A 71807-nucleotide genomic window follows, 5' to 3' on the forward strand; every position below is an offset into this window, starting at 1 on the left:
TGAAATCCAGCAGGTTCTCAGCTGACCTGGTTTACTCCAACCCCAAAGGGTGGTTCTCATCCACTCACCCACTGACACACTCACATTTTATTTAACTAGACTTTCATCACCCTGTTTTAGCTTTTTTTTTTTTAAAGGTAAGTGCACTTTAACTCTTATCCTTAGAATCATAGAGTTGGAAGGTACCATCAGGGTCATCTAGCCCAACCCCCTGCACAATGCAGGACATTCCAAACTACCCCACACACCCCCAGTGACCCATACTCCATGCCCAGAAGACGGCCAAGGTGCCCTCCCTCTCATGATCCTTCCTTCGTTCAATCATATAAACACGTGTAGAGGATGCCTCCATTTATATAGCCGCGATTTTCCTTTCGGGCTGCTTTTCAAGCAAAGGGTTAAAGGATGCCAACCCTGCTACCCCTACCAAAACGGCTGCCCCGCCCGAAGAATAAAGCCACCACCGCCAGCAGCAAAATCTTATGAAAATTAGATATTTTATTTATAAATTTTCGTTGGGCTTCAAGAGCAACCCCTCTTGTTCTGCAGCCGTAAATACATACTAGAATAAACTCTGTGAAATATACAAAAAAATACATCATTTCCCACCCCCCACCCCCACTTGCGCCCCATGAAATCTTCTTGTCCATTGTAATAAATAGAAGCCAAACACGTGTGTGGCTGACCGCGGGTAATGCTCCGTGTCTGCCCAAGTTTTCACAGTCTGGTGATAGTTTTAATCTGGTGGAAGAATGGAGGAGTTCCCGGTCTCCGGGAAGGTCGAGATAAATAATGCATGAGCCCCCCTCCTAGTTCAGCCCCCCATCCCCACCCCCTTCTTCTCCTCTACACGCCCCCCCTTATAATAAAGAGTTCACCCTAAATTTCCACGCTGGCATTCAGACCCGACAAAGCCTACAAATTATACAATGACTTCTAACCTGATCTTCTAACAAACAAACCAACAGCTCCCCGATCAAGTTTGTGCCCCCTCCTCTTTCCAAACACCCCCTTTCTAAATCAAAGGAGGCAGATGGCAAAATGAGGGGAGGTTTGGGGTGGAGGGAGAGGTGTGGGCTGAAACAAAAGACATCGCGCCTGGCCAATGTGGGAAAAAGTGCACATCAGAAAGAGAGGAAGTTTGGTTTGACAGGTGAAATTCCCACCGCCTCCAGGCGGGCAGTGGGAAGGAGAGCAGATGCCGCCGTGCCAGTCGCCCGCGAAGCTGCCGGGGCTGCTGTGCGGGTGGGGCGGTGGAGGGGGGCAGACCCGAGGCGTGAACCTCCCCGTGGGGAGCCGCAGGCAGTCCGTGCAAGGCCCGAGTGCCAGTTTCCGGGCATTCCGGGTCCCCGGGTTTAGGCAGTGGGCACACTGCCAGGGCTGCCAACCAGCTGGAAGGGGGGGTGTCCTGCTCCTCCAATAGATTAATGTGTGGACTTGGGCAGGTGACGTTCTTCGTGGCATGGAGGTAAATAAATATGGCCCTTAAATAACATCCCATTGAGCATCTATTAAGGGCTTGCTTTCGCACATGCCAAATAATGCACTTTCAATGCACTTTAAGGATCTTCTACAAGTGGATCTTGCAGTTGCACACAGTAAAATCCAGATACAAAGTGCCTTGAAAGTGGGTTGAAAGTGAATTATTTGGCATGTGTGGAAGCACCTTTCAAGAAGGAAAGCCCGGGCCTTCAGTTTGCAAGACCTGATAAGGGTAGGGGATTGGGGAGATCATGAATTCAGACAGCTGCCATAAATCAGAAACGACTTGAGGGCACATAACCCCCACAACTGGGGAGGGGCTGTGGCTCAGTGGTAGAGCATCTGCTTGGCATGCAGAAGGTCCCAGGTTCAATCCCCGGCATCTCCAGTGAAAGGGACTAGGCAAAAGACCTCTGCCTGAGAGCCTGGAGAGCCACTGCCGGTCTGAGTAGACAATACTGACTTTGATGGACCAAGGGCCTGATTCAGTAGAAGGCAGCTTCACGTGTTCAACTCACAGAACCTCGGAAACTTTTAAGGGGAGGGGCTGTGGCTCAGCGGCAGAGCATCTGCTTGGCACGCAGAAGGTCCTAGGCGCAATCCCCGGCGTCTCCAGTTCAAGGGACTAGGCAAGCAGGTGATGTGCGAGACCCCTGCCTGAGAGCCTGGAGAGCCGCTGCCGGTCTGAGCAGACAAGACTGACCTAGATGGACCAAGGGTCTGGTTCAGTAGAAGGAAGGCAGCTTGGCGTGTTGGCGCGGTCCCCCCCCCCCCCGGGATGCTGGCCACCCTTCCCACAACCGCTTCCCCGGCGGATCTCCAGTCCCCCGGTGCTGGGAAGGGGCGGGCGGGCGGGGGTCCAGGGTCAGACCAGCTCCCTGGCGAGCGCGAAGCGGGGCTGCTCGGGCGGCCAATAGTCCAGCTCCGAGGCGGGGCTGGCGGGCGACAAAGAGCCGCTGTAGGCGGCCGAGGAGGCGGAGGGCGCGGGGCTGGCGGCGCCGCTCCAGGAGGCGGCGGGCGGCGAGGGGCTGCAGCCGGCCGCGCTGGCCAGCGCCGCCGCCGCCGCCTGCGAGAAGAGGCTGCCGCCGCCCCCGGCTCCGGCTCCGTGGTCGGCCAGGCGGAGGGTCTCGCTGAGCGCCCAGATGTAGTTGTGGGCGAAGCGCAGCGTCTCGATCTTGGTGAGCTTGGCGTCGTCGGGGAAGGTGGGCAGCACCTGGCGCAGGGCGTCCAGCGCGGCGTTGAGGTGGTGCATGCGGTTGCGCTCGCGGTGGTTGGCCTTCAGGCGCCGGCTCCGCTTCAGCCGCTGCGTCGTCTCGGCCGTCTTGGCCGGCCGCGGCCCGCCCCGCGCCCGCCGCTTGCAGGCGTGGCGGCGGGAGGCCGGGGGGGGCGTCCGCCGCGCCTCGCCGCCTCCCGCCGCGCCCGGGCCGGCGGGCGGGGAGAGCGAGCGCGCCGCGTCCTCCTCCTCGTCCTCCCCTTCGGAGCCGGAGGAGAAGCGCGCCCGCGAGGAGGAGGCGGAGGAGGCGGGCGAGGGCCGGGCGGCCAGCAGCAGCGCCTCCTCCTCGCTCAGCTCCAGGCTCTCCGGCTTCACGAACATCCTGAAACGAGAAAGGTCACCCCTCGACGGTGAGGCAGGGCCCACTTCTGCAGGTGCCCTCCCTGCCCTTGCTCTTCGGGCTCTAGCGAGTCATTGGCCCAGGCCCGTTATGAGGCACTTCGATCACGTTAACTCTCTCCCCTTTTAACATAGCAATCTAATGCCTCTGTGCCTGACATAATGCCTTTTTTTATTATTAAGGGATCCCAAGGCGACATGGTCAGTGGCAAGGTTTGTTCCAGTCCTTAAATCCCTCAAACGTTAGATGCAGGCTGCTCGAGATCAATGGATCAAGGCGCTTCTAAGGGATCAAGGAAAAGAAATAAGAAGGGGGGGGGGAGACGGCCCATCGGTGCCATTAAAGGGATCGGGGCCGCCAGAGGCCGGGGCCCCCCTCGCCCTTCCGGAGGGCAGAAGCCGGGCATTTCCCTCCTGGCCCCTCCGGCCGCCTTCCCGACTTGCTTGTCGGTTTCACTCTTCAGCCTTGTCAGTTTCAGGCCATCTATGCACGGGAGGTTTTGTCGGAGGTTTGCCGCTCTCTAGAGGTCCCTTTTCCCCATCCGAGTTCTCAAAACGCTGCCTGGGGGCTTATGGTTGAGTTGTGAGAATCTGGCTGGGGGAAAGGCGCCTCTAGAAAGTGGCAAACCCCAGGCCGACCCTCCCGTGCAGGAATGGACTCCTCATTCTTCAGCCTCCACGTGCTGGACGCGCCACGAACCTTGGCCGAGCCCTCGGCCGCGCGGCCCCCTTAACCCTTGGCTGCCCACTCTGCCCTGCCCAAGCGCCCTGCCCAGTCCGTGGGGCGCCCCCTTCCGATCAGAGAGCCCTTCGAGGCTCTGGAAAGCCAACGACCCGTTTCCATGAGCTCGATGCTGCGCTTATTGCAGTGGGGCTCCAGCTGGCAACCTGCGCGCCCTGGGCTGGCTGCCTGGCGCTTGAGACCAGAGGAACTCTGCGCAGGATTGCTCTGGAGGGCGCTGGCTTAGGCGTGCCAGGGTTGCTGCCAGGGGAGGAGTACCACCCGTGCAGTAACCAGGGCCCTAGATGGAGGCGGGAAGGACAGCCCCCCCCCCCGGTGGCCTGCACAGAGGGCTGCAGAATTGCCTCTCCGACCCTCCCGCAGGAGAGGCAGTTGTGCCGCCCTCTCCGCATGCCAGGGGGGCGGCGGCTGCCCTCCTCGCTCCCCCCCCCGGCTACGGAAAGGGAAAATCTGCCCACCCCACCCACTTGGGAGCCCCGGGAGAGAAGGCCCCCTCGGCATCCCAGCGCGCCCCCGGCCTTTCCTGGCCCGGAGCCACGGGAGAGAGCCCCTGCCCTGGCTCCCAGCCCCGAGCTGGACAGCGCGCGGCGGCCGGACGCGGGACTTACTTGGCTCTCCCGAGGGGGGCCGGCCGGCCGGCCGCTGGGGTCGGGCTGCGCCGCCCCTCGACGCCGCAGTCCGCCCGCGCTTGGCCAGGCGCCGCTGCCTTCCCGGCCGGCGGGCTGGCTCCAGATCCCTCTGCCGGGGGGAGGCAGGCAGGGAGGAAGGGAGGGAGGGAGAGGGGGGGAGGCGGCCGAAGGGCTCCCCGCCCGCCCGCCCGGGCTGCGGCTCAAGTGCGGCGGGGCTGGCACGCGCCCGGAGCCTCCCGTCGGAGCGAAGCTGCCGGCGCCTCCTTGGCTGTGCGTCTGGCACACGACTCGCCTTAAGACCCCTTATATACCCCGCGGGGAACAATCAAACCTACCCCCGGGGGCCCCTCGGCGCGCCCCCGCCCCAGGCCTGCCCTTGCTGCCAGCTTCATTATCATCACTCATCCCTTTCTCTTTTTTGGGGGGGGGGGTCGCCCCCCCCCCATCCCCTGCAAGTGCGTGGCGCGGGCCGGACGGCGGCGGGGCCTGATTGGCGCCTCGCGCTCGGCTGGAGCGTGCCGCTAATTTATTAATGAATTGGGGGGGGGGGTCGCGAGGCGCAGCTGGCCAATCGGAGCGCCCCGCTAGCCACGCGCGCTGGAACCCGGCTCCCTTTCAGCGGCTCATTAGGCCGGAGGGGAGAGGAGGCGGTCCGCGAGCCCGACTCGCGCCCACCCCGCCGGGGAGACCGCCGGCCCGCCTGGCCTCGCCTCTAGCCCGAAGGGGAGCGCTGGGCCGGGAGGGCCGAGCCCAGCCAGCCAGGGGAAGGGGGCGGGTGGAAGATGCAATCGGGGCAGATGCCTGCTCTTGACCTACTCCCCCCCACACACACACACGCTTCCCCCAACTCATTCGTCTTTAACAGCGATTTGACACATGTGGCTTTCCAATCAATCAAATCAATCAAACGACCTTTACTGGCATAGTCTCAGAAATATAGCATAGATGGTACACAGGAATCCTTATTCCATAAATTTCCCATATAAATATGATGATGATGATGATGATGATGAAGAAGAGTTGGTTTTTATATGCCGCCTTTCTCTACCACTTAAGGAAGAATCGAACCGGCTTACAATCACTTCCCCTTCCCCTCCCCACAACAGACACCCTGTGAGGGAGGTGGGGCTGAGAGAGCTTTAACAGAGCTGTGACTTGCCCAAGGTCACCCAGCTGGCTTTGTGGGTAGGAGTGGGGAAACAAATCCAGTTCACCAGATTATCCTCTGCTACTCCTGTGGAGGAGTGGGGAATCAAACCGGGTTCTCCAAATCAGACTCCACCACTCCAAACTACCACTCTTAACCACTGTGCCACACTGGCTCTCTTTGATTTAAACTTTGATCCTAGTCCTGAAAACTTCCGTCAAAAATTCCACCACCTTTAATGTGACTTCAGGGATAGAGTCATTCGTTAAAAACCGGCATACGGACGGACGTTTCATGGCTAGATTTCATTTTAGCAATCAAGGGTAAAATTGTTTTCTTACAAGAGCCATCATGCAGAAGACAATTTATGATTGTATGCTGAAGTGTATCATGTTGACTCAAACCACATAAACATATTCTTTTCTCAAAGGGGATATTTTAAAACCTACCCTTTAGTACCTCCGAGGGGAGGGCATTAAGACAAGCATAAACGCCCTCCGTTGGAGGGGATCCTCAAGTGTGTCAAAGTATTGCTGTAGTTTGGCCAGCCAGCAAGCATGCCATAGTATTCCCTATTACTGAGTATGGGTGTGAAAGTTGGGCAATGAAGAAAGCTGATAGGAAGAAAGTCGATTCCTTTGAAATGTAGTGTTAGAGGAGAGTGTTATGGATACCATGGACTGTCCAAAAAATCAGTGGGTTATAGATCAAATCAAGCCTGCACTGACCCTAGAATCTAAATGACTGAACTGAGGCTATGGTACTTTGGTCACATTATGAGAAGACAAGAGTCACTGGAAAAGACAACCTTGCTAGGAAAAGTTGAAGGTAGCAGGAAAAGAAGATCTGACAAGAGGTGGATTGACTCTATAAAGGAAGCCACAGCCCTCAGTTTGCAAGGCCTGAGCAAGGCTATTAAAGATAGGACGTTTTGGAGGACATTGATTCATAGGGTCGCCATGAGTCAGAAGCGACTTGGTGGCACTTAACACTGTCAAGAAAAATTCATGGGAGGTTTTGCTGCTCTCTAGATGCATATTTTCCCCCATCTGAATCCTCAAAACTCTGCATGGGGGCTTATTGTTGAGGTTTGAGAAATTGGATGGGGGAAAATGTGCATATAGAGAGCAGCAAATCCAAGGCAAAACCTCCCATGAATAAATGGCCACACACACACACACACACACACACACACACACACACACGGCATCTCAGGTGCAGATCTTGTACCTCAACTGTTATCTGATCCTTAAAGCAGGAGATGTTGGAACCCAGGACCTTCTGCTTGCAAAACAGGTGCTGTTCCACTGAGTCACAGCCCCTCAGGTACAAAGATGGGTTTTGGAAGTACCTGTGTCTATACTTACACACCACTCAACCATGAGGCTGGCTGAGTGACTTCTCTCGACCTAGCCTACCTGACAGCGCAGTTGTGAGGATAAAACTTGAGCTCCTGGGAGGAAGGGTGGGATCAACAGATAGATAAATGGAACTGCATAATTCATATTGGTTGAAAGCCATTGGCCATTACAAAAAGTGCCAGAAATAGACAAGGACCAAGGTGGCAACATGGGAGGGGCAATGTTAGAAAAAACAGCATCTGGAGGTCATATGATCTCCATGGCAGGGGACAGTGATCAATTGGACAGGTTAAACAAATCTTAGAGGCTATTTAGATAAAAGATGGGGGGGATTATCTGCCTCATTCAATTTTGTTGTTATCTGATGTTTGGTGACAGTACCCCAGCTGGAGTTATGATGCAGAGGGGCTTTGTGGTGCTGGTATTGGAGTGCAGGTGCAAATTTCAAAATGTATTGATTTATTACATTTATATCCTGCAACTGGACTATAAAGTCCTCAAAGTACACTTAAAGATTTAACTGCTTCACTCTCCTCCCTATTCCCAATACACTAGTCCTCATTATCAAGGAAATGTTTTAACCTACCCTCTTAGATAAGAGCTTCTTAATGTTCTGACATACAAGGATGGAAAAGCCAGGTGCTGGTCTGGTGCTAGAACAGAAAAGGTGTAGAGGAGCCCACTGAAGTCAAAGGGCTTGGGGAGGTATAACCATTTAGGCAGCACTGTGCATCAGAAAGGAGAAACTGGCCAGGTGGTATGGTGTAGTGGTTAGAGTTTCAGGCCAGGATCTGGGAGACCCAGGTTCAAATGTCACTCTGCCGTGGAAGCCTGTTGGGTGACTTTGAGCCAGTCAGACACCCTCAGCCTAACCTACCACACAAGATTGTTGCGAGGGTAACATAGAGGAGAGGAGAATGATGTTAGCCACTTTGGGTCTCCATGGGGGATACAGGTGAGGTATAGATTAAACACATGAACAAAATTCTGCCTTAAACAAAGAAACCCAAATTCTCAAAAGAAGCCTGCAAAACCTTCTTGATCAACAATTTTTAAAATACATATTTTAAACAATTTCCCCTCATTCCCCCCCCCACCCTTCAACTCTCTTGAAACTGGGGGAAAAACATCTTTCTCTTTCTTCTTTTAAAAGTAGGAAAAGCTGACTTTTAATATGTGTGTGTGTGTCGTAAGACTTTAAAAATACAAAGAAAATACCCTTGCTTTTCTTCTCCCTTTACAATTTGGATGTAGTAGTGCTGGAAATGCAAGAGGCAAACTTTTGTGTGAATACTAAGAAGTGGAGTTCCTTGTTCCCATTTAAAAGTATATGAATATGTTAGGTGTTTTTTAAAAAGAAAATTAAAAGTTAGGTCCAACTATATCATCCACAGTGGCCAAATGGAACCTCCATGTTCAGAGGCAATTTACATCTGATTCACGTTGCTAGGAAGCAGGCAAAACAACAGAGGCCGGCTGATGTCTTTGTGCCCTGGTTGTGAATTTCCTCAAGGCATCAGGTTGGCCACTATGTGAAGCAGGATGCTGGACTAGACCCTTTAGTTGGACACAGCTGGGCCCTTCCTATATATTAACTTGCTGCAACCCTTACAACAACCTGGTAAAGTAGGTCAATATTATTATCCCTAGATGGCAAGAATGGATTGCCTAAGGCCATCTAACAAACTGGATCAATTCAGATTGATGACTTTCTCATCTGTTACAATGAAGCAGTGTACCTGTCTGCTTCCTAAAGCTGACAAATTTGAATGATATTTGGGTTCCACAGCAGTGCTTCATTTCTGAAGGGCTTCCCCAAGCATCTACTTGGAACTTGTCTGGGACACATCCTAATCTTGGGTTTGCTGTTCATTCCAAAGAACTCGACATAAGGCAAGAAATCTTATGTGCATTTTTGTTTTATGGGTAGATAAATTATTAGGGACAGTCTATACTATTCAACAAATTATTAAATTATTAGAATTATTAGGGACAGACCATACTATAATTATTAGTCAGCCTATACTGTGTTTAGCTTGCTGAAGCTAGGATCCTGATATGTAATTTTTGCATTGTTTAATGTGTCGTGTTAGGATTTATGATTTGCTTCAGTTCTGTTTTTAGATTTCTGATTGGTTCTATCACCCTAATCCTATTGTTTATTGAATACCTCGTCCTATCGATTGTATTGACTCCCTGGGTGTAATCTGCCTTGAGTCCAAGTGAGAAAGGTGGGCTATCAATGAGACAGACAGACAGACAGACAGACAGATAGATAGATAGATAGATAGATAGATAGATAGATAGATAGATAGATAGATAGATAGATAGATAGATAGATAGATAGATAGATAGATAGTATGGGGGAGATGGCCGTAGGGTGCTATGGGTGTCATGAAATGCTCTTGGCCTTCAACATTTATATACAACTATCCCACTGGTTATACAGTACAAAGTGTGTGCGTGCACGCACACACACACACACAACTGTAGGCCAGAACTGCCAGGAGCTGCTCCAATCACTCCACCAAGCAAAGTTGTTGGCACTCTTCTGTATTTTGGCCCTTTGAGGCCCTCAGGACTGGACCCACAGCACACCCAGTGGCTGGAAGAGTCACTGCAAGATAGGGATACAGATGTGCTAGAAGGCTGCTGCTCCAGTCAGGAAGGAGGTTGCACTAATAAACCAAGTTCAGTCCCAAATGACAGCAACAGCCCAATGGGACAGGGTTCTCAGGATGCGCTTTCACACATGCCAAATAATGTACTTTCAATCCACTTTCAATGCACTTTGCAACTGGATTTTACAGTGTGAAATGGCAAAATCCACTTGCAAACAGTCGTTAAAGTGCATTGAAAGTGGGTTGAAAGCGCCCGGGGGCTCTGGCGCCTGAATAACTAGCCCACCTTATGGGCACTAAGCCACTGCAAAAGACCACTGTAGTTTCTATAACGCTTTTTCATAAATTCAGATTAGCTTAGGGTCTTTTTAAAGAATCTGTAAGTGTAAAGAAAACAGGGAGTGCAAGGACTGTGGAGTGCACAAGAGATGGACTTGCCTGCGAAGACAATAAGAGTGGGATCCATACCAAATGTGGGTAGAGGTTGCAGCAGCAGAGACTAGACCAAAATAACCAGGTGCATGTTCAAGCGTTGCTTCTTCACTGCTTTGGTTTATAAACCTGTTATACTTTCCATGTTTGAAATATCAGCACACCTTGTTCAGCTAGTGCGTACCTAGGATATTTGTCCCTGTTTTGCTCTTCAATTTCATAGCTATCCTCCTTTAGGCCACCATTTCCTTGACCACTGCCCCTTTTGGCCTCCAGATCAGGTGGAAGAAAACCGTGTCCATTTCATTAATGCCTCCTCAGTCTTCATTTATTGACATGTATTTATTGACATGTATTGACATGTGCATTAACACCATTTTGCAAGAACAAAAGTTCCCCCTCCCCTCCTGCGAGTAGGTCAAGGGATAGGGGGAAAGGGAGGGTTACTTTGTCAGGTATTGATGGAACTTCCCTCGATATTGACAATTTCAGCAGAAAGCTAAGAAAGGAGAAGGAACTCCGCGTCGGTGAAATGGACAGGCTCCACCGTCCCCTCGCTTTCCTAAAAGTTGACGTATGGACAAAGTCGTCTCGAAACATGCTAATCTATGTGTAAAAAGGAAAAAAAATAAGAAGGGGGTAGTTAACTAAAACTGCACTTTGGATCAAATGTTCACAGGTGACAGAAAACTGCAGGGAGGTTGAAATGGATGGTAATTCCACCCTCCTGCATGGCCATCAGACCAAGTAATAAAAAAAAAACTTGACGCAAGACTAGTATTTAAACATGTCTTCCAAATGGCACCAGTAAAATCCCCTTCCTTTTTGCCATTTCTCAAAGGCAGTCCACACCACCAGCAGGATTAGTTCTTTCTCACATCCCATGATTGTTGTATGTATGAGTATTGTTATCTGTTGGTGTCTGAAGAAGGGAGCTTCGACTCTCGAAAGCTTATGCCCTGAAAGCCTGGTTGGTCTCTAAGGAGTGGCTGGACTCGAATCTAGCTCTTATCAGCCTGATCTCCCAGCCACTGACGCTTCCCCGGCCCTCCATAGACCCACCACAAGGGAAGTGGCGTCGGTGAGGTTTCTTTCTGGCATGCAGCCGCCCAGCAGGCGAAGGGCGCGGGCAGGCAACTCTGTCCATCAGCAGAAGGCAGAAAGGCCAGGGCAGGTGGGTGGGGCGGCATCTGTTGGGGGCCTAATTCCCAAAGGTGGAGCAGGCAGCTGCAGGGCCAACACGTGCAGCATCTTCTACCTCTCTCTGGGGACAGCTGCTTGGGCAGCCAGGTCGCTTTCTCTGCATCGTTTTGCAGGGAAGCAGCAGAACGATCTGCCAAGCCTTCTTCCTGCCTCTTTGCCTGGGTCCCAGGGGTCGCCCAGAGGCAGTGGCAATGGGCTGGGGAGATTCACCGGTGAGATCAGGAAAAAGGAGGGCACCAGGAATGGGAGCCTAACCCTGTGGAGTTGATTCAGAGAGGGTCTCTGGGCTGCATTCTGGCCAGTCACAAGGCAGCCTAAGGAGCAGGGTTGCCAACTGACCTGGGGGGGGAAATGTCCTGTACCTTTAACAGACAGACTACTTGCTGACTTTCTCCACCACTTAAGGAAGAATCAAACCGGCTTACAATCCCCTTCCCTTCCCTTCCCCACAACAGACACCCTGTGAGGTAGGTGGGGCTGAGAGCGCTCTAAGAGAGCTGTGACTAGCCCAAGGTCGGCCAGCTGGCTTCATGTGGAGAAGTGGAAAAACCAACCCAGTTCTCTAAATTAGAGTCCACTGCTTCTAACCACCACTCTAACCATGCCATGAAACACTTCGATTGCCCCTTTCCATACAGCCTCTATTAAAGGGACAGAACATTTTTCTCCAGGCCGGCTGGCAACCTACCATAAAGAGTTTTTCTTTTATTTTCTGCACTTTGTGTTATAGGACAAAGAATACAACTGTTCCAGCGTGGTGTAGTGGTTAAGAGCAGTGGTTTGGAGTGGTGGAGTCTGATCTGGAGAACCAGGTTTGATTCCCCTCTCCTCCACATGAGCGGCAGAGGCTAATCTGGGGAACTGGATTTGTTTCCCCACTCCTACACACTAAGCCAGCTGGGTGACCTTGGGCTAGTCACAGCTCTCTCAACCCCACCTACCTCACAAGGTGTCTGTAGCGGGGAGGGGAAGGGAAGGTGATTGTAAGCCGGTTTGATTCTTCCTTAGGTGGCAGAGAAAGTCAGCATATAAAAACTAACTCTTCTTCTTCTCCCACTTCACAAAAACTATCTGTTTCACAGAGTGGCATTAAGAATCTGTTCAGGTTATTGGCAACCACAATCCCTACAGTGTTAAAAACAACAACAGAAGTATTGTCAGGTTTCCAACATGGGGTGGGGGTTGGATATCATTAGCAAAGTTGCTGTTGGTTACCTCTTTTTCAACAGTTTGCAGATTTTGACGGTTCCATAAGAGCAACTTGACCTGTGCTGTGGTTTTAATTCTTTGTCACCAGCAAGACAAGTTTTATGGAGAGGGGGTTGGAAATTGAGTGGGGAGGGGGGAGAATGTTGCCCCACTGAAATCAGTGGGACTTAACCACCCTTTTATTCAGTGGGATCCACTCTCCTTCCACACAGTGCAATCCGCTTTTATGCTTGCTTTCTCGGAAAAAAGCCCCGCGGGGCCCAAGGAAAGATTATAACCCAAACGGAGAGCGTCTGGCAGAACAGCAGTCAGTCTGCTTGCAGGGCCACAGCCACATCTGGACCCACTCCCACTCAGCCTAGCCTACCTCACAGGGTTGTTGTGAGGATAAAACAGAGGAGAATGATGCAAGCTGCTTGGGGTCCCCATTGGGGAGAGAGGCAGGGCACGAACGAATTAAATAAACAAAGTGAGGATTCACTCATATCCCTTTAAGACACTACAGCTACAGGGAGGTCTGTCAATGCTCACTATGGGTGTGGCACCGAGACCGAGAGGGAACCATCCTGGATCTGAACTGTTTGCTTGCAGACACAGAGCCAGCTCTCCACGTATTGTCTTTGGGCAGCAAGAAAGGGACTGCGGTGAGAGGCCATCATCGTGCAACGCACCCACCATTGGCTCACAACTCCCTCCCCACCTGCACTACTCCCAAGGGCCTTCTCTTAACGGCTGGAGTCAGGGTTGCCAGGTCCCTCTTTGCAACCGGCGGGAGGTTTTTGGGACGGAGCCTGAGGAGGGTGGTGTTTGGGGAGGGGAGGGACTTCAATGCCATAGAGTCCAACTGCCAAAGCGGCCATTTTCTCCAGGGGAACTGATCTCTATCGGCTGGAGATCAGGTGTAATAGCAGATCTCCAGCTAGTACCTGTGCTGTGGAGGTTAGCACAGGAGCGACACAATATTTCAGAGTGCAAAAATGTTCCATTAATAAGCAACCAAAGTGTGAACAGTATCAAAGCAAAAACAGTTGATACAACACAATCCTATAGCTGTGTGTGTGTGTTAAGTGCTGTCAAGTCGCTTCCGACTCATGGCGACCCTATGAATGAAAGTCCTCCAAAATGTCCTATCTTTGACAGCCTTGTTCAGATCTTGCAAACTGAAGGCTGTGGCTTCCTTTATTGAGTCAACCCATCTCTTGTTGGGTCTTCCTCTTTTCCTGCTGCTACATAGCATCCATAGCTACATAGTCCAATAAACTCTGATATATGTTTCTTCAGTGTTATAAAGCTGGTGTAACGTTGCTTTACAGATGATAGGGGGGATACAGCCATTTCAAAATTCTTCAGTTCAATTCTTCCTCAGTCCCCAAAAAAGTCAAACAAGCTTGGCTTCAACAATTTCTTGACTGCAGTTAGACATACAGGATAGTCCCCATGTTCCTCGCTGGGATACAACAAATGTAGCAGTACATTCTCCTCTTTTGCCTGTGGTTGGCCTCGCCTCTGGCCGGCGCACCCTTTTGTCCCGGTCTGGAGAGGGGTGAAGAAAGAAAGATGTCTTGGATTAGTTCCGTCAGCAAAAGATTATACAATTTCATTTGATTGTTAAATTAGAATACTATTTGTTTCTCTCTTTATTACTATTATTATATTGTTTTTATGGATAGATTAAATGAAGGAAAATAAACAAAATATATTTTAAAAACAGAAAGAAAGAAAGAAAGAAAGAAAGAAAGAAAGAAAGAAAGAAAGAAAGAAAGAAAGAAAGAAAGAAAGAAAGAAAGAAAGAAGTCTTCTCCGGGAGGCCGTTCGCCGCGGCTGGAGTCGTCCCCGGGGTCCGCCTGCCAGAGGCTCTTGTGTGGTCCCCGCCCGGCCGAAGAGTTATGCAAAGCGAGGACGGCCGGAGAGCCCGCAGCGTCCGGCCAGGGTCAAGCTGTTCAACCGCAGCCCGCTTTGGCCGGGCTCAATCCGCCTTTGGGGATGGGGGGGACAAGGAAAGGCCAAGGCGGGCGGGGGGATGAAGCCACTGGAGCACAGATGATGGAAGGGGGGCCTTTCGGGCGAGCCTTTGTCAGGCCGAAGACGCTTGAACCCCGGGGCGACCTCCCAGCCCGAGAAGTTTAGCCGGAGAGCAGAGGCCTCGGGGACCCCAACCGCACACGTGGGCGGCCGCACCGCCGCTTCCCGCCTGGCTTCTTGCAGGGGGCGCTGCGGAGCACGCAAGGGAGCCTCCCCGCACAAGCTCGGGGCTTACTGATCCCTGAAGATAGTTCACAGCGGGTAGTCGTGTTCGTCTGTCTGCAGTAGTAGAAAAGGGCAAGAGTCCAGGAGCACCTTAAAGACTAACAAAAATATTTTCTGGGAGGGTAGGAGCTTTCGTGAGCCACTGCTCACTTCTTCAGATACAGCTAGAATGTGATGGATTTACATCCTAGCTGTATCTGAAGAAGTGAGCTGTGGCTCACGAAAGCTCCTACCCTGCCAGAAAATATTTTTGTTAGTCTTTAAGTTGCTCCTGGACTCTTGCCCTGATCCCTGAAGCTTCAGCGGTTCAGAATGGCAAGCATTTGTGACTCGCTGCCTCTCTCAGAATACTAGAAGGCGGAGTCATCTGCTGAAACAGGAGGGTGAGAGATACAAAAGAGACAAAAGGAAGCATTTCTTCACGCAACGCATAAAATTGTGGAACTCCCTGCCCCAGGATGTGGTGGTGGCTGCCAACTTGGAAGGCTTTAAGAAGGGAGTGGACATGTTCATGGAGGAGAGGGTTACTAGTCATGATGCATGCCTATTCTCTCTAGGTTCAGAGGAGCATGAATTTACCCATACAGAATACAAACAAATGTGAACAACATGCACAGAAGTTGTATCTGTGTTCATGCAAAGTGCTTGGGGGCACTCAAGTGATTACTCATTATTACTTTTGTTGTTCTATGTGCAAAATATCGTGTGGGGATCTGCCCTGAATTGTGCTGTACGTGCTTAAACCAGCCCCAGACTGTTTCCAATGGCAAAGCTCAGCCATTGGAATGAGCTGCCTCTCTCACTAAGAAGGACATCAGTGCATGTACAGAGGATTTTTGGTTCAACAGGAACATATATTAAAGCGAAGGAATTGGTGCCAAGTGCCAGCAAACTGCCTTTGTTTCTTTCCCCCCTTTTTTGTATGGAGTTTTACTTTAAAAACACTTTAGGAAAAGTTGTTCAAGAATATCAAGAAACAAAGAGAAATAAAAGGGCTGTACCAGTAACAGGAGATAAAAATAAGGCCAATGGTGCAAAATAGAATTTCCCTACCCGTTTTGCTCAAGAGGCTTCTTTGGGGGAATCTGTAGTTAGAATCATAGAATCACAGAGTTGGAAGGGACCACCAGGGCCATCTAGTCCAACCCCCTGCACAATGCAGGAATGTCACAACTACCTCCCCCACACACCCACAGGGACCCCTACTCCATGTCCAAGATGTCCTCCCTTTCATGAACTGCCTAAGGTCATAGAATCAGCATTGCTGACAGATGGCCATGTAACCTGTGCTTAAAAACCTCCTGGGAAGGAGAGCTTAGGACCTCCAGAGGAAGCCTGTTCCACCGAGGGACCGCTCTGTTAGAAAATTCTTCCTATGTATTACAGTAGCCCTTCCAACGAGCATAAAGGCGCCTCCTGGGCAAAACGCGTTGGGGACTTCCATTCTGAGTAATAAAAAAAATCATTTCAACCAATTTTGCACCGTTGGCTTCAGCCGTATTTTCCTCTCAAAGCCTATCCAGCAATATAATTCACAGTGGGTAGCCGTAGTAGAAAAGGGCAAGAGTCCAGTAGCACCTTAAAGACTAACAAAAATATTTTCTGGTAGGGTATGAGCTTTCGTGAGCCACAGCTCACTTCTTCAGATACAGCTAGAATGTGAATCCATCGGTCTTTAAGTAGAGGAGAGTGAATTCAGACAAGCATTAGCATGTAAAAGTTAACAGTATGTAAATGTGAATAGCAGGCATGATGGGATTAGGTGTGGTATGCAGAAGAGTCTGTGATGTCTAGGGGAGAAATGGGTGTGGAGAAATCAGCATTGGTAATGAGCCAGGGATGCAAGGTCTTTATTCAGCCCAGGTAAATGCATTGACTTCAGTTTGAATATCAACTGTAATTCAGCAGTTTCTCCAGTTTGAATATGGGTAGCCCTGTTAGTCTGTCTGCAGTAGTAGAAAAGGGCAAGAGTCCAGGAGCACCTTAAAGACTAACAAAAATATTTTCTGGTAGGGTATGAGCTTTCGTGAAGAAAAGTATCTGAAGAAGTGAGCTGTGGCTCACGAAAGCTCGTACCCGATCAGAAAAGATTTTTGTTCGTCTTTAAGGTGCTCCTGGACTCTTGCCCTTTTCTACTATCCAGCAACAGAGAAACCTTTCCTCTCGTGGCCCTCCAGGGGGCGCGCCGCGTTCCCCCGGCCGTTTCCCCGGGGCCAGAAGCCGACCGACAGATGGGTGCCCTTGCCGGGTCTCCCCGGGAGATGCCGATACCTACGTGGCTCGGAGGCATCTATTGACCGCCGAGGACTATCGCCTCCCACCACCACCACCACCACCACCACCCCGACCAATCCTGCGCTTTGCATGGCCGCGATTTGCATGGCAGGTGCAGCAGGCCTCCACGGAGCGGCTTGCAAAGCCCGGCCCCTCCCCGGCCCGTCCCGGGCCCTGCTCCGCTCCCCTCCTTCCCCAGGAACCCGAGCGGCAGCAGTTCTTTCGCTCGCTCGCTCTTTTTTCTATAGCTGTGGCCAAAAGAACAGCCGGAAAAAAAGAAGAAGAAGAAGAAAGAAACGAGCCTGCAACGAAAAAAAAGGGGGGGGGGAAAGAAACGAGCCTGCAAAAAGGGCCATTGGGCGAGGCGAAGGTGCCGGCGAGCCGGAGCACTAATCGCTGAACCGGGAGACAAACACGATTACCAGCTCGGAGCCTTGAGTCAGAAAGTCTCATAGACTTTAAGATGTTAATCCCCGGGCTAATCCTTCCCTTTGGCGTGTAGGGAGAGCGCGGCCACAAGAGTTGTTTTGTTATTTATATTGGCGTTTAATAAAGCCCGGGCCGCGCTGAATGGGCTGCCCGCTCTCCAATGGTAATTAATTCCCTATTTCAGCGACCCAATTGTGCTGGGATGGAGCAGCGGGACGGTCCCCGCTGCCCCGGCCCGCCTTTGTGCGGCTTACACGGCTCTCGTGCTTCAACAGCTATGGAAACCCCATTCTTTTGATGCCATTCAAGGAGTTTTCCTTGGGCATCTTCTAAACTTCAAGGACTCTTTTCTCTCTCTCTCTCCCCCCCCCTCCTTTTCCCCAAATGCGTGAAAAGCAGGCCTGGCTTGACCACCTCTGTAGAATTTAATGATTTGTTGAAAGGGGCTTTGGGGAAAGGGGGGAGGGGAGAGAGGCAAGGTGTGGGGGAGAAACCTGACAGGTACGTCTCAAAATAATCCATGTATTGGCCTTGGAGAAGAAACTCCCCCAAAAGGGGAGGAGGTAGACCCAGACTTTACTCCGTATTTCCTCCTTCACGTCGAAAGCATGAGTGTAAACTGATCAGTGTGCATACCCAAGGAAGGAAAATTAAGAGGTTTTTTTATGCTTCCCAGCATAGTCCTAAATGTAACCATTCAAAATAAGTCCCATTGATTTCAGAGGGACTTGCTGGCCATTTATGCATGGGAGGTCTTGCCTTGGATTTGCTGCTCTGTAGATGCATTTTTCCCATCCGAATTCTCAAAACTCAAGAATAAACCCCCATGCGGAGCTTTGAGAATTCAGGTGGGGAAAAGGTTCATCTAGAGAGCGGCAAATCCAAGGCAAAACCACCCATGGCCGCTGCCACCAAATGTTTACAACTGCCCCAGTTTGAAAAATGCATCTTTTTGACCGAGGACATGCATGCATAAGGTACATGGAAAATGCTGGATTTATTTCCTATTATGTTGCGGGGCGGGGGGAAGGGGAGAAATTTGGAGTTTGCTATTTTATTTTGAACAGGAAATGTTTTTTTAAACTATTATTGTAAGCCCCCTCGGACCACGAGGAAAAGTGGGATATGCTTTCATAAATAAGAAAATGAATGGGATATAGATGCAAGCTGCCTTCAATAGCAGAAAGTGGCTCCAAGTACATAGTTGTGCACAGACGGTATAAAATGAACACACAAATATCATGCGGCGCCTTCTGTAAAGCTGTCCCAGCACAACTAGTGCTACTATGTCTTTATACACTTTTTTAAAAAAAAATCCCTTCGCAAGTCACAGAAACAATTCCGAATTCAACTAAGAAAATACAGAGTGAACCATATGGCCAGGGTATCTTGAGTTGGCTGCATTTTCCCCCAGACAAAGAAGGGATTGAGAGTTGAAGGAAAGGAGGGGAAAAAAAACCAACTTTCCGGCTGATGAAGCTGTTGTCTGGAGGCAATGATCCCAAATCTCAGGGCTTTATTCCAAGCTCCGACTGAGACGTGATATGTCATATGATTAGCATCTTTCATATTTACAAGAGAAGTGTAGGCTGCCAGGCTTTAGAGAAAGGCAAGAGAAAGAAGGGGGCATATGCTGAAATGGATTTAGCATTTGAAAGAGAGAAAAGAGATCGGATAAATACACTTAAACGAGGATTTAGTTTTACTCCTGTTGAGTTCTAATGGATTGTTGATTGAGATTTTAGGGAGCTGGAACAGGGGTGTCAACGGTAATTTAAAAGACGCTATTCAGGCCTCTACTATTTCTTCTTCTTCCACACTTTGCTTATTAGCGTCTTCAGTAACAGCTCTGGCTAAAAGAAGCCCTTTAGAGGGGGAAAAATAATCAAAATAGGATAGTGAAACTTTCCCTTCAACTCTAGTCAAACAAGCAGCCTGCAAAATCTGGAATGCCATGAAGTTTTGTTTTCTTCAACACAACTTCAGTGTCTGTTGGCAACAGACTGGCATTGCATCTGAATAATTATCTTAAATTCATGTGAGATTATGCAAATGTTTCTTTCTTTGCTATTAAAAAAATAGATGACCATTCCTAATTCTCTGCAGAGTGGTGTATGGGCAGCAGAGTACACTGGCACCACCTAATGGATGAGATTTTGTGAGAAAGTTCTGATTTTTAGCTAGAATTTTAACATTTAAAAAACACAAAACGAGATCTGTTAAGGGTAAACTGTTTTATAAATACATATTTTCTATAAATATTTTCCATTAAATATTTTTACAAACCAGCAACACATTTTAAGTCATCTGAAAGAAGACTGTAATGATATTTAAGTTGAAAAGTTAAATGATGAACAGTTCCTATGCTGCCCTTTTTTGAAATAATAATTTATTTTGTAGCATCATAGAAGATAAAAAATATTAATGACAACCTACTCAGTAGGAGTAGAACATTACCGAAGAAGCAGCCTTTGGAGACCCATAGGAAAACTTATTAAATATTATCTATGGAGATAATTGTGTATATTATTGGATAGGGAATGCACAATGACTGAAAATGTGTGCAAAACACTTTGAACACTTAAAATGCACTAAATGAACTATTAAGCGTCATGAACTAAGGATTTTTTCAAGGTATTTTTAAGGTATTCATTGTAATTTCCTTACAGGCTTATAGCCCATATGTTGACATAGAAGTTTTAAACTCAGCTTTTCAAAAGTTTAAATAGAACTTCATTCCACATATGATTAGTTGGGTGTTGTAGTCCTAAAGCACTTTGACTGCATTCAGAAAAACAGCATGCTAAACTGGAAGGACAGGCAGCATGACTTGGAAAAAAAAGTGTTACAAAACTGCACAGAGGAAACTGCAAGACAATCTGTCATTTGGAAAAGGATCCTCATGCTGATCCCACAGATCCTCCGGTTATCCATCTAGTGTGATTTTTCCCCCCACTTGTCTTACAGAAGTTGTAACCGCAACACTTAATTTAAGCACCACTCATTCAAACAGTTAACATTATTTGAACTGCACTGGAATATTGTATCATCTGTATTATATCATATGTATCAATAGGGTCAGAAATCTTTTTTTTTAAGTGAGGAAAATTATCCAGTTTGCTCAGTCTGCATAAAATTTTAAAAACTGCAGCTTTTCTTTTTTTCCTCCCTTGGGTTAGGCCATGTTAACTAGATACAAGCAGTGTTACATTTTTATTTATTTTTTAAAAAACCTGTGAGAGAAAAACCATGATAAACCCCAACAAATTTCATTCTTTGCTGAAAGACCCACAATAGTTATTAAAAGTCCTGGCTTTATTCTGTTGTAGAATACTTTGATACTAATACAACAATTAAAATAACCACATATTGGGGGGGAACTGAATGGGAATGCCAAATTACTAGCCATCTTACATATAGTTGGGAGTTATTTCATTACCAACCCTATTATGTGTAATTATTGTACTAACATTTTAATCCATATAACTAAATTTAGGTGTACCAGTGAAACATAAAACATATTTAACAATAATTTTAAAGACATTTGGCACTATTTACATAGAAAAATATTTTATACATCTGTTTTCTGTGAAAGTGATTTACTTTTAGATTTTTCCTTTTGTTTCCTTTCTTCTTCCTTCTTCCTTTCCATGTAAGCTTTAAGAATGTCATTCAATTTCTGTTCGCATTGGCCAACATGCTGTAATCCATCTTTGCCTCCTAGAAGTAACAGCAATGCAGTTATATTGAAAATATTTAATCTTTAAAAAATACAATTGCTTGTGGAACAGATTTTTCCTGTCTCTGCCTTTGCACTGTAGACCTTAAAAACCCATTCCATAAAACATGGGGATCTTGGGAAGTGGCGTTAAATGCAGTGTGTGGTTGGGGGTGGTTGGTGGAATCTGTGGTGGGAAGGGGCAATAGGTAGAAAATCCTTCCCCCTCTTGCAACCATCCCTTGTTCCCTAAATACGCAGTCCTGAACCAGACATATCCAAAGGAAGGAAGTCTGGACTTGCAGTACTTGAGTAATGGGAAACTTGATTGGTTTCCCATTATTGTTATACGGTTTAAGGGTGCCATTGGAATTTTAATAGATATCGAGGATTGTAAATTGTAAATGCTGTGATTTTGTTGTTGGAATGTGTTGTGAGCCGCCCTGAACCTGACTTGGTCAAGAAAGGGCAGGATAAAAGTCGAAAGAATAAAATAAATAAATGTTTTGCTTGGGAAAGTGGCATGGGGGAGGAGAGAGAACCGCTCCTCCTCCAACACCACAGTTCTGATCTGAATCTGTGGCTGCAGGGCACGCGAGTAGAGTCAGGGAAACTCTAACCCTACTCATGACCAAACGTATTGTGTAGCTTGGCTCTAAGACAAGAAGCCCTGATGCTGGATTCAGCTAAGGCTGCACTTGTAAGCATATTTTCTTGGAAGCAGGTTCCTTTGGAATCAGTGAGACTTACTGTGGTGGAGAGAGGGGGCGTGCACAGGCAGGGTGTGGTCCATGAAGCCGTTGGCATGTCCTTGGCCGAACAAGAGATGTTCCAGTGGTCAGGGCTGGGATGGAGACTGGATGACGGGGAAGGGAGATCCCAGTCAGGTGAGTCTGGCCCGACCTGCACTCTGTTGGCAAAGGCTGGATAATGGCCTTGGAGGCCCCAGGAGGACAGGGTGTGCCCCGAGGGATGATTGGCTCTGGGTGAGGCCAAGAGTGAGGTCTGAGGGAAGAGGCCAAAAGTCCATGGTGTGCCACTTGTGTGCCGCTAGAGAAGAATGGGCTCGTGACTCTTGGTGACTCTGTAGCATGGGCTGAGTGACACTAACTACAGCCCTGTACTGGAAATAAAAGAGTGGAATGGCTGTATCCCAGGGTGTGCAACTGTTTCTTTTGCCCATGGAACCACACCTGCTTCCGAGTCTATTACACCTGCCAGTACTACAGGTGGGGTGCAAGACATCAAGCCCTGCAATACTTGTTGCTAAGTTTAAATAGTTAGGATTAACAGGAAAATTAAAATACTCAGAAGGACACAAGGCACAACCAGAGAAGACACTATACTACAGTGTAGTTAGTGCAAGACACCACAACACAAAACATACAACAGAAACACATATAAGTATTGACACACACAACTGCTAGCCTTTTATGGCACCAATTCCCTGGGACCAACATAACAACACACTTATTTTTAGGTACTCTGTTTTACCTGCACAGTGCTGAATGATACTTCCCCATAGTTTGCTCTTTCTCAGACAGTTCAGATTTCCCACTATCAATAAATGTCGCTTCCCTCTGGTCAGAGCCACATTCACTCTTGTTTCTGAATCTATGAAGCCAACTTGTCCTGTTCTTACGCAAGATAACACAATGATTTCCTTCTCTGCTCCTTGGAAGGCATCAACAGTGGACACCTGGACAGCTTTAATTTGGGAAGTGTCCGTATCTACTGCAGCAAGCAAGTTAGAAATCTGTAGGCAGATCAAAGCAATGGAATTTTACCATTCTACTTATATACTAGATTCTCTCCCCCCTCCCCTGTCTTCCTCCAAGATAGCATATATGGTTTCTCTCTCCCTCCTCCATTTTGAATCCTCACATGACACTGTGAGGTAGGTTGGGATGAAAGAGAATGACTGGCTGAAGGTCATCCACTTAGTTTCAAAACTGTGAGCATTCACATATTCCTGTGTAAGATTCCACAATAATTCTGGCATATGCTGAGGGTTTCCTTAAGTAAACCAAGCATACCTCTATTCAGAATAAGTGAAGGAACTTGCCTAGCCATGAGTAAGACCTGGTCTGGAAATACTCCAGATTCTGGTACCCTGGAACTAAAATAAAACATGAAATGGACTTCATTACACCCAGCATCAGCAGAAGGATCTTCACTCCATCAGAGGGAGGCTCTCTACTTAGCTGAAACAAGTCAATGGATCCAACCTCATTGTTAAGGCTAGGAGTCTAAATTGTGAATCAGGAAGTATCTAGTTCAAATTTTGCCTCTGCCATGAACGATCCCCCACATCAGTGGAGGATAACAGTATTTACTATATAGTGTAGGTGAAGCAATTAACCAAGTTCTCACCCCCTGCCAATGAACAATAACAGTGTCTTTGGGAGGGAGGAAGGTAGAGGGATGAGAAAGCAGGGAAAAGGAAAGCGGCTTGGAGTAAAACGTTCTGATCACCTGAAAGCAAAACAGATGCTGGTAACAGTACTGATTTAGATCAAGGCCATTTAATCATGATTAATTCCCCAAGAAATAAAGGCCTATTTAAATAATTGATTTAAAGCAACATTTTCCCCTTTATTATTTAGATACTTCCTTATTGAACACGCATACTAATTAGCTGCTATAACAATAAAACATATTGATGTAATACTGAACAGAGCCTTTATGTACAACCATCAGAAGATAAACCATACATTTCTTAAATATTGACCAATATTTTTTACTAAGCTCCTGATTTTAAACAGGGCCTCTTTTTTACAACTGGGACAGGTTTTTGCAAACAGGTGCTGGTTAGTTGTAGCAACGGCTACTGGTAGTTACTGGTCATGAGAGGGAAGTCTCCATGTTGTCTGACAAGTAGAGTAATAAGTATTTACAATCACAGTTCTGAGCAAATTGCAGAGATCAGGTGGTTCCTAAGCATAAAACAGGAGCAAAACATCACCCAGGTAGATCAGTGGATGATATCTCGAGTGACTTGCTGGTCCCTGGCCACGGTTTCAAGCCACAACATAAACGCACAAATTATAGTGCTACATAATGTTGATTTTCATTGTTCTTTCTTTACAAGGAAAAGCAATAGTTCACATGTTTCTAAGAGCGCAGCAGCCTTAATTTAAAAGATTATATGTTTGCATTAAGTACAGACTTCATTTTAAAAAAGATTTTTTTAAAAAAGAAATTTATAACTGAAATGAGAAAGAATTTTTTAAAATTCAATTTGAAGCAACAAAGTCCGTTAAAAAAAACACTCTGATTGTTACATACTTGTAACCTAGATTTTTCTATTGGGAAGAGATAACAAATTTAAAACTGAGTTGCCATAAGATAGTGTGGCGACTTTTTGCAAAGAGTAGCAAAGTTAGTTTGTCTAAATAAGATTAATTTTTCTGAAACTGATAGGAAAAAAGGGAAAAATAGGCACCCTGAATAATGCATTGGAATATGTTTTAATGGATTTTGTATGAGTGTATAACTCACCTTGCTCATTTGTGATTTATATAGGGTTATTACTCCAATCACGGACCCCTCTATTCCAGAGGCAATTAGAGACTGGATTAACTTGACAGAGAAAAAAGATTCTGCCATATTGTGGAAGCTATTGTCTCTTTCCATCTGGAAAACAAGAAACAGATTTCAAACTACACAATGCATGACCAACCCAATGAGAAGTCATAAAGATCGACCTCAGTGAACTTAGTAGGGTGTAACTCTTCTTGGTGTTGCACTGTGGATCTCAACAGGGTGCCATGTGTGCAAAATAGTTTGCACATAAGAAACTATTTTTTGCACACCTCTAGTCGGGACAGAGTTGTCTGAGTTTGCATAGGCAACTGTTGTTCTTTGCCTCCCAGGTTTATAGAAACTTCTCCCTTCTCTGCACATGGCCCAATCCACTGATTTAAATATCCGCAGATAGGGCCATGTTAGATGTGATTTCAAATAGTACAAAATTCTATATGTCCAACTCACATATACATGTAACTGTGTATTTATGCTGAACCAACTAGGAACTTGGAAACATTTAAAACTGTCCCAAGTTTAAGTGAAATACATTATTTCCAAAGAGACATATTTAAGTTGGAAATGCAGGAGTTAAGACTCAAAAGATATTGTCAATAGCATTTCTTGAATTCTTAAGAGAGAAAATGCAGTTTTATCCCCCCCCCAAAGAAGGGAGAACAATCCTACTCTAAAGTAACATCACACAGAGGTTTGTATGTGATGGGCCCAAACACAGCCTGTTGCCAAGTGCCCCTAGCTCACAGAGTGCAACCGAAAGCTTCCAGGTTTGGAAAGCTTTGGATGAAGTTCTATGCGCCACGAGAGCCAAATGCAGGCATCTGGTTCCAACTGTAGCTTGTTTTCGCACCACACACCAGGATTCTGAACTGGTTAAACTGGAAGGGAAACCAGCTCCAGTTTGCTCAGGTGCCGGCATTCAGATGGAAGCCTTGAACTGAGTTCTGTGCATGAAGGGACAAGAAAGGGAAGAAAGGGAACACTGTACGTGGTTGCAAGCTTGGCTCATGCTCACAACGGGTTAAAACCTGTTTGCTGTGATATATGAATGCTGCCATTGTATATCCCAAGTGTAAATTCAGGTGAAAAGATTTCAAGGTCAAAATACTGGTAAACACGCTCCACTTCCCTGAGCAACAAGATGTTCCAGGGGCAGCGCTTACCTCATTCGGTTCCCTCTGGAAAAAAAGCCCAGGTTTAAAAACCAATAAAATGCATACCTGCTCTAATCCATTAACATTGTAGAAACACAGTGTTGGCAACCAGTCTACGAGAGGGTTTCGATCCATCTCAGCAATGCCGTCCACCAAATTTCCATCATAAAATAAGTTGTTGCTTATGGCACTGATAGCTGGGTGACAACGGTACTGTGTCCTGAGCAGCACGGGCTCATGTCCCTATAAATTGCCAAGGAGAAAAATGATTGAGCGTGAAAACTGGGATGGTTTCTGCCTGTCAGCAAAGTGCACGACACTAACATTATAAAACGGTTACGTCATGTTGTGTCTTTTGACACGTATCAGCTGGTAAATTGAGATTGTTCAACCTGGGTTAGAACTTAAAGCCAGAAACTGTGCATTCAGGAGGTCAACAGGTTCAACAGATGGGTCAGAAAGGTAGGAATCAAACTAGCAATACAAGTGCTAAAAATTCAAATATAATTAAAATGCCAAAAATACTTCTCCATTAGGTGGTCATGTCAGGCAAGAGGACTCCACCTGATAACCAGCTCCTTTCTCCTGCATGATGGCAGCAGACAGACAGAACTAGCCTCTTGCACAACCAGCCAGGCCATGCCCTGTTGGGATGGCACCAGTCTGTCCTCGCTTGGCTATGAGTGAGGCTGGCCTGGCACCACCCACTTGAGCCACAGTGTCTGCCAGGGCAGGGCTCAGGGCCATGCCCTCTTCCTCCGATGAGGACTCATCCTCCCATGGTAACCCAGGGCAGTCCATGATAGCTAAATATAATTTTTTACCTGGGGATGATTTCAGATAAACACATTTCTGCTGAAAATAAACTGATATAATCCCCAGATGATGCAGGACATGGAAGCGAGCCCTCAGCCAAGATATAACACAGGTGGTTTGCTCAAGTCCTCAAACAGGAAGCATAAAAAAATGGAGGATATTTAAGACATTGGGTTGGATCCGCGCAGATTTTCCTCTCTATGTCACCTGATTCCCCTGTTCAATCCCTACCCCATGTGGCTTTAGCTCTTTTGGTGGGCAAGATCCTCCTCCAGAAAAACTGGCAAGATCCAACTCAAAGAATTAGGAGCACCCTCAGCCTCCTGTGCTAAAATAACTTGCCTGGGCCATCCCAGGCAACTATGCTAGGCCCATTTGAGCTGGGTCTCCTTTGGTATACTATTTACCCTCCCTGTGGATCACACTTAACCCTAACGTGCAAATGAGGTAGGAAAGTGCTGAGGTGGTAGAATGGACTGCACCATGTCAGACTACAGGTGGAGGTAGGGTTGCCAACCTTCTGGTACTAGCTGGGGATCTCCTGCTATTACAACTCATCTCCAGCCGATAGAGGTCAGTTCACCTGGAGAAAATGGCCGCTTTGGCAATTGGACTCTATGGCATTGAAGTCCCTCCCCTCCCCAAACCCCACCCTCCTAAGGCTCCACCCCAAAAACCTCCCACCGGTGGTGAAGAGGGACCTGGCAACCCTAAGTGGAGGTGCAAATCTGAAATGCTCCGCTGCGTTAAAACTCCCTGCAAATAGAAAAGTTAGCAGAGCAAGTAAAGAAAGGGGTGAGGCGCTCAGGCTTTCTCCCTGCTATGCTAGTTTTCAGTTTGTGTGAAGCTTTATTATGCAAAGAAGCATTTAGAACCAAAATCCATCACTTGCAGAGTGCAGTGGTACAGCCCATTCTACCATCTCAGCATTCTGCTGCCTGATTTCCACCTCTTTCAGCTGAAGCCAGTAAATCAAGTTTTAGAGACATTCTTGAGGATGTAGCTGCTCTTTTAAAGTTTTTACACTGGGACTGACAATACATAATGTTTTTTTCTCCTGGAACTATTCTTTAGAAGATTGTGAGAGGAATCCAGTATGGGATTCTTGCTTAAAACATATGAGCGACAAATTTAGTCATCACATTAAATAATAAAAAAAAAAAGACATCACATTTGTCAAGGGTATACCTTCCCAGAATAAGGTTCTTCACAGAAACATCCAATGGCAACCAACTCTTAGGAAAACTCTATTTCAGGGTTATGTTAACTAGCAAATGCTAAGAAATGCCTCTACAAGAGGCTTTTGTATACCAATGAGCAGCCCTTCAACAAGGTTAGCATCACAGAAAGAGTACCCTTTCAAGATGAGCAGTAGTACATACCATCAAACAGAGTCGGTCAAAAAGGGTTTGCTCCAAACCATTATTATGTGCACTTTCCGACCCTTGAATGGTGGGTGGGAGCTGCTTAGGGTCACCAACCAGAATCAGCTTTTCACACCCAAACCTACAAATGTAACCCATAAAATATCACTAACAACACTGAGTGCAGCTGCAAAACTTTTTTAAAAAATCAGCAATGTTCAGCCAAATGTCAGTACTTCAAAGGCCCCTCAACTTCAACAGGAGAGGGAAAAAAGCATGTTTTAAAACTCCCACTGAACTCAATATGAATAAAATGTGCAGAACTTTGACTAGATGCACTTTGTGCTACTGGCCCTCAAGATCTGCAGCGGCATTTTTTTTCCATTCAGCCCTGTATCTCAAATAACTTTTTATGTTCTGCCTCTATAGCCTCTACTGTCCTGGGATACCTCGTTTCTAGCATGAGGCAAAAATACTGAGAACAGTGCAGATTCTGCAGGCAGGCACTTATTTCACTTACAGTCATTCAGAAAACTGCTGAATGCCTACATAAATTATTCCAGTTACATAACCTGAGATTTTTCATGTGGATTCCAAACATTGCTGCCCAAAACTTAATCCAGTTCTATTACACAAGTATTTGAAGGGCCATGGTTAATTCCTGCTTTAATGATACTGAAAGGTTGGCAAATTCCCTGAAGAGTCAGTTGAGCTTTTGGGAAAGAAGCTCCTATTAGGAGAAGACCCTCAGCTTATGCTCCAAACTGCCAAGTTCTGCACCATTGCTATTAAAATACGCAGACCTTTATTAGAAAATGATTGTTAGAATACTTTACAATTTTATCAATTTTAAGATGATAATTTTAACCAGGGGGTGCTTTTATTGATCTTATACCTTTATATGTGCGGGCAGTCTGTGATTCTGCAGTGCAAAACTATTGAGTCTGGAATTTTTGATGTGTTGGCATGTGATTGGTCAGTCGACCGTATTAATAAATTTACTTACTTACACATACTGAAAGGTTAATTATATTTGTTAAATAATCATAGTCACAAATACATCTGTAAATAGTCTTTTGTCCAGTTACTGACAGGAGCACCAGTCAAGAGAGGTTATTTTTCTAACTGTTGACTAGCTACAAAAGGCTAACACAGGTGTTATGACTAAGAGGTGAATGACCTTTGACCCACAAAATCTTATACCCTGGAAAATTCTGTTGATCTCTAAGGTGCTCTAAGGTCTCAGATTTTGTTCTGCTGCTACAGAGTAACACAGCTACTCACCGGCAACTGTCAATTAGCCTTGTTTGTGAGCGAATTCCTTTTTTGAAGCCTTGTGAATAGTTGTGCTACTATAACATTAAAAGCACTAGGTTGATTGTGACACAAAAGATGATGATGAAGAAGAAGAGGAGGAGGAGACTGTACCTTGCAATGGGAAGGAGGGATGTGGGTTCTGTCATCTGACTGCACTCGTCTAGCACCACTATAGGAAACTTCAGATTTTTCATGCATGGGAATGGGCAGGCAGCACAGGTAGCTCCCACTACCTTCACCTATATTGTTAGTAGGAAAATAACTACAAATTAAATCAGTTCACACAAACAGTCAGGTATAAACATCAACTGAGCAGTAAAAATCCATACTTCTAACACTCAAACAAGACGTACAGCTTCTAATGATCCTAGCAGGTTCTTTTAAGGCTGAACCGTCTAGATCAGGGGTCACCAGTCTTTTCTTTAAAGAGAGCTATTTTTGAGTAATGAGCTATCTCCCCCCACCCCCAGCAAGTTACATGTTAGTTTTTCTGTAGCCACACAGCATCTGCAGAGAATGATGTCTGTTAATAAATGTGAGCCCGCTTGGGTTTGGAATGATACTGTAGGGGAGGGGAGGGCTCCTGCCTCCCCTTCTCCCCCACCCATCATTTTTCTGTACTGCAATTGTTCTGTGGGGCAGTTATTTCCCTGTTTTTGCTGTTCCACACCAAGTAATCTTTGCACATGGAGCAGCGGCTGGGAAGGGAAGCAGGAGCCTTTTCTCCCCTGCAGCGGCATTCCAGGCCCAAAAGGGCTCTCCTTTATTTTTTTAACAGACATTCCCCACAACTGCTGTGTGGCTGTGGAAAAGCGAAATTGGAACTTCACAACTCTTTAACAACCAGCACGTCTAGTTTGCCCCAGGACAGCTCCAGAATGGAAGCTATCAGCTAAGCAGCACAGAGAGAAAAAACATATGAAACATTATTTATTTATTTAAATCCCAGAGTAGATCTTTTCCACAATCCTTGCCTGGGTTTTCTACGGGATGCAAGACCTACTCTGTACAGACAAGTAGCTCACAAACTACCTGGATTTTTCTACGAGTAGATTTTACTCCTTTATCAATGCACAACAATCACAGGACTCCTCCATGGCTTCCAAACTGCCAAAGAAATAGTTTCATTTTACTAGTACCTGCTGCAGAAGAGCTTTGTTGGTGCCCAGCCTATGGTGTTCAATGGTCTTCCTTACGTAATTTTTTTCTGCTGGGGTTAAATCTTCCTTCATCAGAGCAAAGAGCTCTTTCAGTTGCTCACTTTCCGGTCCCGAGCCAGCATGCAAGCTTTCGACACATGGTAAAATAGTCAAGATCAGTATCGAATGCAAACGGTGAAGCTGTGCTCACATCTACTTGTACCAAAACCTCTCCTGCTTCCATTTTACGCTTGGTGTTAAAATGCTAAAATCTAGAGGTTTCTCAAATGGCACAGTACATGTGCAGACTTTGAAAAGGCACACAATACTCAAAAGGCAAGGGAGATGTTCCAACACTCCCCATATGAACTCCACCCCGCACATTCAAACCTAGTATATACCTTCTTCCTGACGTGCTCCTTTTCTATGTGCAGGGACCTTTTATGTAAATGAGGATGCAAACATTATGAAGAACATCTACCAAAGACATATAGTATAGAATAAATAGTATTCTAATTTAAACTATTGGGGAGAAATAGGCCGGGTCTTAGCTCAGATTCTTGGCACACCCTGTGTGACTCTTGAGGGAGTGTGTGGAGCTGCTGATGGCAACTGCATGGAAGAAGCAGTTATGAGAATCACATGGGGCCTATACACAGTTTGTCCAACTACAGTGGCTTGCTGTGACTTCACAAATGTGACCACTGCCTGTTTACGCTTCATTTGGAAAAGTTGGGCCACACAACCCACTCTGAGTCATTAACCTGCTGGCAGCCCCACATTTCAGCATAGAATTCAGTGGTGCTTGCTAAGCGTGTGAACTGATCCATGTATCTGTTTGTTAAGTCCCATTCAGTGGAATTTGTTTTCAGACTGAAGACATTTATTTTCAGGTTAAAGATGATCAGAATCACACCGGAAGTGACTTGTCTATGGCCAACTTTCATCCCTTTTATCCCACAACCTTAATATATTCATTAAGGCTCGGATCCCAATTTTTCCATGAATAGAGAGCTATCACTGAAGTGGCTTTTAATGGCTTCCCCTACCACCACCAGCCTGCAGCACCTCCCCAAAAAGTTGCTGTCGAAGGTCTGACGGAAGCATGCCGTGAGGCATAATTCTGCTGGAATCTCCCTTAACCATCCCTGCACAGTGTGGCTTCCCTGACCCTGAGCTGCAGCTTTTCAGGAGACTGCTGGAGGCAGGGGACTGCTGGAGCGGGAGAGAACAATAAAAAGTTGCTTCTGTAAACTTACTGTGTACATGTAAGCTCTGATCTAACCCCAAAGAAGTTACAGCTGATGGTGGCCTTTCATTGACCACTACATTAAACTAATTTTCTCATTATATACAGCAGGACAAATATTAAATATAGAGAGATGAAGAACTGGCTAAAGATTGTGCTGAAGTTACCTATAAGGAAGTATCGGCTTAGCAATTTTTCTAATACTTCCAACTCTAATAAATTCTTCAAATTCAAGATCCAGTAGACTGTGGGGAAAAAAGTAATAAGGCATTAATTTAGATATATTTAAGGGAATGTGAATAATTTCATTTGATATAATCTCTCTGCTTCTTTCCTTTATCCATCGGTTTTTGAAGTCCATGAAAGTCTTTTCAGGGTGCTCAGTGCAGGGGCAGAAAAAGCTACCAATGGTTGAGACCCCTGTACTCTTGCTGGAAAATAACTGCAAGCGGAGGGGGGAATGACCCCCCCCCAAAAAAAAACCCCACTGTGGATTATGGTTAGGCATGTGCACTGCTCTTAAGCTGCCTGAATCCACAGCAGCAGCATGTAATGTGTAGGCAGTAGTCTTTGCCTGATGGGACAACCACAGTAAGGTGAAAAGAAGATGAGTTTTTGTTTGTTTTATGGTCTCCAGAGTAACTGCGAGAAGGGTGGGAGAGTGTTTCTCCATGACTACTTCAAAAACAATAGAGCCTGAATACCCCCTTTTTCTCTAAAGCGACTGGAGTGTTGGATGAGAGAGCGAGAGAAAAAGAAGTTTTTTATTTGAAGTTTTCATGAGCTCAGTTCCCCCTCCCACATATGTGCCAGTTTTTTCCAGAAACAAACCAAAACAAAAAACAAGGAAAATGTTTGAGTGTGAGAGTTACTTCTGCCAAGTTATCTGTTAAGGTTATGAACTAATCAGGCACTTCAGACCACAAACAACAATCCCAGATTGGTTTGAAACTTGGAAAATAGAAGAACACGCAAAATACATAGTATCTGTTTATATACATGAATACGTGAAGCTTCTACTGAATCAGACCCTTGGTCCATCAAAGTCAGTATTGTCTACTCTGACCAGCAGCGGCTCTCCAGGGTCTCAGGCAGGGGTCTTTCACATCACCTCCTTGCCTGGTCCCTTTAACTGGAGATGCCGGGGATTCAACCTGGGACCGTCTGCATGCCAAGCAGATGCTCTACCACTGAGCCACGGCCCCTACCCAAAACTTTCTATGCATAGAATGGCCATCTTTGAAATTAAGTCAAGAAGGTAATTTCTGGATATCCCTTTCAGCAGTTTAACTTGGTAATCACAACTACGAAAGGAGAAGATCAATTGCACTCGATAGGTGCAGGAGGGAAAAAAATAAAAGATTTAATAGTGTATGTTATTGGAACAGAGAAAAAAATGAATCATTTTTCTAAATGGAACAATGAATATACAAACATTTTTGGAGGTACTTACCACAGCAGTACTCTGTCCACAGCAACATTAGTGGAAGAAGAGATTAGTATTTTCCATGGTGCTAACTTGTTGCCATCATTTGCTTCACTAGTTTCAAAGATTTGTACCAGGAACAAGATAACAAGGGCCAACAAATAACTTTTTCCAGATCCAAACACACCTACCATAAATTAACAGAAATAGGTAAGGATTCTGTACACTGACTTTTTAGGCACCTGTTTTATCTGGAATTACCGTATACCACTTCCTGAAGGTTTAATGGATGCAATGACATCAGAGACTTCAATGCAAAATATCACATCATGTGATCTAAAGTGGCTGCAACCAACCAGAAAACAGCTCACTAATAACATTGGTTCTATGTCTGCAACACTGGCCCAGTTCTGACAATGTCTTCCCCCAACATAAGGGAACGTCAGGGGAAGCAAGAGCACCCATTTTCTCCCAGCCCATATGTGGGTGCAAAATTTGAGCAATGTGTATACACATCACAATCCCACTTGAGTAGGCCCACATTGTGCAGTCAGTTCAGGTCCTTATATCCAACTGTTATGTCTACATGGCCAGAGAAATGTAAGCAACTTTACACATGTTTAAGGTTCACAATGAAGAAACTGAAATTGCTAAAGATTTTCTAATCCTTTGCTCAATCGTCAACCAAAAGGAAGACTGCACCCAAAAAATCAGAAGGAGATTGAGAATGCGAAAGGGCAGCCATCGAGGAACTGAAGAAGATCTTTAAGTGTAACAATGTGTTGCAGGCAATCAAGGTCAAGATAATTCATATTATAGTATTCCCCATTACTATGTATGGGTGTGAAAGCTGGACAAAGGAAGAAAGTTGATTCATTTGAAGTGTGGTGTCGGAGGAGAGTATAATGGATACCATGGGCTACCAAAAAGACAAGTAAGTGGGTTCTAGGTCAAATCAAGCCTGAACTCTCCCTAGAAGTTAAAATGATTAAACTGAAGCTATCGTACTTCCATAAGTCAGAAGTGACTTGACGGCATATAATACACACAGCACATACATTTTCATATACTTTTTTGCTATAACATTTTTTAAAAGCTCTGCACCACAGAGGGTCTTGTTTCTATAATGTGAGACAGGAAGCATATTAATAAAGAAATAATTTACCATGTATTATTGTTACAGGGGTGGGTTGCTGTTTCCCAGTTTCTTTGTCAACTGGATGCGATGCCATCATGCTGCCTATCTGTAGCAGTGCCATGGCCTGATCCTTATTCAGCTGAAATGTCTGAATCATCTCATTTGCCAGACTTATTGTCATTTCAGGACTTAGAAGTCCACAATTCATTGTACTGGTGTTTAACACTGGTGGTTTAAATTTTCGTTTGTTGACTCTGTTACTACAAGAAACTTCTTTGAAGGGCCTAAAAAACCACAAAAGATTAAATATATTTAGGAGACACATTGCTAAATAATTAAGTTTTAACTACATTAATGGATTCCAATGAAGCAAGTATAAACAGATTTTCAATTAAATGATTCCCTATCTATCCTTTTACCAATGGGCTTCTTTTCTAAAAACATACTAAAGGAGTTCTGTGCTAGTATTCCTGTTTTACGACTTTACGTGTTTTGCTTATTAGCAAAATATTTTTTGGTGTTTTCATCCTTTTCCTCAAACCAATTCAAAAAGCTGGCCAGGAAAGGGAGGAAGGGAATTAGTTTTTTTTTTAATTTAAGCATTACCATGAATTAAACATCATGATCAATTTGAAAGACACTGATGGTACAGTACATAATTCTCATAATTGTAGATATGCAATCTCCACTTATGTGCAATCTCCACATTTTACAAAATTAAACACATTTCAATTTAATTTTCCCATATCTTCTTAGTTTCACTAAGGTGCAGTGGATGAAAGAGTAGGAAATTACAGTGCATACAAGTTACACTTTTAATAGCATATAATTTTTCATTTTCACTTTTGCTTGCATATACATCTGTAAAATCCATTCTATAGAGCATCGGAATGTTATTCTCTTTTTCTATTCTAGAACTCTAAAAAATATCTTTTTTTTTTTACATTTACAAAAGCTGACACTAATCAAGGAAGAGGAAAACACACACTCATACAACAAACATTTAAAAAACAAAACTCAACATAATGATACATGGCTGATTACATCATATTATTTTAATGTTTCAGATAAACACCACCAATGCTGCTTAGTACAGCTTCACAATGCATTAGCAGGGATGGCATCTGTGAGGCATGGCATACAGATTCAAGAAACGGGTGCCAAGTTACATAGAAAGATTCTAGTTTCACCTCACCCCTTGCCAGTTCCAGCTGGTGGGTGAATTTATCTGGCACAATATGACTCCAGAATTTTTGTATCGTTCCTGCCAAGTCTCTTCAACAGAACCATAACTGTCATCTTGGTACCTGACACCACATGCAATGATAAATTCTTGAGATTTGATATTTCTTTTGTTTCCCCACCGATTCCAGATTGTTACAATTTACAGACAAAAATGCACTGATGTAGAAATCAAGACCACATACTTTGTAAGCAGATGCTGCATTATTGGTAAAGTGGCTGAACTAAAGTGTTCTTCTATGTTTCTCAAAGTTGTGAGTTCTGTGCTAGCATTACAAACTAGCAAGGCATGAACAATCGCTGGGGAGGGAAGGAACAGGAGTTAGCATATGAACTCAGCTACAGAAACGTCTAGACTACAAATTATATGGACACAAAGAAAAAAAAGGATAGATCCAACGGGCTACAAATTGATCTCTAACTGTGAAAATGGATCCCTTTCTTGCCTCTCCCTTCTCCACTGCACTTTGAGAAATGCTGCTGTGAGCTGGAAGACTGTAACGGGATGTGAGAGTCCTTCAGCTGGAGGAGGGAAGTGGAGACGACTTCTGAGCCAACTCACTGAATTTTGTTGTGGCATGTGATGGACTACCGGTAATGGAATTTCATCCTATGGCCATGATAAATTTTGTATCCCTTGAGGTGCTATAAGACTCTGTCTAATGAGCAAAAATAACAAACATGGAATATTATCTCTGCATATTTGCAGACGTTCTAAATCTCAATATTATCAACATGTGATTGGGAGAGCGGGATCACAGTGGCAGGCCAGGACCCCTTTCCTTCATGTGTTAATGAGAACTACTCTACAGAGTCTGCATGAGCACACCTACAACATCTGTTGTGCCCCCCCCATCTCCATGCACAATCTGGGACCCTCATTTTTACAGCATCTCACAGTGTGCATCTGGATATCCCAATGCTGGCTCTGTAGATAAAATAATCATGTGGGGAGGGGGGCATCAAGAATAGTCCTGTTCCTATATCTATGCATTGATAATACTTAGATTTAAAATATTTGACCATGGCTAAAGACATGTTGACATCAATTGCCAGCCAAGGCCCTACAAAAAACTACAGCTCACTATGAAAAAGTTTTTATTTCTACTCACTAATCTGGAAAAGGTGCACAACTGAAATAATAATACCTTCAGAGTAATAGATGTTACAAAGTATTCAGTGTTTTTAAAAATCAATAATGTTGCAATAATCTAAAATAAAATCTTAAAAAAACCTGTATACTAGAAAATAGGAACGATGATTATAGGTGACTTTAGCAACTTCCAAATAGTTATAAAGTTTGTCATGATGGTGCATCCAAAATTATGTTATATTAACCATCAAATTTTATTTCCTTCCCAGCATCTTGATTCTTTCATTCCCTTCTGTTAATGCTTAAATAAGTAATATGACATCACTACTATCTTTTCACCCCTATGCAGTGAGTATGGTAGCATATTAAAGAATTAGTGGCTGTGCTGAATGAAATGTTCATTGATTACCACAATACTTAACAGAAACAACTTTCAGGAGGAACTTACAATTTGAACGCCAGTTTGAGGGGCTGTAGCCTTTGAGAGGTTCCAGTTCTATTTCATTGCTAGAGGACGGGCCAAAGAAAACACTGCAGGCAATGAAAGTGTCCAAGGGTTCAAACATTAGGGTCTTAGAAACAACCCAAAGATCATCTACCAAGACAGTAAAAGGTTACTTCAGCTGAATCCGTTGCTAACTTCTGCAATAAGATAATTATATCTGGAACAGCTGTTTTGAAGAAACTGGGGTAGATCCAACCATGCCCCGAGGAGCATTCCACCAATTCAAACAGCACTTCCTTTTAGCTTATTTTGTATGCACCCCTTTATTCCAGTTGCACTGGGTAAATCTTATCTGGTTTCACATTAAGTGTGTATTCCCAAGGTTGCTATTTAAATTGCAGAGATTTTCCTCCAAGATTTGTAATATATTTAATTCTTACATGTTGTATTAACAAGAGCTGTATAATATTCTACCACATAAATGTACTGTAAATAGAGGATAAATGAACAGGCAGAAAAAAGTAGTTGCATACAATAGTTTGGAAAGGGAATTTCAAATATTTTTTAAAATTTAATCAGGCACAAAGAACAAAAAGAAATCCATCAGAAACAGATTTTAACATGGTATCAACCTAAATCATTCATCTGACAAAGCTAGGATACCCAGTATGAGGTTGTAGTGATGTAAATGCCTGAGGATTTCCAGACCAATCAGAAAGTTGAAGACTGCCAATTGTGGATGGCCTGTGTTTGCTCCACGAGTTTAGGTGGGAAACTGAAAACAGTATCCTTGAGTGCTTGGCTTCTCAAAGGGTGGATTAAAGAGCATTTGATGAGAACTATAAAGCCTGGGTTCCTTTGTTGCAATTTCTGGCAGAGAAGCCTTGAGGCAGAACCAGGTCAGACAAGTATTTCAGAGGTAAAGTTCAAATTTCCTCCTTTTGTAGCGGAGTGCTAAGGGGTTCAATTTCAAATATTCGGAAGCATCATCTTGAAAGCAGGATGCAACTGAAGATGTGTTCCATCAAATGTGGGTTAAAGCTACAAATCCCAAAGTCCTAAAGGCACTGCAGCTAACAAAATCCCACCAACACTGAGGCAAAGCAAAGTAAGGCAGTCCTTATCATATAGGCTTAAATATTTAATATCTTGCCCTTCCACTGTGAAAGTGAAACACAAACATACACACACACTATGCACACTTGAATATATTTAATTTTAAATTAGATTTAGACACCCCCCCTTTCCCAGCCAGAGCCAGGCTCAAATAGCAAGTCTTCAGTTTTATAACAGTTACTTCCTCTTGCATAATTTCGTAGAGAACCAAGGTCACCAACCTTTGCTGTAGACGGAAGAGTGTTCTTTTCTGTTCAGCTTCAGATATAATTTGTTCCTAGCATCACAGTCAAAGTCGGCACTGGCAACATTAAATTTCTTCAGCTTACTAAATCGTTTTCTTTGAATACCAAAGGCTTTCCTGGGGGAGGGAAAAATCCAAGAAATGGCACACGAACACTTATGGGTTTTATACTCACTTAAATAAATAACTTTTGGGGGGGGGGTATGTGGTTGGTACATGTGTTCTTGCTTTTGCAGATGCTTTCATTCTATTTTAGTGGCATTATAAAACTATCACCAGCCAGCTCATTAATATCAAGAAATTCTGATGAAGAACCATTTAACTAGTTCCATAGTAGGATATGGTGTTACACCTCGATCAGCAGAATTACACATGGACCGCGCCAGTGGACTGTACTGATAGATCTCTCCATGGTATTGTTTGTAATGATCATGCTGGTCCAATGACTTCAGGTGGTATGAGATGCAAGTGCAGCTTGCCTCATGGAAGAGAACTTGCTAATCCCAGCCTCCCACTGTAGCCTTTCACTCCCCCCTCAAATCCAAGGTGATTCAATGGACCCCCAGAAACATAAGGGAGAACAGAAAAGGGGGTCTTACAAAGCAAGCAGGGAACTGGTAACATGGTAATGTTAATAATATGATATAAAAATCAAATCTGTGATTGCACACAGGCCTTTTATAACTACTTCTTATAACCACCCTCGGAACATTTCTCTAAACACAATGTTCAGGTATTGTAATACCAACAAGATTGTATAGCTCCATTTTCATCAATACATGCATTATTATTAACAGTTTACTTAACATTCCAACACACCTCACCAAAAGTTGGCATTCTTCATGGAGAAAAATGTTCTGACTCCTCAAATAAGTTCCAATACTCTTTGTATCATGAAATACAACACTAGGTCTACTTTTGATCTGTCCTGGATTTATATCATCAAGCCACTTGAAAAAATCACAGCGCTTAGCTTTTGGAGCATCACAGGCATAGAAAAGGCGACCCTAAGATAGAACATATACCATTCAACTATATTTTAAAACACAAAGCTAAAATATATAGAACAGGTTGCCCATATCAGTATAATTAGTTTTAAAATTTTTTTTTGAAAAAAGGATTTTAAATCTCCTGATGATGTGAAATGCAGAGGCTCAAGCACAAGAGCAGTATTCTTAGGAATGCAGAATTCATCTGCCATGAAAGGTGCAGAATTTTCTCTAACCTGTATGTGTAAGCATGTGAAATGTATAAGAATGAGACAGCCTGGCTAGAATGAAGAAGCCATTCCCGTGATGTAATGTCCCTTTAAGTAGAGGCTGTCTCTCAGCACACCTGTAGAGTATTTATCTTAATGATTTCTTGGCAGTCAGCTTTTTTCGTCGTTATGCTGGCTGATTCTTTCGGTAGCCTTCTGTGTCGAGGCTTTCAGAGATGCCAATAAAGTAAGTTGTTTTCTTTATGGGAAGCCTGATTATTTTATGAATATCTTCGAGGCCTTTATTTGAGGTCAGGATATTACCATTCCAACCACTGCAGTCCAAAAGGCTCATCAGTGAGGCAATCTACTTCTTCATTATATCTAATTCTGAACTGGGCCATCCAGTGTGGATCAAGAAATCCACACAATGAGGCCAGGGATGGACAGGGGAAGGGGGATTGTTCTACGAGAATGAAAAAAACCCAGACTTGCAGAAAATTATGAAATAAAAATACAGAAAAACTCTGAAATCATAAAGCAATGTCTGCTTCTTTAAGAAAAGTATGCCACTGAGATTTTATGAGGCTATGTTTGAGATCTCAGTGGGCATTTGAGGGATTGCTAGGCAACCGGCCACAAACACTGCTGAGGAATCCAATCCTCAGTTAGTGTCAGCATGAGAGGGGGAGAAGCAGACTAAAAAAAGTAAACTAAAGGAAGAATAAATAAAAATGTAAAAAGAGAAAGCTGAAAACAAGGGAGGGCAGCAGGAAGCTGTAGTTTAGGGACAGATAGGGCAGAGGCCGCCAGGGGGAGAAACAGGACAAGTCGGTAGGGTGTTGGGTGGGACAGAAGGGACGAAGATGCAGTTGAGATCCTGTTCCTGTGAGTCTTTGCAGATCCTCCCACTTGTAAATTTGCTAATTTCCTAGAGTTCTTCCTACAGGGAGCACTCTTTCCAACCACAATTACCACACTATGAACTTCACCTATCTTCATTTAGTTATATAATAGAGGCTGCTGCAGCACATGCCACCAATTTTACATTGTTTACCTGATTTATCCCCACTTACTTAAATAAATATGAGCAGTATTAGGATATTAGGGGCCCTGCTATTATGATAGAATAGAAACCCCAACAGAGTAATTAAATTCAATATTTTTGCAGACTGGGATATGTGACAGGTAGGCTACCTATAAAACACAAATTTTAGCAAATAATCTACATCAGTTTTCTATCAAACTTAAAATATGCTCACATTTATTAAAACAGCCATTAATCTGATGTACGAAAGTAAATGCAAAGAAAAAAAATGAGTACCTTATTTCGGCCTTGTTTTTTAACCATAACAAGTTTGGCTGCAATCTTGTGGTTGCAGAGTGGTGCAGAATTGTCTTGCGTTTGCTCCTGCCCTCCTTTTGCTGAAGTATAGAAAGATATATCCACTTTTCCAAGAGCTTTATGTAGCCTTTGTGACAGCTCAAAGAGCAATATGTTCAAATGTTCTGTACACACATATGAGGATCAAAGAGGAAATCACAAACAGATAAGTACTGTTTGGAAAAAAAACAACCCAACTTTAAATACAAAAACCACAACTGTGATGTGCCGTCTTAGCCTTACCTGTCAAAGCAGCAGTGAAAACCTGTTTATAGAGCGCAGAAGATTGAAACTCAGCTGGGATACACATTTGCCTCTTAGGAAGATCAATGCAATTTACTACTTCTGCGCTGGGAAAGAACAGCTTGGAGACATTCTGAAGAATAAAAAAGCAAAAGGTATACATACAAAATTCAGTTTCCTTCCCTGCAGGCATGAATAATTCAGATATGTGTTACTGGATCACTGACTCAAGCAGCAGCACTGATCCTCCTGTGGCTCTAGAATTTGATCAGGGCATTCACAGAAATGGACCCAAAATGCTCCTGTGGACCCAAATTAATCTCTGAGCATGCACGGATGACTGATGCTCGGATGTATCCTTTTGATGCGCATTATCTGCTCTCATCCAGTCCCTGCCATTTCCCTGCCTTTGCAAGTGAGCCTTGCTTGCTTATTAGTCCCAATAATGTAATACACTGCAATATATTCCAGATCTGCACAAAATCTTCATTTAAAAATGTTTAATGCTAAATTTGCAGGAAACATTTCAAAGCCAAGGTAGTCATTAAGTTTTCAAGTGCCATCGATAGGGAAGACAAACAGGGAAGACAAACAGTAGCCTGGCCTTCCCTCCACCATGCCTCTGTCAGGTCCTGGTAAGAATACCACCCCTTCAACAAGGAACATGGGTAAAAATGTAATTAATATTTTCCAAGCATAATTTAGCAATTATAAGCATGTAAGGAGACTATTTTCCTGAGGTGCCTAAGTGAGAACATCCATAACATTTCCTTATGATTCTGTTTTCCTGTTGATGTAATTTATTTATTTACTTCATTTATACCCTGCTTTTCTCCATAGCGGGGATCCAAAGTGGCTTGTAGTGTTCTCCTCCATTTTATCCTCACAAGGACACTGTGAAGTAGGTTAGGCTGAGAGTGGGTGGCTGGACCAAGGTCACCCAGCGAGCTTCCATGGCAGGGTGGACATTTGAACCTGGATCTCCCAGATCCTAGTCTGAAATTCTAACCACTCACCATGAATTAAAAAGGTAAAGGTAGTGCCCTGTGCAAGCCCCGGGTCATTACTGACCCATGGGGTGATGTCATATCCCGCTGTTTACTAGGCAGACTATGCTTATGTGGTGGTTTTCCATTGCCTTCCCCAGTCGTCTACACTTTACCCCCAGCAAGCTGGGTCCTCATGAGTTACACCCATGTTAGTCCATCCAAATCAACGAGCACAGAAGGGTGTATATAGAAGGGGATAGCCTGCCTGCTTGGCTGCAATATCACCGTCACAGCAGGCACCACACTAAGCTGTGTGCCATCTCTTTTAATGATTAGGTAATAGTTTGAGAATTGATTTTAATAAGATGTTTTAATAGATATGTAGATGAATATCTGTGATTTTATTGTTGTTCCCTGCCCTGTGGCTGGGGAGGGCGGGCTAGAAATATAATAAAAATGGTAAGTTTTGCATTGTTAGCTGTTTTGAAAAGCCTAGACTCTTACTCAAAATGTATCCACTTTAATCATCACACGATTTGTCCAGAGATTACTAAGAGTATTCTTTTGCCATTTTATATCTGGTGATGGATATTCCAAGAGTTAGTCACCGAATTAGGGTTGCCACAGGGGGCAGGGAAGCACTTATTGGGTAGTAGGGGCCCTCACAGGGAACACTCTGATCTTGCCAGTGATGTGCTGACGTCACTTCCTTTGCACACTGGAAATGTCATCAGTACATCAAGATGCTGCAGACATCCCCCCCCCACCATGTGGTGCCATTTCTTCCTCCGCTAGCCAGCTGAGTGGCGGTGGAGAGCACCCGCATTTAGCAGGGGTCTGTCAACCCTACACAAAATGCTTCATTATATAGATGAAAAATATTCACTTGGATCCAGTTATTAACAGAAGATGCTGGTGGGTGCATTCCCCCCCCCCATTTTCTTCAGCAAATGTTTTCAACCCTCCAAAAGGTTATTCTTAGAGTTGTGGCACCTCCATGGGCAAAAAAACCACACATGGGAGAGGGAGATGCAGAGAAGGTATGAAATCACACCTCCTTCCTGTTTCAACTGTAAATCTGTGCTTGTAGAAAAGGGATGATTTCACTGTTTTCTCCCTTCTCAATGCAATCCCCTAACCCACGTGGCCTTTTGTCTACATGGGTCTAACATGCTTCTGCCACTGATGGTTGATTGGATCAAAGCCATAATTGGGAAACTATTTTTCCGTGACAGAATAACATTTCTGCAGACAATAAAATACAAAATTGTGGTTTTCTTTGTTTATGGCATCCTGTATGAAACCACGAATCCAGTTAGAAAATTTTGGAACATCCTGCCACAGATACCTCAAGACAATTGTTAAGAATACATCACCATCGTAAGAACAATGATATATCATTGCTATAAGTATATCGCTAATCTAACGAACAATTAGATGAGGACTACTGAATATTCACAACTGCTTTGCTTGCTTGGGCAAGATCTGTTTCCCAATACTTTTTGGAACAGTTACTTACCTTGGCACGTCTAGTTATGTTATGGTGGTTCAGTTGACCTAACACCTTTGGTGCTTCTTCAGTGGAAAAAACTGGATTTAAGTGCACAGAAAGTTGCTTTTTTTCTGAAACAGAATCTTGGCTGCTAAAGTTTCTTTGTTGTTTACAAAGCATGCTTTTTATCGTTTGCAGATGAGCAAAGTCTGGAGGGCTTTTACTGATGGCATCACTCTGACCCTCTCCTGTATCATCAAGTAGCATTCTCAAGACATTCTCAGCTTGGAAGTCATCAGTCATGACCACTTCACTACTGTTTTGAGTTCTCAAGTCACAATGAGCCATGTTTTGGTATTTCTGCCACTTGCTTTGTCTCTTTTGTTCAGATACATTAGGGAATGCAGACTGTGTAAGCACCTCTTGTCTTTCTCCTAAAAAAGTTTCATCCACAAACGATTCACACATCCTGTCCTCAGGCCCTAACATTTCTGACTTGTTGTACATGTTGACTACTGGGAATCCAAAAGGCAGCATTTGCTCACAAGCCATTAGACTGGAATAAACTTCTGAGTCAGGAAGCCCTTCATCAACTGGTAAAGTTACAACTGGAGTTTGTGTTCTATGAGTAGGTAAGCCTGTATGCATACTATCATCCTCTGAGCAGAGAGATTTCTCCATTCCTATAAAGTAGAGACTTTATGAATAACACCAACAAAGTAAAGACTGAATAACACCAATAAAATAAATATTTGGCACTCAGACCTTATCTTTTAGGTGATAAAGTCTTTGGGAGTACTTTCATTTCCTTCCAGAATATATTTTACTCAAAGGTTCATACAAAGTTAGCATAGCAAAATATTGTCGAAGGCTTTCACGGTCAGAGTTCATCGGTTCTTGTAGGTTATCCGGGCTGTGTGACCGTGGTCTTGGTATTTTCTTTCCTGACGTTTCGCCAGCAGCTGTGGCAGGCATCTTCAGAGAAGTAACACTGAAGGACAGTGTCTCTCAGTATCAAGTGTGTAGGAAGAGTAATATATAGTCAGAAGGGGGTTGGGTTTGAACTGAGTCATTTTCCTGCAAAAGTATCAAAGGTAATGTGCTAATCATTGTCCTATAAGTATCAAGATAATGTGCTAATGAGGGTGTGGTATGTTAATGTGGAACCATTGTATCCTGAAGTGATCTGTTAACATGTGGAATCCAAAGCTAATCCGCATGGCTATTGTGGACTGTAGTCTTTGTTAGTCTGGAGTTTTTCAGGACAGGAAGCCAAGCCTTATTCATTCTTAAACTCTCTTCTTTTCTGTTAAAGTTGTGCTGATGTTTAGGAATTTCAATGGCTTCTCTGTGCAATCTGACAAAACAGCTGGTAAAATTGTCCAGTATTTCAGTGTCTTGGAATAAGACCCTGTGTCCTGTTTGGGTCAGTCCATGTTCAGCCATGCGGATTAGCTTTGGATTCCACATGTTAACAGATCACTTCAGGATACAATGGTTCCACATTAACATACCACACCCTCATTAGCACATTATCTTGATACTTACAGGACAATGATTAGCACATTACCTTTGATACTTTTGCAGGAAAATGACTCAGCTCAAACCCAACCCCCTTCTGACTATATATTACTCTTCCTACACACTTTTTTTATTGCATATTTTTTTATTTTTTCCTTAATGTAAGCCCTTGGTCCAAAGAACCAGAAACCACGACATAGACAATTAGGTCCAAAGAAGCTGGTCTTTACTGGTCAAATAGAATAACAGAGCATAAAGGAAAAGGAGACAGCTATGAAACTGTCTTGCTGAAACCTGGTATTATAGATGCATGGAAAGGGTGAGAGATTACATATTGAAAACAAAAGTAAGTTCCCAGAGCGAAGTAGGTTCCCAGAACATCAAACAGAAAGTGTTAGGCATAACAGTCTTTGCAACCTTGGCTGCGGTTTAGTAGGGATAACATTCCTTGAGTCTGGATGGCAGGATGTGAACAAAGCGAACAACACTGATATGCCTGACACTTAATAAGTAGATATACAGAGGGAAAAATTAGGGAAAGGTAAGATAATATTATTTACATATCATTTTGTTGGTATCTAACAATCTCTACCCCTCTTTATAATACCGTCTTCCATATTTTCTTAACATAATAGGATTTCCATCTCTCATGATTCTGTGCTCGTGTATTATCTTTCATATATTCTGTTAACTGTGCCATAGTAATAGTAATGGAAAACAAATAAGATCCCAAAACTTCAAACATGGTTAGATAACTCTTCCTACACACTTGACACTGAGAGACACTGTCCTTCAGTGTTACTCCTCTGAAGATGCTTACCACAGCTGCTGGTGAAACGTCAGGAAAGAAAATACCAAGACCACGGTCACACAGCCCGGATAACCTACAAGAACCGATTAGCATAGCAAATTAACTGAAAAAGGTACCTTGATTTGGATGGGTATGCGAATGGGATCATTGTGTGTTCTTGTAGTACTTGCTGGGCAAAATACCTTCTAGTGAAGTTCGTGTATTTGCTTTTCTTCTTTCCCTATTGGGGCTAACTGCACTCTGGGCAGGAGGGTGTAGTTTTGTTGGGAAAATGGCACATGGGGAAGGAGTTCACTGCAACCCCTTGCCCAGCCTCATGGCCTCAATCTGAATACCCCCTCCCCACAGCTGCTTTTTGGGATCAAAATCATATTCAGACATCTGTCACTGATCTTCAGTTTAATGAGTGGTTTAGACTTCCAATTTCTGATTTTCCCTGACAAGTCATATAAACAACTACCAAAAGACTGAATTCAGAATAAGATCAACTAGATTGTTTGGGTTTAGAACGTTCAGGAGATACATGTTAACTGCAGGACCATAAGAAGTTTGAGTCTTTTGCATCCAAGATGTGTAACCTATCTTTTCAGGCCCAAGATATTATTTATAAATACAATCTTACTGAAAAAGCTTTTTGTGTTGTTCGTGGGCTGTGGAAAAATTCCAGATAGCAGGAATTCCTGTTTTTCCATGTCTACCATTGTGTCTGTACTGCTTGGACTTGAGAAAAAATGACATTCCGAGGAGCAGGAAGGACTCTCTTGTGTTGATAACATCTGTACACAAATGATTTGTAAAGTAAAAAAAAACTGAGGCAAACATATTTATACTTCAGTATAACTGCCCCCTTGACCATTTTGTATGACAATGGAAGTAAAGATAGGAAGAGGGAAATGTGGTATTTTTCTATTAGAGTGGATAAGTTATTCTATCAGAGTGGATAATTTACCACATTTCCCTCTTCCTATCTTTACTTCCATTGTCATACAAAATGGTCCTATCTTTACTTGACTGCCACTGGAAAAAACAACCTTTCCTTCGTTTCCTTTAAAACAGAAGGTTGCATTGAAAGAGCCATGAGTGGGACTTTTCCTCAGAATCGAACTTTTCCTGTTGTGGTGCTGTGAGCCTCCCAAAATCCTGAGCCTACCCCTGGGAGCAACCAGGGATGAAGCACAGAGACTAGTGTAAGCAGGGAAAGAATGTTCAGGCTCCCCTATCCTGCATGAACAGAAGTGCCTACCATTCTTGCAAGGGTTAATTTAATCCCATATTGTAGCTTACATTGCTAAGAAATGGGGGGAAAAACTGCAGGAGAACCAGTACGGTAATGTGGTTGGGCTGGGAGTAGGGGAACCTAGGTTCAAATCCCCATTTAACTATGAAGCTCACTGGGTGTCCAGTCACTCTCTTTTAGATTCAGCTATGTCATAAGACAGGGGTCTGTAAACTGCAGCTCCCGAGCCGCATGTGGCTCTTTGGCCCGTTGAGTGCAGCTCTCCGAACTTGGTTCGGAGCCCCTGCTCTAGCGCCCGCTCGCACCGGCAGCCGGGCTGTGGAGCCGGCGAGCCTGAGAGAGAGAATGAGTGAGCGAGTGAGAGCAGGCGAGCGGGCATGCTATCTCTCCCCCACCCCCACCATGGAGAATGGCCGGGTCCCCCTTTCCCTCAATGGTTGGGAGGCTAAAGCCTCCCCTCCCCTCTAGCTGTGCGATTGCTGGGTGGGAAGCTCAGCGATTCCTGGCCCCCCCCCGCCTATCAGCTGTTGGGCGGGGCGGGCTTCCTTTGATAGATCTGGCCTCTGGCTGAGTCCCATTGAGAGGCCATGTCTACCCACTGGCTTTCTTGGCGGTAGACCTGGACTCCGAGGAGGGGAAAAAGTCCCCCTTCAGAGGTCAGGTCTACCAATTGGCTTCCATGGGCCTCCGGAGGCCAGGTCTACTGCCAAGAAAGCCAATGGGTAGACCTGGCCTCCCAATTGGACTCAGCCGGAGGCCAGGTCTACCAATAGGCTTTTATGGCGGTAGACCAGGCCTCCAGACGAGGACTCCGGTCGGGGAGGGGAAATGGCAGGGACTTACAATTTAATTTTTATCAATAAATAAGATAACTATTAAGTATGATATCAAGTTTTATTCAGTGTACCTATAGTTTAATTAAGACTTAAAACTTTAATTAAAGTTTATTAAGTTAATAAACTATATAGGTAGGTACACTGTTTAAGTTTAAGAAATTTGGCTCTCAAAAGAAATCTCAATCGTTGTACTGTTGATATTTGGCTCTTTTGACTAATGAGTTTGCCGACCCCTGACATAGGATAATATAATAGATTCCGAGAATAATATGGAGAACAGAAGAACCACATATGCTGGTTGAGCTCCTTGGGAAAAAGGCAGGATAAAATAGTAATAGAAGTGTGTGTGTGTGTGTGTGTAAAGTGCTGTCAAGTCGCAGACGACTTATGGTGACCCCTTATGGGGTTTTCAAGGCAAGAGACTAACAGAGATGGTTTGTCATTGCCTTCCTCTGCACAACAACCCTGGCATTCCTTGGTGGTCTCCCATCCAAATACTAACCAGGCCTGAACCTGCTTATCTTCCGAGATCTGATTTGATCGAGCTAGCCTGGGCCATCCCGGTCAGGGTAATGGATCGAAATACAATGATTAAAAAAAGAGGCCTTATGCATATTTTTAGATTTCCCCCCATCATCTAGTTAATTGTACCTGTTGTAATACCATGATTTGTGATATCACACTGGTATAGTGGTTGATACACGCAAGTACAGAGTAGCACACATTAGGCATGAGCCATTGTTGTCTTCTTTTACTTGAACATTTGCTCAACTAATAGTGCAATCCTAAGCAGATTTCAATGGATCTAGAGGGGTATAACTCTGCTTAGGACTACACTGTAAGTACAACAATTAATATAGATTTAGATTATTATTTATAAGGTGCTATCAGTATGTACTTGAGAAAATTCCATAAGCAAAAATTAAACAGTTCTGTAACTTTGAGACTGTGGTTTAAAACTGGCAATGGGGAACACAACAAAAGGAGAACGTAAGGGAGAGGCAGTGTAGCAAATGTTAAGGGGCAGTTACATGCACCTTAGCTTGGTTCCAGTTGGGAGCAAGGACTGAAAGTTAAGCCAAAGGCTACATGGAAAAGGTGAGGTTTGAAGAAGGATGTGAAGGAAGGGAGAGGTGGCAGCAGATATGTGTTAAGGGACAGAGTTTGATGAATAGGGGCTGCAAGGGAATTGTTTTAAGAACATAAGAAAAGCCATGCTGATCAGACCAAAGCCCATCAAGTCCAGCAGTCTGTTCACACAGTGGCCAATAAACTGATGAACTTGATGGGCCTTGGTCAGATCCAGCTTTTCTTGTTTTAGGACACTTTTCTTTTTTTAGGACACTGGTCAAAACAAATAAGAGGAAAGCTTTCCTTAAATCTTGAAATGGATCTAGTGAGGAATATTAAACTTTTTTAGTTCGGCTTACGGTATTTCCAGTTATTTTGCATTCCATGTACTTTGTGGTTTGAAGAAATTAATTTTCATCACACATTCATTGAATCATTTATCTAAGATTAACCTCGGTTTACCTTAAAGAAACCAGGGAGCACAGGGCTGCTCAGTCCCTGAGCTGAGAAAAAGCCATCGTCCCTTGCCATGCTTTCAGACTCCACCATATCATCGCATGGATCCCACCTAAGACGTGAATAGGGTTCTCTCATCATGACTTCACTAGCTGCTGATCCTTTCAACTGGTACCCTTGAAATTCTACTGGCTATATGACATTTAATTAAATAAATATTATAAAGCAACAAAGAAATTGATTATTGAGAGGAAAAAGAAATGGAAGAACCAGTTTGCCCTCTTGTAACTAAAAAAAAGACAGGGAAGGTAGAAGACACTAAACTAATGAATGTGCTACACAAGCTGCCTTTTAATTGCAATCAACAAATTTGGAGAAAGCCTCAAGAATGTGTATTCCCTCCACCCAAGCCTTGCCTCCCTGAAACTAATTCGGGTTAAGGTTAAACAGGGTCCCCTTAACACAGGATCCAAGTCACACTTTGGTTACAGAAAATCTGGTTAACCTTAAATGTAGTTGACGTTACCATTGAAGAACAGCATCAACTGCTGAGGCCCTTTGGCAAAGGAGTGCAAGTTCCTAAAGCCGATCCCCCTTTTGTTAATCATAGTTTCATAGAAGTCAACATTATGTTTGCACTACTGAAGTTCCTGCTACTTCTTACATGTCTGAGACTATTTTAGACTAGAGCAAAGGTGCCCAATCTTGTTGAGCCTGTGGGCAATTTTGGAACTTTGAGGAGTGAGCACCAGCAAAAAATGGCTGGCGTGGTAGATGGGCCCAGTTACAAAATGGTTGCCATGGGGGAGCTGGGGACGACTACAAAATGTTGGGATGTTACAAGCCACGCATCCTTCTACAATGTATGTGTGTAAAGTGCTGTCAAGTCACAGCCAACTTACGGCGACCCTACCAAGGGACTTTCCAGGCAAGTGAGAAGCAGAGGTGGTTTGCCAGTGCCGTCCTCTGCACACACACCACTTTTTAAATACTCTCATTTTTAAAAGCAGCTTACCACAGTGGATAGGGCAGTGCTATTCGAGAAACATACACCCTAAGATCCCTTTCACACAAAGAACTAGTTACAGCTGTATCCCAGTCATTTGACTTATTAAATCGGCTCTTTATACCTTTGATTGACTTTCAGCCACTCCAACTGGACTTTGGCCATGTAGCATCTTAACTATAGCTGCTGTGGGTTTCTCTACATGATCGCTTAAAGAAAAACACTAGAAATAAATGATCAGAAACAAGTCAAGAGAAAGATGGGATGTACTGTACTTAGCAAGCATTTACTTTTGACCATAGTGACTGAATAAGACCAGGCCACAAAAAACCTCTTCCACAAGGTTGCATGGCAATATATATTGCAGGCAAAAACATCTGCAACCAGTGATGTACAGGAGCCCTCTAGCTGTCAGGGTGCCATTGGAGCGGTTGGCAGCCCGAAGGTCAGGGCCAGCGTCATGGCCACCTGCTGTGGCCCAAGTAATTCTGGGAGAAGGCCCAGTCTCAGATGATGAATTTCCATATTACCCAGTAAAAGCTTTACTGAGCCTTCTGTGCTTTACCTGTTGCATAACGTTGCTCAGGTGGATACACTAACCTACAAGAGCCAAATTTAGTGGGCTGCAGATGGGGGTGGTATCAGAAATGCAATGCATGTGCACAAAAGGAAGAGCCTTCGGCTTGTACAGCGGCATTTTTAGATCTAAAACATTATCACTGTTTATTAATAATCAGTGTAAAAGTATTCTCAAAAGTTACCATTTTAGGTGCACCAGAACAGGAAGAAGACAGCAGCGCATCTTCAGAATAAGACACTTCAGCAAACCTTTGCTTAGCTACAAAACAGGGGAAAGGACAGAAAACCTAAGTCACGATCAAATAAAACGAGGAAAATATTTAAAGGATTAATTTCATTTATGTAACAAATTAAGTTAATTCTGCTTCTCATAGGAATCAGGCAGGCACCAAAAATGCAGCATTTATAGTAATTACTACAACCAACCTTATCAGTGACTGCTTCAACAAAAGGCATTGTAGAATTTTTATTCTAAACCAGTGATGTGGGGTTTCCCCCAAAAGAATAGCAGCAGAAAAAAATATTGAAAATTATCCAGTGCCCTAAATACAACATGCAATTGTATTTTAGCTTATAATTAGTTTAAAAAAATTGAAGAAGTACCCCACATTAATTTTATATCCGATGTGCTTAGAATGGGGCAACTGTGCATAAGATTGCATTGTAATTTTAGCATACGCAAAGAACCTTGAATAATATTCCACTGATGTAGATGACCATTCATCCACAACATAATTTAACTCTTGTCCATAGAAGTCACCGTGGCACCTCATCTCTCGCTTTACTTGTTAGTTCCCTATCTGATTGGTGATTACAATATCTCTTCCACCATGTGACAGGAGACACACAAATAAGAATCTTTGGTTTGGTTTGATATGATCTGCAATTGATTTACAACTTGCTTTTTATTTGGATTATTGCAAGCATTTGTGGGTTTTATCCCCCTACCCATTTATAAATCAATAAAACATACATGTTCTCTTGCACACAATTTGTAGGGATAATCACCCAAAGAACATTATGAGTTTGAAACTGACACACTTGCCTAATATTGCATAGCTAATGGCATCCATTCATTGTTATTCACTTTATGAAACAACGAATCTTTAGAAATGGAAAATTTCCAGGAAAAAAAATAAGCACTTGAAAATGTTCAGCCTTAGATCTTTGATTCCAACAAATAATAAAATGATACAGGGTAGATTTGGTTTTGATAGTGTAAAGACCCCCAGGACTATAATTGATTCTTATTGAAAAATCCCTAACATGTAACCTCCCATACTGACATATACCAGCTCCATTGTACAAGAACACAGTCCAGAGTTAGCTTACAATTCCCCCAGTGCACACTTCAAATGGCAGCCTCCTGATGCCATAAGGTAAACTGCTTTTTGACACCTGAGGGAGTTTGAAATCAGCTACTGTATTTGTGTGGAAAGAAGGAGGAATATATATGCTGGAAAAAACACCTCTCAGATCTGTCAGAAGTTCAGCTGCACACAATGATAAATCCAGGTCAAGCGATTCTTAACGTTCTTGAATGAAAGTGTATAAATAATCCTTGTTTTTTTAGGGCAAGCATGAGAGAAATGAGCAAGGACATGCATGACATTCTGGTGGATGGGGTGAAACTAAGTTACCAACAAGCCTGGAGAGAAATGTCCCAACCCTTTAACAGAAGCTTCATGTGGGGACATGAGCAGCTGAAGCATTTCATGGCATGAAGGTACATTGAATCACAATAGTTTTTTGCTTAATATTCCATTAGATTGTAGATTTTTTCCACATCTTTTAATTAAGGTTTTTTTGGTCTTTGTGAAGTGAGATTGAAGGAAATGGCTTACATCACAAACTGAAGATGGACACCAATCTTTTGACAGCTTTGTTTGTAGTCTTTTATAAGGGCCAATTCCCATAAAGTCCTTAGACTGTGTGTATTTATGTTATCTTACTCCAGAGATTTTTACACTTCCACTATAAAACTTAACTGCTGCCTGGCTGCTGTGGTTAAATGGCTGCCTGGCTGCTGTGGTTAAATAAACAAATTGAAACTAAACCCTGGAAAGACAGATGTAATGCTGGGTGGGAAGGCAGAGTTCTTGAAAGACATTGTGCCCCCCTCCTACAGTGGGGCTACGTTGACCCTTTCTGACTCAGTTAAGAGCCTCGGGGTTGTAGTGGACACAGTGTTATTGATGGAGAAGCAATGGGATGAGCTTTGGCATTTGGGTATGTATTTATTCAGATTATTGTATATTTTAGCCCTTGTTGTTAGCCAGCTTGTGATTTATCAGAAAGCACAATTTAAATACACATTTAAATAAAGCAGATAAAATAAATTCTGCTCCAACAAAGATTCCATAACTTGCTTTAAAGACAGAACACACAGTACAGAGTGTTACATTCCCTTCTTCCAGAACAAATAATTTTCTGGTGGTTAAGGTATACTGCATCTTCATAGAGGGAAAATCTCTGAGTTATTGATCTAACATTTTGAAAACTACAGCAAATAGATATGTTTGTTAATCACAGCATAGCATATTCTGTACATGATGCCAATCAACAAAATTGTATGTCATACCTGAAACTAGAAATCCCCATGAATGTTAAACCTTCATAAGGAAAAGAAACCAATGAGGCAAAGCAGCAAAGAACAATATTTTGAAATAAAATAAATGTTGAAATAAAAGCTAGTAACCTTTAGGTCCTTCTTTGGAAGTGTCTCTCTCTGACAGAATCCCTCTCTCACACGATATGCCAGTACTTTCCTTGATCATTTGCAAGCTTTCCAATGTTGTGCTATGTTCCGTAAGTGCTCTTAACAGGCTGAAGCCATTTGTCAACTTGGGAAGGCTAGAAGAACTGACAACTGAAGAGTTCTTTTCATTTTCTTCAGTGAATTCATAAAAAGCCTCCGAGGCACTGATTATATCTTCCAGTTCATCCTTATGCGTTTGTGGCTCATCTGAAAAAGTCTCACAATCTAAGGGGTGAGTGCTTGGCCTGGCATAACTACTCTCTGGAGCATCATGTTTATCTGTAATATATCGTGGAAAGCCATCAGAACTGCTATTCTTTTCAAGAGCCTGCAATGGACTAGCTAATTCCATATCATCACAAATATGTACAGAAGGAAGCTGCAAATTATTCCCTCTAACCTCTATACCTTTGTTATTTTTGTCCATGAAAGAAGTATTTGAATGAGGATGAAAATATGATACTCCATTTAACAAGTCTCTGCCAATGCAGTCAAGACCTTTATAAGTATCTATATTTTGGGCCCCAATTGCACTTGCCCCTACTATTTCATTTACAAGTGTGGCCTGTGAATATTCACTTAGAAAATTACATTTAGTCACATCCTTCTTAGCATCCTCAGACATGTCACAAGATTGTAAGGAGCGATTCACGTTGCTATCTTGTAGAAATGCAGATTGCATGTTATCTTTCCCCTCAGCAACACCTGTCTTTTCTTCACTGATTTTTTCAACACTGGCCTTCCTTACTGCTTTCAAACACACTAAACGTTGTGAAAGTGGGCTCTCTGCATGACACTCTCCATTCTCTGTGTCACTAAAATCTTGTACATCCAGAACATTAAAATTAACTTCTATAAACTGCTTAGCTGGATCATCAGGTGCTCCATAGGTCCGACCATCTGAGAAATTTTCAGAACTTATCACTGAACAAGGTGCATTTTGTGATTGATGGCAACATGTGTCTAAGTTATCAGCTGTTGGGTGTTTATTAGATTTGAAAAGATTAGCATCAAATGCTTTCAGCATTATACAATTTAAATTCTGAATGCTGCCAAGTGATACAACTTCAGTGTCATTCCCAATATTCATGTTGGATTCAATTACTATAGAGCTATGTGGCTGTTCTGTAATAGAACTTTCACTAATGGGAGAACTACTGAATCTCAAGGAAGCAGGAATTTGGGCAATGTTTGTGTCATCCTTGTTGTACTGTTCCCTATTTGCACCACTATCCTCTTTCAAGTCCTTTATAATTGGCTGCAAGTCACTAACGTTCTCATCATTGTGTTCTGCATCATCTACATCAGGTTCCTCTGATACATGTGAAGGTAAGTATGCATCCCATCGACTTTTTGCTTGCACATTTCTGGCTGTGGAGTGTACTGCCTGAACATGTTCAGTAGGTCCTTTATGAGTGCTGTTTACAGAGCCCAATACAGGTGCCATCTTCTGTTGAAACAAAAAGTCTGTGCTCCTTGATGGCTCAGACAGAGGCAGATCTTCTGGATGAAAGTCTGATGTTAGCAATGGTAGATTATTCAGTGAAGTGGTATGTTCACACTCTGGGGATATAGAATATTTTTGTTCCCTGCTAAGCAGTGTTGTTTTAGACTTGAGAAGTGAAATAATCTCTCCTTTACTCCTGATGTTCTGTGAAACCGCCATACTATTGCTTGCATGGTAGTTTAAATTAGCCAGTCCATTACCCAGGTGAGATTCTGGCTTTAAGTGATCAGTCCCTGTACTATGACTAAGATTATGGATCATTTTGTGGTCATCAATATAAGGCGTGGAAGCCACTGAAGTGATAGACTCAGTGTCACTAGTATTCATGATAGCATCTCCTTTAAAGACCGGTAGTAAGTTAGTCTCTTCCTTCTTCTGGTAAGCAACAGAAAATAATGGAGAAGAGACATAGAACTGAGAAGGAAAAGATGATTCAGGACACTTGGGTGGTGCCACTGCTATAGGTTCTTTCACTGTTGCCATTTTCTTTTCCATGGGGCGTGGCCCTTTGAAACCCTAGAAGGAGAATGTGTTCAATCAAAATTTGTTGCCAGTTTAGTAATTAAAGTTTTAAATGCCAAGAAGCAGAGTTACGGGCTATATGGCTTGCTCTCTGTCTTCACTGAACAAGATTTTGTCTCATCTCAAAAGAAGATTTCAAATGGCAGGTTTGCTTTCTAGTTAAAATAATTCTGAAAGACTAAAACAGGAAATAATACTTACACAGTCTCCTCAACATCATCCACAGAGCCCAACAAAATGTTTGAATTTAAAATCAAAACATTGTGCTCAGTCCCTTTCAGTTAGTTCAGCATATTACAGCCCCACAGAAAGAAGTCATTAGCCTTCTGGTCTAGCAAGTTACATAACCATTCCACGGGACTCTATCCAACTCATTTGTCTGGGAATTATTCATCTAACAATTCCCTAACAATAATTACAGCATCCTGCAACAAGCAGATTCCAGAGGGCCTCCCATATCATAGCTATTGATCCTATGGCACAATCCATAGAGTTTTGCTGGCCCCAAAGCAAGCACTATCCTTAGAGACACTATTGCTGATTATGATTTGTAATTTCGGGGTACTCTGTACTGAAGAGGCTGAAGACATAAGTCAAATAAGAAATTTTTATGTCCATTTCAAATAATTTAAGATTGAAGTTCGTGTTTGCTAACAAAAAAACCCCTAGCTCTCTATAGGTTATTTTACATTACAGATAGTAAAACGAATCCTTTTAAACCCCAGCTGAAGAGCAAAAGGGAAAAAAATAACAACCTACAGTAAATTTCCTTTTGAGGCCAACTGGTAAATGCAGAGACGAGGCACAGGACTTCAAATTATTTGTGGTTAACATGGGCACTTTTGTATTCTTTGACTGACTATTACCACTATCAATTTCAGGATATTTTTCTGCTTCGACTGTGATTAAGAATCGCTCACTTTCCAAGTCATCTCCTGATTTTACCTAAACAGAGAGAGGGAGAAGAAATAGTGAGAAAATGCAGTAGCAAGATCATAGAAAGTGAAACAATATATTGTATTTTAATTATTAGGTAAATTACTTGTGCGAGTATTCATTGTTAGTATTTATATCATACATTTCCTGGATTTCTTTTATGCACTATCATTTTCCAGGAATGGTCACTGGAATATCTTTTAACTTTGAAATGATTTTCCAAACACATGGAAATTTTATATTGTATTCTAGAAAATCTGCTATCTGTGAGAATAATTCCACTTCTCAGTGGTGGACTAATTAACCTCCCCATAGTGCAGCTTGCAAAGGGACAAGATTTGAGTCCAGTAGCACCTTAAAGACCAACAAGATTTCTAGGTTATATACTTCGGAAAATCAAAGCTCCCTTTCTCAGATAGAGCTTTGACTGTTGAAAGCTTATACTCTGGAAATCTTGGTGGTCTTTAAGGTACTATTGGACTTGAATCTTGCTCTGCAGACCAACACAGCTACCTACCTGTTACAGAGGGGCTAATTTAGCAAAGTTGTATCATATCCACTCAACCAAGTGAAACAAGACTGTACTGCAACCATATGTCACACTGTTAAGAAAATCAGGTAAAATTCAGCTTACGTTCACACTGAAGTTTGGTTGGAAAATTTTTGTTTTTAATGTACGAAATCTGGACTTTCAGAAACAAATGGAAATGCGATATATTGCACTGAATGTAAATTTCTATGAATCATAGCACAATCAGAATTCTGCAGTCAACTAGCATTCCTGGTTAGTATGTTGAACTAAGAGGTACAAACCCCCATTCTGATATGAGCTAGCTGGATCACATCAGATAAGACACAGACTCTAAGCCTCACCTACCTCAGAGGGTTTTTCAAGGAAAAAAGAGAGAATGGAGAACAACATAAGCCACCACGAGTTCCTTGGAGGAAGGCAGAATAAAAATGCACTGGATACACACAAGATTTTAATTCCCATACTATATCCCACTTATGGAAATTCAGATAACTGTTACCTAAACATAACTTTTGTCAATTTTTTGTGTCTTACAGACTCGGTCTTGAGTCAACTCACAATAGAAAAGTTAGTCTCTGATTCTGATTTGGCAATTCTTCTGACTTGAGGAATCAAATTATTTTTAGATCGCCCTCATATGGAAGTAAATCCCTGTTCTCCTGAGCTTTTAAGTTGCCTGACTGTATATGTTACCTAATGTCTGATTTTAGGAAACCAGAGTTATCCGAGCAATCCTGAAGGGGGGAGCAGGGCTGCTCAGGAGTCAGCATGACCCCTACACCCGCATAAGTGGGCACAGATGCAGCACAACAGCGTTTTTCTGGTGCAAGGCTTTGTGCCGGTGTCAATTAGGGTGTTCCTGGGGGTGGAGCTGACATTCACAGGGTTTTGTGCAGATCAGCATTCTTTTTTTTTCTGGGCTGGGAAGTCTGTCAGGAGGCGGCGCAGCTGCACCATCCCCAGGCGTCCCCTGACCATCCCCTCCCCACTCAGGACTGCTCTGCCCATGTAACTTAAATTGAGCTACTAGGTAGCAAACCACAGAGAAACATGGTCCTTGATAAATCAGCACAGCAGATTTTAAGTCACAAGAGCAAACTAGATGTTGAAGGAAAAGAAAAGGTATATACCTGAAACTTTACAAAAACACTGTCCAAGACCTGTCCTTTGACATCACACAAGACTGCCTGTATTAAAACAGAAAATGTCATTTGAGCAATGGTATTTCATCAAGCAACAAAACAGTAAAATCCACAGATATATTCAAATGCTGTACTGAATACTGCATATTTCACCTTATTTCCACCAACAGTGGACTTCAAAATTCCATCTTGCCATACTTTGGATTTTTTCGTTTTCTGATGTGTGTATAAAACCTGTATTTAAAAATTACATGATAGTGTATTATAATCATACTGATGTCTCTGAAACACTATAGAGTTAATTATAAAAAATACTGTTGAAATATCATACTCACAGTAAACTCCTGGCAAGCCATCTTCATATTATCTGCAGGGAAAATTATCTTGTTTAACAACTAAATGTATAGGGTGCGATTCAAAGAGGTACATGCATCCTTTTTTCCCCTCTCACTCCCTATGGATAAGTTACCTTAAAAAACCCCAACTCTAAACTCCCAGAATTCAAAAAGCAGTTTAGTGATTAGGCAGGACAGTGGCTCAGGAGCAGCAAAAGCCCCCTTTTGTGCACTTCCTTGGTTTTTAAAGAGTCCAGATTAAGGACATTTTTACATTAAAAACCTTCAGTACTATACAACTGCCACCAGATGGCTCACTTACATTTCAAGAAGGTTTCCCTATTTCAGAAAGAATAGTCTGAAAATAATAAATTAGATTAGTTAATTAATCGAAATAGTTCAGTAACTACAGTGCTAACATTTGAATAATTTAAGTTTTTTATTTGAATCAAAAGTATTTTTTGAAAAATATTTAGTAATGATATTGTTATAGGCAAGCCACAAGTACTTCTAGAAGCAGGCAATTCATTTATAAATCATTCCACCTTCTCTCATACACACACACAAACAGCACTTTAAAACATATGTGAATAATTTTACCTTCTATTTTTGTTAAGGAGACCTAACTCAAAATATAATGATGTTGATTTAGGGCTATGGCTTGCCACACATTACATCAGCAATATACCTATTGAAAGCACTGGCTTTCAAAAACTTATACCCAGAAAATCTTGTTGGTCTCTTAGGTAATACTGGACTCAAATCTAGCGCTTGTACACAACTACGCTCATAAAACATTTTTTTTGGTAACGTTTCCTACTTCCTCAAAATATGTCCTACCTTCCAAAATATATTCCCTGTGTCTAGAACCCACCAGACCTAACAATTCCCTCTCTAAATTTCTCATATCTGCTTTAAAACTAGACTGGCAAATGGGGACAGTAATAGTAGTATTAACAGAAGAGGTACGTATTAATTTTAGCTTGCTTTACCTAGCGCTTCCACTCAGTGTGGACAATGTTTAAAGAAATGGGGGAGAATAACGGCATAAAGATATATTGAGTTAGCTGGAGGTGTCGGATTCAAACCAAGAAACTACTTTGAACCAAGAACATCTGGGATGATTGCCATTTACATGAAGAACCCCGTAAAAAAATTATATTACCCTTAATCAGCAAATGGATGGCCCCTTAGAGAACATCCACTTGCCAGTTCTTGCTGAACGACATTACAACTGATGTTACGGTGAAGGTGGTGGAGTTTTTGGCAGAAGTTGTTAAGATTCAAACTCAATTTTAATCTAGATATGTATTATCTGTTTATCTCTGACCTTGTGACCATCAATTTTATTATGCCAATAAAGGTTATCTGATTCATCTGGGATTACATTTCATTCCATCATGCTGCAGCATGGTGTCGTGGTTAAGAGCGGCAGACTCTAATCTGGAGAGCCGGGTTTGATTCCCCACTACTCCGCATGAGCGGCAGACTCTAATCTGGTGAACAGGGTTGGTTTCTCCACTCCCCCAGATGAAGCCTGCTGGGTGACCTTGGGCTAGCCACATTTCTTTCTGAACTCTCTCAGCCCCACCTACCTCACAAGGTGTCTGTTGTGGGAGAGGAAGGGAAGCCACTTTGAGACTCCTTAAAAGGAGTGAAAAGCAGGGTATAAAAATCAACTCTTCCTCTTTCTAACATACACACAGTACTGCTTACTGCCGAGTAATCATGCTTGGGACTGAACTGTCCGCCTCTAGAACAAACGGCATGCGCAGGGTATAGATGGAGGATGGTGATGACCTGTGAAGTAGCCAGCAATTACAGCTGATAGGGCAAGGTGTCGTTTATTGTATTTTATTATGAATTACTCTGTAAGCCACCTTGAGTTTCTGTAAGATAAAAGGCGGCTAATAAACGCTTTAAATCACTGGTTCCCAACTGGGGGTCCTCGAGAACTAAATTAAGGTCCGCAAAACAAAGTTATAAACCCATAATAAATTAATATTTTCAATTAAAAGTTTTCTATTAGAATAATATTTGAATATATATATTTATAAGTTTTTTTATAATAATTTTTTATTTTTCTTAGTTCTATCACATACATTTCATTAACATTGTTAACATAATTCTCTCTGTATCTACAGTATATCTATATTATATAGATCACCTAAATTCTATTTTCTTACTTCCCCATCACCCTCCTCCATCTCTTACAGTCCCAGATATCCTCTTTACGATTAGTATCTAATTCATCATCGCTCATTATACAAAATTTTACTTCAGCTTAATTTAATTACTTAATTTTCTTCTCCCTCTAAGAATGAGGATTTTTGCTATTTAGCAGTTGAATTAGAATAAGTCATAACCTTTTACATTTTTCATTTTCATTATCACAATATACCATCCAGCTCTCCCACTCCCTCAAACATTCTTCGTTTTCATCCGGCTTTATCAACGCCGTCAATTTCGCCATCACAGTCAGTCAATTTTTTATAAGTTTGATGTTTAACTAACAGTTATGATTAAAGTTTATTTTTCAAATTCTCGGAATTTTTATTTTGAACCTTTTATTTTGAACAAAAAAGTCCTAGTGGTCCCTGGTCAAAAAAAAGGTTGGGAACCACTGCTTTAAATCAACACCTACCGGGTAGGTGAGGATGGTGAAGGCCCCTGAGCCTCCCTGCCCTGACTGAAGCAACGGATCCATCACAGCCTTCCACAGGTAAATAAGCCCGCCTCACAAGCCAGCCTGCCTGCCTGCCTAAAAAGGCGAGGCAAAGCTCCACAGCCTTCCTCCCTCCCAAGCGTGCTCCCCCTCTCCCTAACTCACGAGCGCCGGCTCAGTCGCCTCACCTCAGCCGCCCACCACAAACGTTTCTCGGGCATCGCTTCCATCTTCGAACCTTTCCCGCTCAACCAGCTGTGGGTGACGCCATCTGTGTGCGACGCAAGACCCTCGTCGCGCGCGCCCGCCGGCAAACTGTGAACAGCGCCGCCGCTTTCAAATCGAAGCGCTTTTCCGAAGCGAAGGACCGATTTCACCATAGAGCTGTCAGGGAATAGAGCGACGCTATGGGCTTGCCATTTTTACCGGAAGTTTGGAATTCGTGTCACTCTAGGGGTTTCCCCCCCCCATGTCAGTGAGACTGGGAAGAGCAGCCATGAAGGAGCTAAAAAATATTTTGAAGTGTAAGGATGTGTCCCTGGCCACCAAGACTAGATTAATTCATTCCCTATAACTATGTATGGGTGTGAAAGCTGGACAGTGAAGAAAGCGGACAGGAAGAAAATAGATTCCTTTGAAATGGGGTGTTGGAGGAGAGTGTTATGTATTCCGTGGACTGCCAAAAAAACAAAAACAAATCAGTGGGTTCTAGATCAAATCAAGCTTGAACTGACCCTAGAAGCTAAAATGACTAAACTGAGGCTGTCGTATTTTGGTCACGTCATGAGAAGACAAGAGTCACTGGAAAAGACAGTCATGCTAGGAAAAGTGGAGGGCAGCAGGAAAAGAGGAAGACCCAACAAGAGTGGATGGGGTCTATAAAGGAAGCCACAGCCCTCAATTTGCAAGTTCTGAGCAAGGCTGTCAAAGATAGGACATTCTGGAGGACTTTCATTCATAGGGTCGCCGTGAGTCGGAAGCGACCTGACAGCACTTCACGCGCACACACACACACGTCAGTAAAAGCCACACTAGAGATGGGGGGGGGTGTGTGTGCCGGGGAAAACAACACTACGGCTTCGATGTCACTGTGTGCGCCTGCGCGGAAGCGAACGCCGCTTTCCAAGTAACCAATAGAGCCGGCGCGGACAGAAGTCCCTGTGGCCTCGCGCGAGAATTCAACGCTGGGAGAAGGCTGAGAAGGAGGCCACGCGAGCGGCGGCGGCTTCCTTCGGCATGACGTTGTCTTGACTCGCCGAGCCGTCAGGTCAGTCGCGGGAGAAGGAGGACGGTGGGGGAGGCGGAGGGAGCGGAGTGGCCGTTTGAAAAAGAGAGAGAGAGAACTGTTTAACCGTTTCTATTCTCGGGGGGGGGGGGGAGTGGAGGAGACGACGGTTACTTGAAGCTAAGTCTACGCTGCTCATCCCTTGACCGCTGCTTAGGAACGGCGACCTGAGGGGGAGAGGAGTTTTTTCAGGCCCTCGGACGTCTCTTCACATCCCCTCAGGTGGAACCGGAGCTGTCAGCTGGTGGTTGCCGGTCTGAAGGCAGAAGGGAGCTCTGAGGCCCACGGGGGCTGCTGTGGCTCGCCCGGTGCCGGAAAGGAAGGACATGTGGTAGTCGCTGGCGCGCTGGAATGGATGTCAGGGAGACGGGGTATAATACTGTGTTGTTGTTGTTTATTAAAGTCCTTAAAGGGAAGAGCTAGACAGCAGTTAACTTAAAAAAAAAAAACAGCAGTGACTGTAGGCTTCAAGTTGCTTTTTAAAGAGAAAATTTTGATTGGTGCTAATGGAAACCATTATTGGAGTTTTCACAGGCTCTGGAAAAGGATGTGCAAGGAGCAGCAGTATGATAGAGGCCTGGTAGGAAAAAAGGCTTATCAGTGGCAGGGTCTTGGGGCAAAAACGCATGGTCGCTTTAGCCTCCTTTATTCCCTGTTTCAGCCAGGGTTTAGATCCTGGCTAAACCCTGGCTGAAACAGGGAATAAAGGAGGCTAAAGCGACCATGCGTTTTCGCCCTTGGACACAGAACCTATTACTATCAGTGCAGCAGCAAATACCATCAGTCCTATGACTAGACTGTATATGTTTCACTGGACTGTGAGGCAAAGGGCCCATTCTCCAGCTATTTTCCTGTGCTTTCAATAGTGACTTGATATCCAAAATTTGATTAACCAAGTGATGACTTTCCTGGCATGATGGGGAAAGCTTTACCTGCTTACTGTGGGCTGTTACTAAAAGTTCAGGAACAGAGGCAAAAGTATTAGTTCTATCCCAGAGAGCTGTTTCATGTTGTTGTGGCTTATAAAGTATTATCAGTATACATGTGGTCTTACAGGGTTATTTATGTAAGCACAATGTTTTCATCCAGCTTTTCTACCCAAGTGCCAAATACTAAAAACGCATCACAGATGGATTAAAGTCCTAAACTAGAGCGACACTTGAACCTAAACAGAACTACATTCTCACAATATTTAGTAAAATCACCTTTAACTGAATGTAAAAACTACATTGAAAAGATTTTTACTGTCTTCCTAAGGTCCCTAAGAAACCGTGCCAGCTATGAATCACAGGAATGGCATTCAATACTACTACCAAGAAAGTTCTGCCATTTTTTTGCTGTCAAGTCACAGCTGACTTACGGTGACCCCATGGGGTTTTCAAAGTAAGAGACATTCAGCGGCGGTTTGCCATTGACTGCGACTGTGTCCTAACCCTGGTATTCCTTGGTGGTCTCTCTTCCAAATACTGACCAGCGCTGACCCTCTTATCTTCTGAGATCTGATGAGATCGGGCTAGCCTGAGCTATCCAGGTCTGGGCTATATGTTGCCACCTCTAATGGCCATAGCACATGACGTTTAGTGCCTGGTTAGGTACATGTAGGAGAAGACAATCCTTTGAGTATAATGGGCTAAACTGAAGATCAAAACCAGCATTTTGAATTGTGCCCAGAAACAAATTGGCAGCTAATTAAGTTTGATCAAGATTGGTGTAGCATGATCTTTTCAGTCAACCCCAGATAATAACCAGTTGCATTTGAGACTAATGAAAGCTCACAGACATCATGAAATTGAGCCGCAGGGAAAGAAATCCCTGTAACTCATCTTGAAGGTAGATGAAGGCAGTGACCAGCACCTTACTTGTGATAGTGAATTCTGAAACTTAATCATGTGATAATCACCAAGTTGACAGTTCTTAGTGGGTAAATTTTGTTAAATTAAACATTTTGTTAAATTAAAAGAGCTGGAAGCCTAAAATCTCTAATCGTGCATGTGCAGAGTGCATAATTGACTCATATAGAATACATGAGTGGAATCATAGCCACTAAACTTATGTAAAAGAGTTAGAAGTTTAACTGGCACAAACAAACATTAAAATGTGTTGTAAAATTATGAAAGGAAGGTAGTTCTATTTCAATTGGATCAAACTGTTTGACACTTGCGCTGCTGGTGCTAACTCAGTGCATCATCTCATTAGGTTGGGCCCACCTATTTTTTTACTCAGTCTCACTCAATTTCCTTTTTTACTAAAGCTTCCATTCCGTGCAGTTTTTGTCCACACAGGTCCATGATCATCAGCATAGCTTTTTTTTGGGGGGGGGGATAGTCAAAGGGGGGAACCACTTTTGTATCAGTGGAAAAACTTGTCGGATCCAACATATTATGTTACTGGGCTGTTTATGTGCGTGTGCGTGCATGTATTGCCTTTCCATTACAGGAATTAAACTAAAGCTTTTCTAGAACAAGTTTTTAAGGATTCTTGGGTAAGAAATGTGATCCCTTAGTTGTATATAGATTCGCCCGAGGCCATATATTATCCCTCTTCATCATTAGTAAAGAGAAGTATGAGGAAACCAATGCCAGGGTTCTAGAATACTTTGCCAATTAACTATACTTTAAAATGTGAATGTTATAAAGGTTCAGAGGATCACTTCATGCTTTCCTGTGGCTAAAAATCGTAATGTAACATTAATGTAATGTAACATTTCAGATGACAATTACAGGAATGGAGACTGACACTGTAAGAATCAAAGCTGTGGAGAAAGAAACCACTGAGCTGCAAAAGGAACGTGACAAAAAGAAAAGGTCTAGAGTTAAACAGGTGCTTTCTGATATAGCAAAGCAAGTGGACTTCTGGTTTGGTGATGTCAATCTGCATAAGGACAGATTTCTTCGAGAACAAATAGAAAAGTCTAGAGATGGATGTAAGTTTTTGCTTTCATATGCACACTTAACTATGGACTAAGTCCTCCTGAACTCAGTAGGACTTCTAAGTAAACGTATTTAGGATTGCACTATAAGCTAGGGGAGAGATTTTTTGATTATTTCTACATATACTGGGTATATATGTGTGGAATTTGGGGATATTTACCTGGTGTTTGTCATTTTGTTGAGATTGCTGTTTAATATGTGCTTTTATGTTAAGCAAATTGTTTTCCTTGTTGATACTAAAATATAGAATACATCTTTTTAAAGAACCGTGTCCGGGAAGTATGTACAGGAATATTGTTGAAAGCTTTCACGGTCAGAGTTCATTGGTTCTTGTAGGTTATCTGGGCTGTGTGACCGTGGTCTTGGTATTTTCTTTCCTGATGTTTCGCCAGCAGCTGTGGCAGGCATCTTCAGAGGAGTAACACTGAAGGACTGTCCTCCAGTGTTACTCCTCTGAAGATGCCTGCCACAGCTGCTGGTGAAACGTCAAAAGAAAATACCAAGACCACGGTCACACAGCCTGGATAACCTACAAGAACCTATGTACAGGAATATTTTTGTTGAATATGCTGTCAGTTGTCAGGCTTTCCTTTAATTCCCATTTTTGTTTCATTTGTAGATGTTGACATATCACTTCTAGTTTCTTTTAACAAAATGAAAAAATTAACCACTGACAGAAAATTGATAGCACGAGCAGTTAAAAACTCATCTGTTGTAGAGGTGAGGATAAGTCCTGTATATTTTTTATTATGTTTGAATGAGGCAAATGGTTTTATGTAGAAAATGTATATGCCATCTCCTTGGAGACTTCTTTGAAATGACTACCAAAGTAAAAATAATAGAATAAAACTGTAAAAACAAGCCCGGGGCATAAAAACAGCATAAAACACAATTCAGCAGCCGAAAACGAAATTCATGAACATCCCTGAGGGTAGAAGCAGACCATCAATACAGCTAAAAAGATGGAACCCCTCAGGCAAAAGCTTTCATAAAAGGATTTTTTTCCCCATGTACCCCTAAAGGGCAGTAAGATTGGTGTTGAGTGAGTTTCAAGGGGGAGGTATCGCCACTCCAAAATCCCTGTCTTTAATCGCCACCTACCTCACCCTGTGTAAGTGAAGCCACAGAGAACAGGGCTTGGAAAGAGGATGCCAGCTTGCAGGCTGGACAATACTTAATAATGTATAAAATGCTTTTGTAATTGGACTTTGTCTTACAGTTGGATTTAGAAGGAACTAGGATCAGACGAAGGCAACCACTGGGAGAGCAACCTAAAGATGTGGATGGTCGTACAGTATATGTGGTAAGATATCTCTGAAGAATTCTGAATCCTTATTACTGCAGAATTTTTTTCATTAGTGCCATTTTGTCATACCTCAAAAATCTTGTTGGTCTCTAAGGCGCTATTGGACTCTAGCTGTTCTGCATCAGGGAGCTCATATACTTGAAGTAGATTGCTGGAAAACTAAGTGTGAGTTACATTGTAGGCTTTGAAGCAGGTTCCACTGAAAACCATGCAACTTCTTTCCAAATTTAATACCCACTTGATACAGGATACATCTATTAATTGTATGCCCAATGTCACTTGATTGCATTTCCCAAACGAAAAGGACTAATATTCCAAACAAAACTTGGAATATTCCATAGTTGTTACGTTAGGTTGATAGTCACTGCCAGCCTGTTTACTTAATACAACTGCAGCATTGTTTCTTTGAAAAATAAATCATGTGTTTTAATATTATCAATGACTTATCCATGTATTATTTAGTGCCTATCTCAAAACTGATGGAAACAAAATAGCATCTGTATTTTTTATAAACTACTAAATTAAAGCTCTTATCCATAAGTGAATATGTATACTGTTTTCCTTTGACACAGAGTTTATATAAATATAAAACTATGCAACTCGATTATGTTAAATGCAGCCTTTGATATGCAGCCATGAAGGATACTGTTGTGCCTGTCATGGGGGTTTACAACAATTTCTCATTTGATTTTTGTGCAAGGTACTACAATTCTGTTTTGAATGTCACACTAGTAACAAACTACTAAGAGCTCATGAACAGAGATAATCTTTTTTCTGAGTGTGCAGATATACTTAGATTTTATTTCAGTGTTGTCCTAGTACGACTTTACTGTTGCACCCAGTCCCATAATCTTCCTAATGCATCTAATGCTGTGAGCAAACACCAACTAAGGTACAGTCCTGAAATAGCTGGGTTTAGTTTCTACTAAAAGAAATGCAGCGAATGGTAAAAGGAGGTGTTGGTTGATTTATGAATAATGGCTATGTCCTGGCCTAGTGTACTAGGATGTATTAATCACCCCTTGAGAGATACAGGCATTATAGTGACTTGTAAATGAATTCAATAATCCTGTAATTTGTGTTTCCACTATTTGCTTTGTTTGTTTTTAAGTGGTTGGATGTGTCTTTTTGTGGTGGGATTTTTAAAAAGTTTTATTTGTTTATTTTGCTTTAGGAGTTGCTTCCTAAAAATGTCAATCACAGTTGGATTGAACGGGTATTTGGGAAATGTGGCAATGTAGTTTATATCAGCATTCCTCGTTATAAGACTACCGGGGACCCAAAGGGATTTGCGTTTGTTGAATTTGAAACAAAAGAACAAGCAGAAAAGGCAATTGAGGTAAGCTGTGAACATTTCACAAGACTGGATTTTGTGCAGTATTTAGCTACATCTTTGTGTTTATTTGCAGTTATTTATATGCCGCTGTTATCTCCAATGGCAACCCAAAGTGGCTTAGAACATTGTTCTCCTTTCCTTCATTTTTTTCACAACAACAGCCCTGTGATGTAGGGTTAGGCTGAGAGAATGTGACTAGCCCAAGGTCACCCAGTGAGCTTCTGTGGTAGACGAGGGATTCAAACCCTGGTCTTTCAGGATACTTGATTTGACACTGTTTTCTGCTGCACCACACCGGATCTCTTTGCAGTTCTGTTTCAAATTATTTGTAATCCAGTGTGACTGTAATATGGTTTAAGTTATGCAACGCAATATGAGCATTGAACTTGGAAACACAAAAACTGTCTGCTGGAATTTTAAACAAGTTTTTAGTTTTCATACTTTGTGGTGATCTTTGGATTTGAGTCAACCTGAGCCCGACCTAGGTCAGGAAAGGGTGTGATAAAAATTAAATAAATAAATAGTGATGGATTGAAAATATGCAGGCAGTGTCTATTGAAAAATTAAAATTCAATTGCAGTTAATAAGGGTAGGGTTTTATTGTGCTGTTACTATACCCTGTCCTCTTTCTGCTTGCTCCAGACCTCATGCCATAATCCTTGCCAAAATAAACTCACAGCCTGATGCCTCACATCTACACTAATGAGTAAGCCCCAGTGACTGACTTCTAGAATTGTTGTGCAGTCTCCCTTTTAGTTGATGATGGAGCCAAGGAACAGAAAGTCTTCAACAATTTCTATTGCCTCATTGTCAACCTTAAAGTTGTGTAATTCTCCCATAGTCATTACTTTTGTCGTCTTGATGTTCAGTTGTAGTCCTGCTAATCATCAAAAAGAACACTCTTGGTAGTGTTCTCCATCTATTAAATTCTAGGTATGAGTCAAATTGAGAATTTTGTTCAAGGTATCCTGCCCTTAATGTTGATTGAATTTTTGTGGTGTTAACTAGTGAGTGGTCATTTAACCTGTTGGATTTCTCCATTTAAGTTCTTGAATAACCCACCTGAAGATGCACCAAGAAAACCTGGGATATTCCCCAAAACAATTAAAAACAAGCCTGTTCCTGCAGTGACTACGAGTGATTCTAGTGTTGTTGGTAAGTAAGCTGGAAGTTTATCTTTCTCCATTCCATCTTCAGATTGTTCCATTAATTCTGTTTAATTAGTATTAGAAGTAGTCATTTGTTCTATGTCCCAGATTTGTGGAATTACCTGTAAAAATTGCCTATACCTTTTAAATACCTGACATCATTGACATTGTAAATTAAGTGCCTGTGTGGGACTTCAGAAGAGCTTGGGATGAGAGAAGAATTAGCCTTCTTTATTTGCCCTTTTAAACCTTTCTTTCTGCTCCTCTGTAGTCAGATGATGCAAAGTGATGTGCAAACCACTAAAATCATCAGCACTTGCTTTTAAACTTTCCCATTGAAGCCAAAAGAGTTTAAACTGATACTAACTTAAAATATTTGTAGATCATGGCCAGGGAAATCTTTAGAGCAACTAGGGCTACATTGAAAAATCCCAGAGGGATAATAGACATGTAGTCTGTTGCAGCATAAGCATCAGAACCTTGACACCTTAAAATACATTTATTGTGACATGTTTCCAAGGACCAAAACCTATTTCACGTGCATCTTAGGTCTTGATAGTACTGCAGGTTCATGCTTTAGGATTACAAATTTCAGTTTTTCCTGAGCCACAGCTTATTGTCTTTACTTTTTTTGGGGGGAGGACCTGTTAATTTAACAAGAAACGTACGATACTATGCAGAGTAAATATCAGCATTACACTGATAATTACTAATTTAAGTATGCACTATGTTCTGGAGTTAACCCAGATCAGTTAATTGAGTTTTGGTTTATAAGCGTAAATGAGACACATTCTTCAATTTATGCAGAAGAAAAGAAAAAGAAAAAAAAGAAGAAATCCAAATCAAAGAAGGAAAACAGCCAGCAAGCAACTTTGGACACAAAAGACTCAAACATGGACACTACTTCAGAACACTCAAGCAGATCAAAGAGACACAGAACATCAGAAAGCCCTGAAATGGAAGCATCAGAGGCTCAGTGGCATTCTTCAAAAAGAGAGAAAAAGAGAATAGAAAACTCAGGGTCTGGAGAAAGCAGACCAGGGAAGAGGAAGCGCAGCCACTCTGGGGATGTAGAGGTGTCCTCTGTAAAGGTAAAGAAAACTACTCAGAAAGATAATGTACATTCTGCACGCGAGGGATCTACAGAAGCCCCAGAGGATTCCAAGGGTAAGATTGGGTTATTCCTTTTCCTATTCAACCGAATTTCTTATATGCAACAAGAGAGCATGATGTTATTACTGAAATATTGAAGACAATGTTTAAAGGAAAGGGGGAGAATAGTGGCATAAAGGTGTTGAGTTAGCTGGAGGTGTTGGATTCAAACCAAGGAACTAATTTTTTATCAGATTTTTTTCCTCTTTGAAAGATGTTTTAAGAGCACAGACAATATGCAAATAAAGGATGGTAGACTTCCAGTTCCGTTGTAAATGGAAATATTCAAAGCAAAAAAGATCCCATGGTGACTTCACAGTACAATCCTATGCAGACTCATTCTACCATGTCCAGTGAAATCAATGGGCATAGACTGGATTAACTTTGCAGTGTGTGGGGGTGGGGGGCTGTGTAGCTTCCATTCCTTCAGTAAATCTGTATTTTCAAGTCTAAAATAAACCAGCAGTGCATATGATTGTTGAATGTATGTTCCCCAGTTTCCAATTTATATTTAAGCACTCTACACTACTTCAAAATACTAAAACTAAGGACCGTTTTATGTCTTCAGTTATGTTTTCAGTTTCATTTTGCTTTTTAATTTAGAACTTTCCACGGAAGAAGAAAGGGAGAGTGGAAGTAAGAAAGACACATCTCTTTCAAAATCCAAAAGGAAGCATAAGAAAAAACACAAAGAGAGACACAAGATGGGAGAAGAGGTCATTCCACTGAGAGTGCTTTCAAAGTATGTTGAGGTTAACGCATTTGACACTCACCCTGAGTTCTCTGTATATGACAGTAAAACATTACACTGTGTAAATCTATAATTGTCCATGGCTGAGTATCTGTTTGCTTGACCAGGTAGCTGCTATTTTGAGATCAACAAATCTCTGCCACTTCCCAGATTTGAGTCCGTTGTCTATGGGGGGGGGGGGGGAGTATTTGCAGACTTCTGGCAGGTGATCTTTTTGTTATCATGATGAAAATACATCACTCTGATAGCAGTCTTGAATCAAAAAAACCAACAAAGACGTGGTCTTT

The 71807-nt window shown here is 42.9% G+C and overlaps 3 protein-coding genes across 3 annotated transcripts in view; 1 reads left to right on the forward strand and 2 right to left on the reverse strand.

Moving 5' to 3' along the window:
* Positions 1-2347: 2347 nt before the first annotated feature.
* Positions 2348-3076, reverse strand: NEUROG2 (neurogenin 2). The gene has a single exon (XM_056855840.1). It carries the CDS (start codon positions 3074-3076, stop codon positions 2348-2350), a length of 729 nt encoding a protein of 242 aa, XP_056711818.1.
* Positions 3077-20893: 17817 nt separating this feature from the next.
* On the reverse strand, positions 20894-58968 carry ZGRF1 (zinc finger GRF-type containing 1). The gene is made up of 23 exons (XM_056855520.1): positions 58948-58968; positions 58766-58846; positions 58601-58657; positions 56762-56947; positions 53914-55996; positions 51398-51474; positions 50761-50859; positions 41218-41350; positions 40915-41099; positions 39212-39399; positions 38370-38509; positions 37036-37182; positions 35680-35794; positions 34280-34536; positions 33142-33301; positions 31856-31933; positions 30440-30587; positions 29412-29539; positions 28002-28125; positions 25870-26046; positions 24608-24742; positions 22601-22862; positions 20894-21108 (listed from the first exon to the last, which is right to left on the reverse strand). Exons 1-23 carry the CDS (start codon positions 58966-58968, stop codon positions 20960-20962), a joined length of 5130 nt encoding a protein of 1709 aa, XP_056711498.1. The 3' UTR covers positions 20894-20959.
* A 6638-nt stretch (positions 58969-65606) lies between these two features.
* Positions 65607-71807, forward strand: part of LARP7 (La ribonucleoprotein 7, transcriptional regulator) — a 19987-nt gene continuing 13786 nt past the window's right edge. The window contains exons 1-7 of the mRNA XM_056855315.1: positions 65607-65820; positions 66447-66547; positions 67047-67130; positions 68308-68472; positions 69516-69624; positions 70425-70784; positions 71373-71511. Coding sequence (XP_056711293.1) covers positions 65607-65820; positions 66447-66547; positions 67047-67130; positions 68308-68472; positions 69516-69624; positions 70425-70784; positions 71373-71511 — 1172 coding nt within the window. The remainder of the gene's footprint in view (positions 65821-66446; positions 66548-67046; positions 67131-68307; positions 68473-69515; positions 69625-70424; positions 70785-71372; positions 71512-71807) is intronic.

This window comes from Euleptes europaea, chromosome 9, assembly GCF_029931775.1.
Source record: "Euleptes europaea isolate rEulEur1 chromosome 9, rEulEur1.hap1, whole genome shotgun sequence".
In the NCBI taxonomy this organism is placed as follows: Eukaryota; Metazoa; Chordata; class Lepidosauria; order Squamata; family Sphaerodactylidae; genus Euleptes; species Euleptes europaea.

Bases quoted from the DNA above. Each gene is read 5' to 3' on its own strand.
- NEUROG2 (XM_056855840.1), bottom strand. From the start codon at position 3,076: ATGTTCGTGAAGCCGGAGAGCCTGGAGCTGAGCGAGGAGGAGGCGCTG.
- ZGRF1 (XM_056855520.1), bottom strand. From the start codon at position 58,968: ATGGCTTGCCAGGAGTTTACT. The intron at 58,658-58,765 runs GTGAAATATGCA...GTTTTAATACAG, and splicing joins CCACTGTTGGTGGAAATAAG to GCAGTCTTGTGTGATGTCAA. The intron at 50,860-51,397 runs GTAACTTTTGAG...ATTTATTTCTAG, and splicing joins GTTCTGGTGCACCTAAAATG to TGTTTTTCTTTAAGCGATCA.